Source organism: Rhipicephalus sanguineus, chromosome 1, assembly GCF_013339695.2.
Source record: "Rhipicephalus sanguineus isolate Rsan-2018 chromosome 1, BIME_Rsan_1.4, whole genome shotgun sequence".
Taxonomy (NCBI): domain Eukaryota; kingdom Metazoa; phylum Arthropoda; class Arachnida; order Ixodida; family Ixodidae; genus Rhipicephalus; species Rhipicephalus sanguineus.
This window is the reverse complement of record NC_051176.1, coordinates 148,042,186-148,108,044: the sequence shown is the minus strand read 5'-3', so window position 1 is coordinate 148,108,044 and position 65,859 is coordinate 148,042,186. Positions and strand designations below refer to the sequence as shown.

At 46.7% G+C, this 65,859-nt stretch overlaps 1 protein-coding gene across 1 annotated transcript; it reads right to left on the bottom strand.

Annotated features, from left to right (window-relative positions):
* Window positions 1-27,905: 27,905 nt before the first annotated feature.
* Window positions 27,906-51,402, bottom strand: LOC119379653 (uncharacterized). The gene is made up of 9 exons (XM_049417114.1): window positions 51,318-51,402; window positions 47,613-47,802; window positions 46,973-47,028; window positions 46,246-46,367; window positions 40,587-40,811; window positions 34,681-35,017; window positions 30,670-30,703; window positions 29,197-29,327; window positions 27,906-28,062 (listed from the first exon to the last, which is right to left on the bottom strand). Exons 2-9 carry the CDS (start codon window positions 47,760-47,762, stop codon window positions 28,002-28,004), a joined length of 1,116 nt encoding a protein of 371 aa, XP_049273071.1. The 5' UTR covers window positions 47,763-47,802; window positions 51,318-51,402; the 3' UTR covers window positions 27,906-28,001.
* Window positions 51,403-65,859: the final 14,457 nt, after the last annotated feature.

The following is a 65,859-nucleotide window of genomic DNA, read 5'->3' as shown; positions in this document are numbered from 1 at the left end:
GGTACTTGACACACGACGTACGTTTTAGCATTAGCATAGTGCTAAACGTACGTCGTGTTGTCAAATGCCTTCCTACAGTATCAGGACCTTCGTGATCTTTCTGTAGCTCTTATATTTAAGGGTTATTCCATGCCAAGTGTCCCAGACGTGGCGCTCGCACATCGCAGCTTTTGCTGATAAAATTTGTGCCTTTTTCCTGTGCCACATGGAGCATTGTGGCAAAACATTCTTCCTCGAAAAAATTTTTGACGGTCCTGGCACCCCCTCGAATTTCGCTTCTATTTATTAAACTGTACCTAATAGAAAAATGTGTATAAAATCTACTTTTGTGTGTTGAGCTTCTAAACTGCGCTTGCGCTATCGCAGAGGTTCTGTTTAGTTGTCCCATTCATTATTTCCGAATTTGTGTTTCACTACCAGCTACGTAGCTTCAAAAACTACAAAAATCTTCAAAGTTCGTAAATTTTTCTTGAGCTATCTGGAACTCACCCTAACCAATATTAATAATAGCCTGATTCCAGGAAAGTGTATTTTAGTACAGAAATGTTTAGGGGTAAAATAGACTTCAGATCTTTCCGAAAAAAAATTGTGAAATTAGAGAAAATGTACGATTTGTTGCATGTTTGACCATATTTTTCATACTGATGCGGTCAAAGTAAAAATCCTCGTCATGCGGCGTTTGATAAAAGACTTCATCGTTAAGTAATGAAAAAAGTCTTGTCAAATCATTTTTTTCTTTTAAGGAAGAAAATAATTTTTGAATTTGGCCCTCCGAACGCGCAGTGCATTTCATTTTGTTGCCACTTCACCGCAAAGCACGTGGTAGCCCTTGCAGCTGACACTCGTCACAGGCAACGGCCAGATGCGAGATGTATGTCAGTGGCTCGTGAGTGGTCGAAAGTCTTGTCACGTTGATGTCAGGGCGACGAGTAATGAATTCGCGTTACAATGTGAGCTTGCTTGGTGGGCCCAATGGGAAGTATGGACGCCCGAGAGCAGCCTATGGCGTCGTTGGCACATTGTGCTAGAGGCCGTCTGTACAACATGTATACCCTGAGAAAGAAGTGTGTACAGTGTGCATTATTTCTTTCAGTATGTGTATGCTAGTTGTGCAGACGTCCCTCTAGGACATTGTGCCAACGACTCCACATGCTGCTCTCGGGCGTCCATATTTCCCATTGGGCCCGCCTAGCAAATGCTCATTGTAACTCAAATTCATTACTCGTCGCCCTGACAGCGCGACAAGACTTTCGACCACTCACGAGCCGCTGACATACATCTCGCATCTGGCCGCTGCCTGTGACGAGTGTCAGCTGTAAAGGCGACCACGTGCTTTGCGGCGAAGTGGCAGCAAAATGAAATGCACTGCGCGATCGGAGGGCCAAATTCAAAAATTATTTTCTTCCTTAAAACAAAAAAAATGATTTGATTAGACTTTCTTCGTTACTTAACGATGAAGTTTTCTATCAAACGCCACATGACGAGGATTTTTACTTTGACCGCATCAGTATGAAAAATACGGTCAAACATGTGGCAAATCGTACATTTTCTCAAATATCACAATTTTTTCAGAAAGATTTGAAGTCTATTTTACCCCTAAACATTTTTTGTACTAAAATACGCTTTCCTGGAAATCAGGCTATGATTAATATTGGTTAGGGTGAGTTGCAAATAGCTCAAGAAAAATTCACGAACATTGAAGATTTTTGTAGTTTTTGAAGCTACGTAGCTGGTAGTGATACACAAAAAAAATCTGAAATAATGAATGGGACAACTAAACAGAACCTCTGTGATAGCGCAAGCGCGGTTTCGTAGCTCAACACACAAAAATAGATTTTATACACATTTTTCTATTAGGTACAGTTTAATAAATAGAAGCGAATTTCGAGAGTGTGCCATGATTGTCAAAATTTTTTTCGACCAAAAGTGTTTTGCCACAATACTCCATGTGGCACAGGAAAAAGGCACAAATTTTATCAGCAAAATCTGTGATGTGCGAGCGCCACGTCTGGGACACTTGGCATGGAATGACACACACACACACACGCACACACACACACACACACGCACACACACACACACATATATTGAGAGAGCGTAGGCATCGGCAAGTTGGTCATTCATGTTTGACTTTTTGAGCGCGCAAAAGAACAGGGATGAAAAACGACACAGACACAGCGCTGACTTCCAACATATGCTTTATTTTCTACAGTGGTACATATATATATATAGACAACAAAAAGCAACGCACGCAGGTGCATTGTACAGGAAGGCTTCGTGTAAAACCACAAATAAGTATGCATGATAAGCAATCAAACAACCTGATACCGGATTTTTTTCTTCTTTAAGAGATCAAGCGGTCATTCCTGACTACCACTATCGTCTAGTCACCCTGTGGGCCTTGCTTAGAAAGTCTAGTTCTTTTTGGATAGGTCAATTGAAGGTGCACTAATGCACATGTCTCCCAAACTTGCAATCTTCGCCGCTTCAATTATCTCGCATGTTGTTTGTGCCTGGCTCCTTCCTGTCGCAGTGCACTGCGAATACATGTGATCGCACCCACACTTCCTGCAGTGGAAAGCCACATGTCCCACACCTCCAGTTCGCACGTTATTTGCGTGCTCACGCAGCCTGTCATTGGCACACCGTCCCGTCTGCCCTATGTATTTCTTGCCACAGGACAGCAGTAACTCATAAACGATGTTGTTCTCACATTTAACAAAGCTTTCTTTGTGCTTTTTTTGGCACCTGGGTTTTGAGAACCACTGTAGGAGGCCTTGCACAGATTATAAAGCTTGTTTGGTGCTGAAAGGACGACTCTTACGTTGGCGTTGTTTCCTATCTTTTTCAGCCTATGTGAGACATCGTGAAGGTACGGTATGACGGCGCATTTCTGCTTGACAGGCTCCGTTTCTGGTGAAGCCTGCTCCTCACCCTCGCGAGCATGTTTGACAGTCTTGAGAAGACCCTCCGCCACAGATGTGACGACATACTGAGGAAGCCCCGCCTTTTTCAGGCAGTCAGCTTGCGCCTGGAAACTACACGAACACTTGTGAGGACATGAGCGGCGAAGCGCATTCATTAGGGTTAATTTTGCAATACCCCTTTTAACTAGCTTGGAGTGGCCCGAAGAAAACGGCAGAAGCGGCTTATTGGCCCTAGGCTCGTACGACCAGCAGACCTGGTCTCGCTCGAAGAACATTCGTAAGTCAAGAAAACGCAAGGCGTTGTTTTGCGGCATATCATGCGTGACTGCGAGCGGTTGCAGGAAACGTGTGAACAGATCAAGTACGTTTGAAGAATCATTGCCAAATTCGCCTGGACTTGATTCTAGAAAGACAACGTAGTCGTCTACATATCTAAACACCTTCTTTACATTTGTGCCTGTTAGCTCTGTTTCTAGTTTCTAGTAACAGGCACAAATGTAAAGAAGGTGTTTAGATATGTAGACGACTACGTTGTCTTTCTAGAATCAAGTCCAGGCGAATTTGGCAATGATTCTTCAAACGTACTTGATCTGTTCACACGTTTCCTGCAACCGCTCGCAGTCACGCATGATATGCCGCAAAACAACGCCTTGCGTTTTCTTGACTTACGAATGTTCTTCGAGCGAGACCAGGTCTGCTGGTCGTACGAGCCTAGGGCCAATAAGCCGCTTCTGCCGTTTTCTTCGGGCCACTCCAAGCTAGTTAAAAGGGGTATTGCAAAATTAACCCTAATGAATGCGCTTCGCCGCTCATGTCCTCACAAGTGTTCGTGTAGTTTCCAGGCGCAAGCTGACTGCCTGAAAAAGGCGGGGTTTCCTCAGTATGTCGTCACATCTGTGGCGGAGGGTCTTCTCAAGACTGTCAAACATGCTCGCGAGGGTGAGGAGCAGGCTTCACCAGAAACGGAGCCTGTCAAGCAGAAATGCGCCGTCATACCGTACCTTCACGATGTCTCACATAGGCTGAAAAAGATAGGAAACAACGCCAACATAAGAGTCGTCCTTTCAGCACCAAACAAGCTTTATAATCTGTGCAAGGCCTCCTACAGTGGTTCTGAAAAACCCAGGTGCCAAAAAAAGCACAAAGAAAGCTTTGTTAAATGTGAGAACAACATCGTTTATGAGTTACTGCTGTCCTGTGGCAAGAAATACATAGGGCAGACGGGACGGTGTGCCAATGACAGGCTGCGTGAGCACGCAAATAACGTGCGAACTGGAGGTGTGGGACATGTGGCTTTCCACTGCAGGAAGTGTGGGTGCGATCACATGTATTCGCAGTGCACTGCGACAGGAAGGAGCCAGGCACAAACAACACGCGAGATAATTGAAGCGGCGAAGATTGCAAGTTTGGGAGACATGTGCATTAGTGCACCTTCAATTGACCTATCCAAAAAGAACTAGACTTTCTAAGCAAGGCCCACAGGGTGACTAGACGATAGTGGTAGTCAGGAATGACCGCTTGATCTCTTAAAGAAGAAAAAAATCCGGTATCAGGTTGTTTGATTGCTTATCATGCATACTTATTTGTGGTTTTACATGAAGCCTTCCTGTACAATGCACCTGCGTGCGTTGCTTTCTGTTGTCTATATATATATATATGTACCACTGTAGAAAATAAAGCATATGTTGGAAGTCAGCGCTGTGTCCGCGTCGTTTTTCGTCCCTGTTCTTTTGCGCGCTCAAAAATGTCAAACACACACACAGATATATATATATATATATATATATATATATATATATATATATATATGTAAAATGCTTAACAAATGTGGTGACGTGGCTAAGGACTACGCATTATTCGCAGGATGTTGTGCCTATAGTTTAGGTGCTTACTGATAAAACAGTAGGTTGTCATTACAATGTGAACATGTATGAAATGGCATGAAGTGTTTAAAACCAATTCAAAGAATAATTTTACGAATCGCAGAAATTTCAGTTTGTTTATAGGATGAAGGCATGCAGACGTGAAAGAGAAGACACAGACAAACCAAACGCTAGCGTTTGAGCTGTCCGCATCTCTTCTGTTTCCGTGTTGCATGGCTTACTTTCTTCTAGAATCAACATTTTTTGTTGTTTTACGCGAGCGGAAATTGTTCTGAGGCTCATCTATATAAACTTCGAGTAGTATTTTATTTCCCCCAGAGGAATCGAGTGCAGCACTGTAAAGTTGCTACAAAAACTTGTTGCGGCTGTCATGCATCCACCACAGTGTTCCTGTTTGAGTAAACCCGGTGGAAGTGCCTTGTTGAGTAACAAGAGGTAGCGGCACCAACTTTCGTCGATTGTCAGATAAGAACCCTAATGGTGTTCGCTCTGATTTGAAGTTCTTTTGAAATTCTTGATCAATCTCTATAAAACTTGTTTAGTTTATGTGTATTTGTACGCTGATTTTGAAAATGCAAAATTTTTCTACTATTATATGTCGTGTTAAGTATATCAAACATTTCATGTGCCATGTTAGGCCTGCACGAGTTACAAAGTAAGCATATCACAATAATATGAAATGGGAACTGTATGCAACATAACCAGAATGCATGTCCTAAACCCACTTAACAATAGTCATAGTATGCTGAACATTGACCAGTAAGTGTATGTCTAGCTGGTGATTCGCTCACGAGAGTTCAATATTACGTAACTTTTAACTCAAATGGGTTTAAAACGCGAGTTCGTATGTGGGCTAGTGGGTTCATGAACATTATGCCAGAACAGCGCAGTAAACTCCTTTAAAACTATTGCATACAGTTTTTATCCCCTAACTATAGCGATATGTCGATTTACTTTGTAACTCCAAGTTTGGAAAGGCTTGCTCATCAAGACACATGAAATTTTTATGTGTAAAAACTGCGTTTTCTTCCAGATAATTGCATATTTGAAATCGCCACATAAGCAAACCTAAACTCAGCAAGTTTCATCAATATCGACCAAGAAGAAAAATAAACGCATTATTTGTTGCAGAGTGTCTCATTGAGTACCACGAAGTGGTCACACTGACTCTTGCCAGGGGAGTCATGTACACCACTGTCCTTAAGGACAACGGAGTCAAAGGAACGCTCCAGTGGGGGTCAGCGTTACCATGGCAAAGGGGTCACCCTGACTACCTAGAGGTACTAGCGGGAAATAAAAGGTAGTCACGTAGACTCCTGCGTTGGGAGTAACGTAGACTCTCTGCTTGTGAAGAAGGGAGTCGTTGGTCTGAAGAAGTAAGGGAGTCGTTTGACACCCCAAATTGTGAAGAAGGGAGTCGTTGGTCTGAAGAACGAAGGGAGTCGTTTGACACCCCAAAAGGTCATCATATGTGTAGCGAGGCGATTACCACCCAAAGGTAGTCAGTACAGACACCCTTTTTTTTAAGAGTGATTAACGAGTTATGAAAACGTCGTATTAAACTCTCACAAATACATTTCACACAAGCGCGCGTTCTTTAGAAATTACGTGGCACTTTAAACTATATCGCAAGAAATGTTGAAAGCACATTCAGCACCTTTTATTTTCGAGGAGCCAGAGCCGAGCATATAACCACTGAGTAGAGCCTGGTACACACTCGAAAACTTTAGACGGGCCGCTCTGCGTTGGCACAGTGCGACCACTCTTGCGTTGTGAGACGTTCCAAAGCACCAATGACCAGTGCGACAATGACGTTACAGGCAAGTAGTTGCTTCAATTATTGAGCACGTCACTCTGCGTAGCGTAAACAACACTGTCGATCGCCCGAAAGTGATCATCTCAGAATACGACCCCTGATCGTCGTTGAAACGCATTGGAGTTTATAGATGTGTCGTCGTACTTTCCAGCGTTATCGCTTGTGCTCGCGCAAGTTCCAGAATATGGTATATGGCTTCAAGGACGTACCAATACATTTTAGGCGCGGCTTTCGCCGCGTGGTAACACACGTAACAGCTTGTGAGCGAAGCCCGGTCGCGTGTAAACAAACAAGCACGTGTGGCATTATATGGGACTGATGGTTGTGGCATTGGAAGATCTAATATTTTGCAACATGACTGTTCACGGGCAGTGAAGTGCCACCATTATTCCATGGAAAGAGACAGCTTTTGCCTCTTTCATGGCATTATCATGTACCGTCTTCCTTTGTTGCATCTCCGCTGCATAGGCGCAGTCTCAGACCGGAACAGATGCTGGGCCCCATGGCGAAGACTCCTCGATGACTTTTGACGAGCTGCCGTTCAGCAGGCGCATGAACTTCTGGAAGATGCGAGAGGAACGTGCGATCTGCGAGGACCTGTGAGTGCGCCATTTTTGGTCACTCAGATACTTCCCTCATAGGACTGAGGTCATTTCAAGTTCAAATCGATGTCTATCGCCAATGTTCACCCTTTAACCTGCAGATAAGATGCACTATTTGGACGTTCTCGTGCTGCTGCGGTAACCTGACGAGTCAGTTGTTGTTTTTTTTTAACGGCATTAAGCTTGTGTGTGTCGTATTCTCCTGTCTTTCGTCCCTGAATTTTTCGCTATTTAGCTGTTCAAATGGAGTACCAACTAGCCCAAACCCGCACCTTGCTAAGTTATATTTCAAAATAAGATTGCGGGGATCTAGTTGTGGGTCGCGCACGCAAACTACAGTTGGCCGGACTAATAGGGGCGTGTGAATGTTCGACACTTTCGAGCAATACATTGAATAGTGTCTTATTCGATTTAATATTCGAAACAAATGCAGTCACCATAGCAAACGCGAATAAATTTCGAATATTTGAAAACGTCAGTTGAGCGCACTAAGACAGTTTCTTCAAAACTGCGCTATATATCACATCCCCGTCAACATTCTCATTCTTTATATTTATACTAACATAGGGCAATAGGGAATGTCAATCACGAAGGCATACTTTACCGACTATACAGCAGTCAGCTGCACTTCTGTACAACCCCTGAATGCAAATAAACTTCTCGTTTCCTTATAGGGAGTATGCACTGAAACTGAGCCGCAATGTGGCGCTGCGGTGCCCCGAGCTGGGCGCCATTTTTGCGGTTCTCGTGCAGCAGCCGACCCACGCTTGCTATTGTGTTTGCTGTGTGTACGCGCTAGGCGTTGTGTGGTGTTTCCTTGACTTCCTTGTACTCGTGTGTTTCATTAACGATAGTACGGCGTTGGAACTGTCCCCTACCACTGTGTGTTGCATGGACTTGTAAAAGTGCCCTAGCCGCAGGACGTTGTTGCGCGTCGAGCTGCGTCAATCGGCTATGGTGAACTGCGCTGTTTGCGGTTGCTCCAACCGCACAAGAGACAGCCCCAACGACGAGAACTTTCAACGGGTAGGGTTCTATGTCGTGCCGAAAGTTATATCAGGACAGTGTGCGAAGACAACGGAGCTGTCGTCAAAGCGGAGAGCTCTATGCATGCGGTGGCAGCCATGCATTCTGTCCATCCGTGCATGATCGACCATCCCGGCGTGTCACTGCTGCCTCCAAGTAAAAGAGCACTGCTCCAACATGTGAGCACGCCTCGCCAAGGCCAGCCATGCACGTGCAGTGCGCGCACAGAACTTCACCATCAGGCTTGATTAGTAGCCACGGCAGCAGCGGCTTTTCTTTAAACGATTGTGAGTGGCGGACCTGCGCAGATAGTAAGATAAATCAGTGTTCAGCGCGCGCGATTAGATTTTTAGAGCATTACTTCAAGCCAGGGGAGCCGCCGGGGGGGGGGGGGGGGGGTGCTAGAGCTGCCCCTAAATTTCTGCCTGCCCCCTCGAGCAAACATGGTCAAAACACAACGCATATGTTCCCTGCCCCCCTGAAGGAACTCGCTTGTCTTCGGTGCCCCCCTCCCTTAGCATCAAAATCCTGGCGCCGCCCCTGCTCCAAGCGCTAAAAACACGCGAAACACAGCGACAACTTGGCTGCCCATCTAGTGATAGCGGCAAGAAAGTGCGATGGGCTGGACGCCATATCAGCGACTGATAGCAAGCTTTACCACTTTAGCACCCGATCACTAACTTTACGGATACCTAGAACAAGCCGTTAAGTCGGGAACATGCGGTACAATATGTACAGCCTACCTTTGAAGCGACGACGATGTCGCCATCACGAAGAGTTTTCACCCTTGGTGGCTCCACGAGGCCGCTTGTGACATAATTGTGAGCCTCCAAGGATTTGTAGCTCTTAAGCTGCTCCCGCGTCACGAAACTTGTCCCGTGAACAAGATAATCGTTGATATCCGCACGGCCTACGCTGGGATAGCAGCCAACATCGTTCGTGAACTGGTCATCGGAAAGCGCCAAGGGGTCGTCGCTACCGCATTTTGCGACTTTGATGTGGTATCTCCCGCGCTCGGGATAAGACAGCGACTTGGCGTAGTCGCTGAGCAACATCTTTTCACTGCAGCAACACGGCGATCGCTTGCACAGCCAGGCAAATGACTAGATCCGTGCAACACGCAGTGGTAGGGGACAGTTCCAACGCCGTACTATCGTTAATGAAACACGCGAGTACACGGAAGTCAAGGAAACACCACACAACACCTAGCGCGTACACACAGCAAACACAGTAGTATAGTGCCTAGAATATGGCCAGTATTCTAGGCACTATAACAGTAGCAAGCGTGGGTCGGCCATGGGGTCGGCTGCTGCACGAGAACCACAAAAATGGCGCCCAGCTCGGGGCACCGCAGCGCCACATTGCGGCTCAGTTTCAGTGCATACTCCCTATAGTGTTCTGTATGTGAAAGAATTACGTTTCATAAGAGACATGATGACCAACTGTCAAATAACTAAGCTAATAGGTAAGAAAAATGAGCAAACAGGTAAATAAGCATATAACTATTTGCACGCCCCCCAAAGAACTCAAATAACGCAGGTTAGATCACAGGCGCGGCGCTCGCATTGCGATGCAGGCGAAATGCTAGAGGCCCATGCACTTAAATTTAGCTGCACGGTGTTCAGACGACGGACCAATCCGCGGGCGGCTGAGTCGCGTGACAGCAAGAACGCAAGTGGACCGTCCGCTTGCGCGGTTCGAAACGGGACGGAGAAAGCCCGAGTCGAGGCCAGTTCCAACCGCAAACAATCTTCAAAGAAACGTCTTCAAAGAGAAACCACATGCTCAAAGAGCCGCCGGCATACTCGGCTGCCGAAAAAAAGTAGAAAAAAAATGGCATTGTTGACGCCGCCCCCCCCCCCCTTCCGAGTGCACGGCAACGGGCGGTCCGTGAAAATCTTTGCCCTGTCGCCGCAAGATTTACTCTGGAGGAAAAGCCTCCGGGTCAACTGTATGTAGTATCGCCGGGTTACTGTACAACGACGTGACAGCTTGCGCATACGGATTTCCTCTGCCTTACTATTCCCTCTGGCCGGGTTTGGTAGTGTGCGTCCATTTAAGACGGGACTGTTGTAGTATTTCTGTGTACGTTTTTAGGGGTCTTGGGTGTCGATAAGCTGTAGGCAGTGGCACACCGGGCCCGTGCGCCCCCCCCCCCATCCGAAATCTTTTTGTCCGTGGCATACAGAGCACAAAATGGCACCCGACCACATCTGCCTGCCCGGCCCCCACTTCAGATCAAAGAGGTGCCCCCCCCCCCCCGAAAAAAATTCTGCCTGCGCCCCTGGCTGTAGGGGATCTTCAGGAAAGGGGGAGTCCCGAAGAATAAATGCTCATTAAAATATGGGACAGACATTAAACTGACACTATAGCAGTGGTACAACATCCAGCATGGATACCCACACACACGTACAAGTCGCAATCCCAAATTTGTCTAGTTCACCTAATTCGGTGTTGAAATGTGATGCGCAGGATTTTAACATTAAACGTTGGCATCCTATTACAAGTGCGTCTACTTCCATCTTCTTCGCAGTCCTCTAGAGAATTGTATTGCACGAGCAAGATTTCTTGCTCTGGTTTTGGCACAAACGGTATGCGATGTTGATGTCTTCCTCCTGAGGCATTCAAAGGAAACTGCAATGTAGCTGCACCTTGCGCGTGCAGTTCATGAGGTCTTCTGCCAAAAAAAGCTGTTTCACGCAGAAGGGCGAAGCAATGAATGCGATAGCAACAAATTGTAGTGTTATACTAAGTGAGGCTGGCAGCTAACTGTTTTGTATCCGATCTCGCCTAACTACAAAACGCTCGTGTAATAGAATACGGCCGCTCCAGGGAGAGATGCTCTCCGCATAGTCACTTCGCGTTGAGAGCGCAGCACGTAGAAGGGTATACGAGTCACCCGCTGTGATGGCAGTCGAGATAGCGCGCGCGACAGCGCCCTTAGATTCAAAGTTGCTGCCCGCGCGACACCCCCCCCCCCCCCGCTCCGAGCGAATGCACCCTCCGAGCGACGGAGGGTGTATGCGTCTTTTCTTTCTCGTTGAAGAAGGGCGTGGTGTTTCCTGTCTGCTTCGACGGCAGGTCTCCCGAGCAGGGTGATGTTATCGCATGCACCCTCCGAGCGACGGAAATGGGCCAGCTCGTTTGATCTCTGCTTCGGCCGCGTTCGTCGCCCCCGCTCGCGCGCTTTTACCCGCGGTAGAACATACGATGCGCAGGGGATCTTATCAATTTGGACTTCATACGGGAGGCACATGACGGCGACGGCAAAAACCCGTCGAGACTGTCCATATAATTGCTGTCGCAATAAAAATGAATGCACACTTGACCGTGTCAGAAATGAGCTGCTTAAGCACAGCAGGTTCGCCGAAAATTGACATGAATATATAAAATCTATTAATGAGGTCGCCACCATAGGCCTTTTTTCAGTAGTCAAGTAGACCGCCTTAATTGCCATTGTTCTATTTCCTTCCAGGATCGTGAACCCCAAGATGGTCAAGTAGGTTCGTTTCCCGATCTCCGCTGCTGGTCTTTTTTTTACCTCTTCACACCAACGTTTTTTTTTAATATATAAACTTCTGTTTCCAAAATAAACGATGGCTTGTCAAACTTGTTTTTACTTGTACTGACCGCCCAGCGATGTCTAAGCTGTATCAATTTTCTTTTAGTGTTTTTGTACTTTTGCATAATTGCGTAAAGTCACTCATTTCTTTCAATGTGTATTTTGCATTCTGTACTGTACTTCGTCTTTTGACCTAATATCTTCCTGGTTTCAATTTCTTACATATTGCCACGGGCGTTTCTTATTATCACTTTTGCTGTACTCGTTTTTCGCCCACAGAGACTGTCAGCAACGCTCAGCGCAAAGCGCGCCTCATTGTTCGAGATGCTTCGCGATTATTGTAGATCGTTTTGTTAAGATAGCGCGCAAGACGCGAACACTCGAACTTATTCTAGAACTTGCGCGACAACCAGCGATAACGCTGGAATATTCGACGGCACATGTATAAATGCCGACGCGCTTCACCGCTTTTCAGTTGATCGACGGTCGACGCTCTGTTCGCCGCTATCAGTGTATTGCTGTAGCTTGACTTTCAGTTTCCCGGCCTCCAGTTCGGCCTAATAAAGTTTCATCTCGGACGTGCTGTCTGCTGCCTTCGTCGACGTCACGACCACGTGACAATATTTTTTTATCAGAGTCGCTATGGGTAATTGGCGTTGTTTGTGCCGTTATATTCTAAATTTGCCTGTTCAAGTTATTCTTTCTACTCTTTGAGTTTTGCTTTTGTGTTCCAAAAAAAAAAGATAAATCTCTGTATTTTTATGTTGCACTACGTCTGAGAAACGTATGGGTGGAGGGACCTTAGTCAGGCAGAGATAACCTCCCTTTAGTCCCTTCAACCTAGGCAATGTTTTGTCTGAATTGAATCATTCTCCACACTGTAGCGAAATCAGTGCAATGTAAGCAAAAAGATTGAAATCATGCACACAGTACACCAATCAATGATAGAGTTGCGCCGGTATTTCACCGTTACCTCAGTTGCGATCACGCCGGCTACTGTGCAGTGTTTTAGATGTGAATACATGGGAAGGGGTAGCAGGTCGGTAGAAGCAGACTACGTCTAGGCATGGATCCAATGCCCACGTTTGGGTCCACGTGTTTGCAGTGCTTAAGCATTGGAGATAAAAGCACATGGATCGCTTGGAGGCTCCTGAATGCAAAGTATGAAATAGCTGCGTGGGAGGAAAATAGTGTAAGCTTTAAACCGAAGGTCGTGTGAACTGATGTCGAAACTGTGGTTACGGAGCTACGGCTTCGAAGGTGCAAAGGTTGAAGAACAGAGGTGGAAACGATGCCAGCAACGGTAAAGTAAGAGTGTCTTTTCCAACTTTCAGTGTGTAAGTAAAATTTCTACGGCGGCCGTACGAGGGGCCCGTCAGAGGTCTTATCGTGCATGCATACAATAAACCGTGCTTTGCCATTGTTTGCTACAATTGTACTATCCCATATTTGAGGCATGGAAGTCAGTCGCTCTCTCCCCCCCCCCCCTCCTCCCCGACACTTTAACCTGCCTCTCTCTGTCTCTCCCATCTTTCCACTCCCCTTCCCTTTCCCCCGGCGTAGGGCAGCCAACCGGACTGCTGTCTGGCTAACCTCCCTGCCTTCTCCCTTTTGTATTCCTTCCCGCCGTTGCACACCTGAAGCACCGGAGAGCCGACCCTACAGCTAGTTCGTAGTTCCTTCAAAAGTTCACTGCATCCATGAAGGACCTCGTTCATTGTATTATCTGGCAGAATGTAACCTGGCGTTGCCCCTAAAACTGTTCGAATAAATTTCAGAAATGTTACCGATCTGATGAAGAGGCTCGCACGAACGTGTGAATCACGTATTATTGCACTGCAGCAGCAAAAAATTTACATTCAACGTGAAAAACGTTTCCAGAATCGCTTGTTGTCGCTATGCAATGTCTTGAGTAGCAACGTTGCAAGTGAGAATAAATGAGACCAAAAAGTACCGGTCAATTTCGTAATCACGAGAACTTTCTCTTTGATGATACTATTGCTAATTTTGCGTTAAATAAAAATTAAGGTTGTATGCGATCTCAAAAAAATAAAAGTGCCCCAGACTTCGGCGATTCCTTCGGCTATGAACACGACAGCAACACTTTACACCTACCTGACTAGCGTTATTGTTTGCTTTGTTTTCCCCATGATGTCTTATGCGTGCACTATATGGGATTTACCAAGTTAAAAATCTACTTATCGTACAACTTCAGAGCAAACATACAGTATAATATGCCCGATGTGAATCTATAGCGGCAATAAGTGAATATGCAAGTTAGTGTGTCACGTTGTTCTTCTGACGACATTAACTGCTAGAAGTGACACCGTGTATGGTTCCGACGTTGGTCTCTGCGAACTGTGTCACTACTGGCGGACCCTTAAATATCGCTATGCGTAATGTTCACCGCCCATCAACATAACCATTCAGGGATAAGTGCTTCGTTTCTCCTAAGATTATGTGAGGCAGCACAATCCGAACTATATGCACGCGCTTCCAAACACTACGTGCCTCAGTCATTCACTTGTTGAGTTCGCTACGACAGTATACCACTGGAGCGCTTCGATTTGTCGTCCCTGACTGCGTGAGGCGGTGTTTGCGGTCAATAAGTGTTGCATATGCATTGTCTTGTGCAGCTCTAAACAGTCCGCGACAATAGATCGAAGTGACCGGCTAATGCATATCGTTGCCTCCTAGCTCACATGTATACGCTTGTCGGTGCTTGCTTATATGCGCCTTGCGAGCTATTCTTGACAGGCATTACGTTGTGCTGAGCTAATTGACAGCGCACCAAAACATGCGATCTGAATTTTGCTGCTATCCATCGCTCAAGGTGGTCCAGAATAAAGCCAGTCTGCACTACGTGTTCACGTATCGCGGTCAGTCTGCAGCTCGCAAGGGTGAGCTCGTGCTTCGGCCCCGTCGTGCGTTATCAAATTTCGCGCGATAAGCACAACAGCTGCTCATAACTGCATCTGATGCATGGCACGCATCGACGACTTTACTTTCGACACACGGGCGCCGCCACCTTGAGCTGTTAAACACGAATGTCTTTTTATTTTTTGTGTGTCCTGACGTGAAATTATCAAGGTCATGAAACGTTGAATGCTCCAACCCATGCGTCTTCCGTAGCACTGTTTGTCTAGTTGTAAAAGATACAAAACTGCGAAGTTAACAACCAAATGTAGCGGCACCGAAACCCATCCGTAAGATTGTCTACACCGTGCCGTAGTGATTAGCCCTTTTTTTTTGTGGGGCGCCTGAATTCTCTGATTCGGGGAGAGGGAGAGCACAGAGTTGTCCTGCCCCACCAGCGAGATGCTCTCATACCTGTGCGCTCATGGCAACGTGAGGCAGCCTGAGCGCATATCTCGCATCGAGATAGCGCCGCGCACACCTGAACCACGAATAATGGTCAGAACTTTGTAAGTAACCAAATAAATTCCCTAAAGCCCTGACACGCACCTGCGGCACTTTTGGGTGAGGCCGTGATTGCCGTCTTGCCATCCCCGCGGTATATACGCGTAGACAAGGAAAGAGAAAAGGCCCACGCCAGTGCGATAGCACCTCTATATTTCCTCATAGTTGAAGAATTTGAAAAGTTTTGCGGCCATACTACGCTACTGCAAAAACCCGGTCAGCCGAAACAAACGCGGGCCTTGGTATTGCATGGAAACCAAGAACCAAACTGGCCAGCAGTGAAATCGTCGTGCAATGCTTTAAAGGGACACTAAAGTGAAGCAATGAATCAATTGAGAGTGATAAATTATTCTTTGGAAACTCCACCACACTCTAAGAAAAAAAAAAGAGTATAGGTGACTCTTTTTCTGACTGGCCAGTTCTGACTGGCCTTTTTCTGACAGGCAGAGTTCTGACTGGCCACGTGTACGACTCTCTTTAAAGAGTCACGGTGACTCTCTTGGTGGGGCAGAGTCGGCGCGCTCTAGGAGAGTACCCTGACCCTCTAGGAAGAGTGGCAGGACTCCTATCCGAAGGATCACATTACCACTTATGAGGGAGTCGGACTACTCTTGTCGGTAACATTCCTACGGGGGTCAAATGACCCACATTAAAACGTCAAGCGACTCCACAACTATTTTAAGTTACTTAATTGACCCATTCTCTATTTTTGTGCGATTACTGTTGCAAATAAGGAAGTATTCATTTTAAGCAAGTCCAATAATACTTGCCGTTGTCCCCTGCGACTGCAAAAAGAAGAATAGTTCAATTTTGGCATTATTTCAATGAAACTCGTCAAAACAACACACCTTTTCCAGCAGAGTAATCTAGAAAGCGCGAAAAGATGGTCTGTGAATTCCAATTGAGACGTTGAGATATTCCTCATTTACATGCTTGTATGAGTTGTGGGAATCTCGCCCATCGCGAGGCTGGCGTGACACGTGCTGCGCACCAGTGATGCGCGTGGCACACACAAGGGCCGTGGTGCGGCCCGGACCGCTGTGTGCGCGGGAGGGGTGTGCCCCACCGTTGCTAAGGTTAGGGGCGAGCGCGTGTGCCCACGTTATTGTACCGTGTAGCTTTCGCATATTTTTGTTAGTTTTATTAAACGCTTATGTTTTAGTTAAACCGGCCAGCATCACTTCCTTTGCAGCACGACGGCGCGAACCCTTCAGAGTATAGCCAACTAAAATGTGGGACAGTGATGTGCATAGTGTCATACGGTGCAAAACAAACCGCAAAAATCGGCATCATGTTTCGATATTTATTCCTTACGATTATGAATAAATCAAAAAGTGGTGACGGCTGGAGGTATCAGACTTGTGGCTTGCTATGTTGTCGCTCCTGTTCAGCGTGAGCAGCCATGAAAAATTGTATCTGAAAAGCAGGACGTCATATTATGATGAAAAAACGAAATTGCAGTAAGAGTTTGCAAAACCTACACAATAAGTAATTTACACAGACATAATGAAGGCTCACAACAAATGCACACTGCAGGCATGGTAAAGAACCAAGTTTTTTGCAGTTATCGTGTAAAACACAACTTGCAAATAGTAGCTTTTGTAAAGCGTCACTTGGCGACAAACTTGCAGCACAAGATGATGTGAGCCTCTTTTAAACAACAAACGAAATTACTTTAGGCTCCTTTGCGTGGGTGCCACTCACCTCTTTTCCTACGTCGTGTTGTCCAACCAAAGGAAATGTAGGACCGACTGCCTCGTTGACAGGGCGAACGCCGCTATTGATTTTCCCATCACGAATGGTGAGGCGCCAGACCATAGCGTCACCTTCGTTTCACCGAGTGTAGCTGTCAGCTGGAGTGAAGAGGCGGGAGAAGCGATCCGGGATTCTGGGAATAACCAACACACACACACACACACACACACACACACACACACACACACACACACACACACACACACACACACACACACACACACACACACGCGCGCACGCATGCACGCACGCACACGCACGCACACACACGCACACACTGATTATTTGTATTTAAAACCACCCTTTGTTCAACACACGGTTACTGTACACACATCTGACACTCGTGTTTCGTTTAAGTAAATTCGCAACGAAAACAAATTTTCACGTAGAAGAAGGCGGGAACTTCGTTTCGCAATAGGCACTGGCTATCACGAATGAAAGCACTTCTTTTCTCAGAAATCGCTTCAAAATTTGCTTTAAAAATAAGCCTGGCTTTGCACCGGCACATTCCTACACCCAAGCGCATCCTCCGGCAGTCAGGTGCACGTCGTGAGTGGTTACTGACCACCTGTTTTACAAACGTAACCCATCCTTAAATACTCAGATAAACACATGCGAGTACGAGCGCTCGAACGACACCCAGCGCGCGCGGACGCCGTCTACGTCGAGATCAGACATGTCATATACTAGAATTACCGCACATAGCTCCCATAGTCACGTACACTCACTCGATTCTGTTATAACGTCAAACGTCATCGTGTATGTAGGCGAACCACGAAAACAGCAAACAGAAACGAGGGAAAAGAGTGCACGGCGGCGGCCGCAACAACGCGCGCCGTCGTGAGTCTCAAGCTTTTCACCGGCAAGGTGTGTCCAACTGAAGTGACTACCGCGTGCACGCCGGGAACATTGTACTATATATCTGCATCTTAAACTACCGTCTTAAAGCCAAGAAAAACCATTATATGTAGCGCTTCTAAGTGTTCTGTACACATACCTTTTTCTTCACGTTCCCATGCGCGGAAGCATGCTGCACTCAATGTCGATGGAAATGTTATGAAGTAGACTAACGCGCATCTCAAAACGACATCTCGCACCGTCAGCAGTGCAGACACAATGTGCGATCAGCAAACAATTACCCTTGTTAATTGCTTGCATAGGTCACTTTATGGGAGCTTGTACAGCAACGCGAATAACTGTGTCAACTCGTTAACTGGCAGTTTTAGTTGGGCATCTGCAACAGCCCCGCGGACGCAGGCTGCTGTTGGAAATGGCTGGCAGCCTACTTCCGCAGAGCTGCTGCAGACGCCCAGCTAAAGCTCACTCGCCGTACACTCACCGTTAACAGGCGCACGTTGTCCGTGTCCGCAACTCCGTGAATATTCCGCCCTAAAAGCGTCACTTCGAGCACGGAGCCTAGCGTCATCGTCACCGAAGCTTAAGTCTACCTTCCAAAAGGGGTCAAATGGATACCCGAAGAGAGTCACGGTGCCGTGACCCCTTTTGACTCTTTTTTTTTCTTAGAGTGCGCAGTAGAATTTGAAAAGACTGATTTGCCACAATAGGTTTATTAATAGAAGAGAAAATAGCGGTCAAACTTATCTTTAAATTTATCTCTCCAAATGCATGTCATTGTAACGACGTCACGCATTTCGCAGTGTAATTTTCATATTTTGGCCCCATTAAACATAATTTGCTGAAACTTGGTACGTTAACTCTCTGGCCCCCACAGAGGACAATATATTTCATTTTTACCAATTAAGAACTATGAAGTCTATGACGTTACAGCGAGTTGATGCGTGCGGGAACTTCAAAGTGACTCCCCCACCGGCATTTTCGTTTTGAGTGTTTTCTCGCTTACCGAGCGTCTTACGGCAGTATAAGCGCCTTTTATTGGGAAAGGGCAATATATTTTTTTTTATCTTTGGCATCCCTTTGTGCACGTGAGATGAAAGGGAACACTGTAGAATGGGCACCCATGCGTTGACTGTGAGGATGGTAAATGTACGTGTAGACCTGCGCTTATGCAGCTTGAATTGTGTGTGAATGTGTTGGCGAAAAAGCCATGGATTTGGTGCTCACAGAAATGGTATATAATACCCCTTCTGTGAGCACCACTTTTAGGATCTTCATAGAAGTGGTATATAATACGTTGACAGTACAGGTCAATGAGCTGGCAAGAGGCGAGCTGTTGATCATCACCCGCAGGAACTTGGTCTATTTAGACCATAGAGGAGAAAACCGCTGTAGAAGTGACGTCCGAACAGGTGATTTGCGAAGTAGTTCCGTAGGCGTAGAAAGCGAAGGAGAATAGCGTCGGTATATTGGTGTTTTTTTTTTTACCATACTTCTAAGTGATCGGTTTCGAGGTCATGTTCTCTGAGGCGAAGAATCAAGCTACCCAGACGGCATAACACGCTTTTGAGCGCGTAAAAAGCCAACGTAAGGCGCAATGGTATGAGAAAATTGCAAAATGGCGGCCTTGGAGAGAGGGGCCTAGATAAAACAACAGCCAGACACTCCTGCTCAGCTATTCTACATAGTCCTCAGCGTCGGTGAGTGCGCGCCTGGCGCTTTCGGTGAACCCTGTGATCTGCGTTTGATCGATATCGTGTAATGGAGCAGCGATGGAGGTGACGTTCCATGTGAAACGGCGGAGGATAAGGCGTGAGACCAATGAAACTATAAGCAAGTCCTTGGTCTTTGAAATTAATCAAATCATTGGCTAGGTAAGCGATAGATAGCAGTAATCTTGCCGCGGCTAAAGGGCCCCTGAACCACCCAAATCTGTACATACCATTCTTATGTCGCGCAGTGCCACAGCAGCCTTGAGAAGATCATAATCACCGAAACAAGCCTGTGGAACTGTATATGCAAGGGAAATTCATAGGCAAAACAAGCGCCAAGTTGTACGCAAATAAATCGTAATTTATTTTGGGTGCCTTCCTTTGATCCTTGTCATACGACAGATCGAGTGGCCCTAGCGCATAAAGCGTTAAAGGGCCCTTAAACCACCCAGAAGTCAAAATGTTGGTATGGTGTTGCACTTGTGCGCGCGTCTACGAACACGTAGCCGTGAGAATTTTTCGAAACGGTGCCGTAATAGCGGAGTTATACGCGCTTGGTGATCGAAACGCGGCGATCGCTCGTTTCGCTCTTTCCTTCGCTACCCTCCGTTCGTCGGTTGATCTCACCCAAAACCGCTTTGCCCTCCTCGCCGAGTGTTCCCACGTGCCCCTCCCAATCTCACATGACATACGTCATCGCCGACGCGCTCTTCGAAACAGTCTCCACGTCCAGTTAACGCGACTCCGTCAACTGCGTGCTTCTCGGCTATACCCGCTGTTGATTCAGTTCGCGCAGCTTATCAGACCGGTAGGCACGACTGCGTTGGTACGCCAGCGATTTGGCGCTTGCGTTACAGGCCGTAGTTGCCGATTTTCAAGCGCGCACACGCGGCGAACGCGACGGAAAACAGCAAGGAGCGCGGGCAGCTGCCTGCAGACCAGGGGCGTAGCCAGGGGGGGGGGGGGGCTTATGAAGCTTCAGCCCCCCCCCCCCCCCCCGAAATTTTTCGTGCTCTCATACACCAGCAACCAGGGGTGTTACCCGGGGGGGTGGGATTTATTGGGCTTGAAAGTTTTATTTATTGGGCCCCCCTTGAAATCTTACTTTTTTTCGTTCTATGATACACCGCCGTCCGAAATAACCACCTTCACCGAAAACCACCCAGGATGTCGTCTAAAATTATTTTTTTTTTCGAGCACGACAATGCCATGGACAGTTGAAAGATTCTGGAAGGTGGCTTTTCTGCAAGATATTTTTCAACCATGCAGTTTGTGAAACAGGGCATCACTCTTTTTTTTTCTTTTTTTAACAATAAAAAGAAAATTGACTCTGGTCAGATTATTCCTATTCTTACTTTACCTTCACGCAGCCGGCGTCTGCCATTGTGTTCATTCTAACCTAGAAGGTCTACAAGGCGACGCACGTTTAAGTACATTAATTTTTTAAGGACTAACGTCCCCGGATCTAACAGTTACTCTCGATGCAGTTACTTACATAATACAAAACATCAACTGCTAACTTCTCCTTACCAGGCTACATGTTTAAGTCTATGAACGATTTGAAGCAGAAACAAAGGTTTCAGGTGGCTTGGCTGGACAGGTACCGATGGCTTAGCTACTCAGCGCTTCCAGAGGGTGCTGCCGAGTGAGTGTCCTTTTTAGCAGAAGTGAGGTTGGCAAGGGCCAACATGCGCGCACTGGGGCCCTCGTATTCAAGCCATTCCAAAAGTGGAAGCACGCCCTCGAAGTCTTCGGTGCACATGAAGCCACTAAATATCACACTGACGCTCAGCAGGTAGCCGATAATTTTCTTCAAACCTTCTCAGGATGTGTGCCAGTGTTGTTTATCAGCTGGATTGGACCATGGCAGGCAAATTCAAATAAGAGAGAACCGAAGGAAATTACATCCTATTGTTGAGACAGTTCTCTTTTGCGTACGGGAAGGTCTGGCTCTCTGTGGCCATAAAGAATGCTTGAATCCATGTCCCATGGATTCAAGCACAGCCTCCTCTACAAATACAGGCAAATTCAAAGCGCTGCTTCGCATGCGAGCGGATTGTGGCGACACAGATCTAAAAAAAGGAATTTTAAAGTTGCCCAAATAATGCCTCGTATTTAAGTCCAGATGTACAAAACCAGATTATAGAAATCTCTGCTGCAATCATCAAGAAAAGTCTAGTCGCAAAAGTAAACGTTGCAGGCTGCTTCTTCGTACTTGCTGATGAAACGACGAATATTGCTGATATCGAGCAGCTGACTGTTTGTGCAAGGTACCTTAATAAGGATGCGAACGGAATCGAAGAAGTGTTCATAGGCTTTGTGCCAATTCACGACCAAAGGGGCCGGGCCCTCGCCGACACCATCATAAGGTTCCTTATAGACATGGGAATTAACATCCAGCATTTCCGTGGTCAAGGCTACGATGGTGCAAGCTCGATGGCCGGCAGAACGAGTGGTGTTCAAGCTGCTGTTCGTGAGAATGCAAAAATGTTCCAAAAGCCGGGAGAGTTCATGATTAAAACAGATGCTCCGACTTAACACAACAAAATATAACAAAAAACTACACAGACGTTTCGCCACCTATGCGGGTGGCATCTTCAGTATGAACTGGCACCAAATGAGCGAACGTAACGCAGTCTATTTCTAGTCTCTTATGTCTCTGTACACATCCGGTAGGGGGCCACGGTTGCTGTTGCACGCCGACCTGTCACGGCGGATGAACCACGACTCGAGAAGCTTTCTCTTGCCCCACCTTTGTTCCCGAGCCAGCGTCGTCGCATTACTGAAGTCGAAGGCATGCCCCGTCGTCCAGCAGTGTTCGACGAGTTCGCTCTTGGAATGCGTGGCATGGGTGGCTTTGGCGACGTCCCCTTTGTGCTCTTTGAACCTCGTTGACCGCTTCCTGCCTGTTTCGCCGATGTATGTAGCGTCGCAGTCCCCGCACGGTACCTTGTAGACGACCCCGCTTTGATCGTTCGCAGGGGTGCGGTCTTTAGGCTTAGTGAACACGTTTCCCAAGGTACAATGAGGTCTGAAAACGGTTTTAAGGCCCAGCGGACGAAGTGCTCTCCGAACAGAGTCTGACACGCCCTGGACGTAAGGAATGGAAACAATGGATGTTTTATTCTCTCGTGCCGCACTTCTTGTTCCCCCTCGCATACGTCTCATGGTGTCGTTGATAAAGGTCCTCGGGTAATGCCTTTGCTCCAACGCACCGACCACATTTTCCATCTCATGTCGCCGCAAGTGCTGATCAGAACACACAGTATCGCAACGGGACAAGAACGTCCTCACGACGGACCGTTTGTGCTCGGCCGGGTGATGTGAGTGGAAGGACAAAAAGCCTCCGGTATCGCATTGTTTCCGGTACACTGTTGTTTCCACCCCGCCATTACAAGCCCTGCGGACAAGTATATCCAAAAATGGCAAGGCATTATCCTTCTCTACTTCATAGGTAAACTTAATGGCAGGATGTACGCCGTTCAGTGCCTCATGGAAAGCAACCAGATTTGCCCTCTTCAGGATGACGAAAGTGTCATCAACGTACCTACGGTATAGTTTCAACTGAAAAGGTAGAACCTCCAGCGCCCGTGTTTCGACGTGCTCCATCACTAAGTTGGCCATGGTGACGGAGACTGGACTTCCCATAGGGCAACCTTCAATTTGGTGGTAAACTGTGTTGTTGAAACTAAAGTACGTTTGTTTCAGGCAAAACCGCAACAAAATTACGATGTCCTCCACCGACATCGACGTACGACTTTGCAAATTCCGGTCTTCTTTCAAACGGGCCTCCGCAACCTCAATTGCCAGGACAACAGGAACATTTGTGAATAAAGAAACAACATCAAACGACACCATCACATCATCATCATCAAGCTGCTGTGTACGCACGACAGTCGCAAATTCCCGAGAGTTTTTGACTGACCGGCCATTGTTCTCGGTTAACGGTCTCAGCAACCCAACCAGAAACTTTGACAAATTGTAAGTTGGTGACCCAACGAAGGACACGATAGGGCGAAGAGGACAGCCCTCCTTGTGAACCTTGGGCAGCCCATAAATTGTTGGCGTGGCCCCATCCGAAGAAAACAGTCGGCGGTACAACGCTTGATCAATGATTCCCTTGTTGCGCAGTACCCGTAACTGTTCCACCAGTTGTCGTTCCGATTTTGCTGTCGGGTCACGGGTTAGCTTCACAAAATGCGAGGAATCGCTCAAGATGTTGCACATTTTCTCCTCATAGTCCCTTCGGTCTAGCAAAACCGTGCCTTTTCCTTTATCAGCCGAAAGGATGACGATAGAATTGTCTGACTTGAGATCCTTGAGCGCATCGCGTTCCTCAGCGGTAAGGTTCGTACGAGGGCTTTTGGCACCTGCCAGGACACTGACGATTCGGCTACGAGCCAAGTTCACCCCCGTTGTGTCCTGAATGTGCCGCAACTTTTCCTCAACCTCCGCGATAATGTCCCGTTTCGGCATTCTTTGTGGGGCTATCGCGAAGCTCAGGCCTTTCGACAGCAGACTGATGTGGTTGTCTGACAGTTGCCTCGAAGAAAGGTTGTGTACCGCTCTGAAACCGTCACGTTCCGGCTGACGATGATGTAATAATCGAGCAAGTTTGTGGCGATGGACCTCGATGCATTTGTTCCCTTCTAAATCCTCAGCTTGCTTGCGCGCCCTGATAATGTCATGGAAATCATTGGGACGGAGCTTTGATCGGAGACAGGTTTCCGCCGCATACACGCGACGTCTTACTTGGTGTATTTGTTGCTTGTTGTCCTGGATTCTGGCTTTCAGGCAGTTGCGGCTGAAGTCCCGTATCCAGCCGCACTCTACTCTCACTGCGCCAGTCACTCCCTTAATCTAGTTCTGCATGCGTGCGGCATGCTCCATAACAGACATCCGAAACTGTTTTGGGACTCAAAGGCGACGTCAGTCTTTTTCCGTAAATCTTCTAGGTGCTCACACGTTTTGCGAAAAATGATAAGTTTGAGCTGCCCGGAGTCTACAAGGCAGCGCCTTTTGGGACTTGCGAAACGCGCTGGGTCGAGAAGCACGATGCAGTGCTTTCATTTGTGAGCTCTTTGAGCCGTTGATCGCAGCACTAGAGGAAATTAAGTTTAACGGAAATTGCGAAAGTCCAGTGCAGGCAACCAGATGTTGGCACTCTTGTCACCAGCGTTCCTTGTAAGCCTGCATGTGACGGAGCACGTGTTGGCACTGACTTTGCCACTGTCAAAGAAGCTGCAGACTAGGAGTATCAACATGAGCGCTGCCATTGACGACATAGAAGTGGTACAGCAGACAATTGAAAATGACCGCAAGAACGCGTATGCTTCTTCCTCAGAAATATTTGCACAAGTGCAGGCATTGGCAGAAAAACTGAATGTGGAGGTCACCAGCCGTCGAGCCGGTATCCAGAAGCAAAACCTTGGGAGCAATGCATTCGAAAGCGCGGAAGAATATTTTCGCAGAACCCTGTTCATTCCGTTCATGGACCACGTACTAGCCCAGTTATGCGTTCGAAAAGCACAGGGCGTTTCTAAAGGACTTTTCAGTAATTGGACCATCCGCAATACCACTAATGCAAGATGATCGGGAGAAAGGAGCAGAAAATCTCCTCACCGTTTTTGCGCATGACGTCGAAACGAGAGCTGCTTTGGGAGGACTGCGACTATGGTGGACAAAGTGGGCGAACAAAGTAGCAAACCAGCGCCCCACAACAGGAACCGATGCCCAATCTCAATGCGACAGCAGGTTCTATCCGAATGTGTACAAGCTACTCCAGATTCTAGTCACCCTTCCAGTGACCACTGCCAGCGCAGAGGACGTTTTCAAGCATGAGGTTATTTAATAACTACTTACGCTCCACGATGTCTGAGGAACGCATGGTTGGCCTGGCACTTCTGTACACCCACAGAAATGTCGGCATCAGCGCGTCGGAAGTCATTGACCGCTTCGCTAAGCTTCCTCGCCGGCTCAACTTTGTCCTTTGATACCGAGCAGTACAAAAATCAGCACGAAAGAAAAGAAAAGGCACTGCTGTTCCAGAGTTCACTTCAATGAGCCCATAATTCTGATGCAACGTTATTGTTCACCACCTTTTAAAGCCGTGAGGATTTTGTACCTTTTAGCAGTTAACACCGTGACATAATATAAACATACCAATACGGGCATCAGGTGTACATTAACAGCCAATCGACAGCTTCACCTTGTTCGCTGAGAGGTCGGCATACGCGGCGTTACCAAATAAATTCAGCTATTGGGAAGCCGTACCAGCGGCATTGTTTGTTACTTTCATTTGTCCTTTTTGTTCTTCATTGCTTTTTGAACTAGAAGCGACAACCCTCCTTTTATATTGAGTGCACAATAGTGGTTCGCACTTTTAAAACAGCTTTGAAATAGTTTATTTCGTTATTTCTGCGCTCTTCCTATAGTTCTGTCCACATGGTGCGTCCGAGACAGCTGCTTGGTCCAAGGACACCTCAGTTTCTGTGATTGTGCAGCATGTTCTTTTGCCTTATTTTGGACATTATGCGTAGTGATCACTGCTTAGTTCCGTATATTGATTGCATATTTAAATGTACATTTGTGATGTTTTGTGTAAGCATACTGCGCACTGTTTCCGGTGACTTGTGTTTTGCCCGTATTCGAGGTGTACTTTCCCATGCTCGTGTTTTCCTGGCCGCATCATTTGTGCAAAAAGATGAACATTTTGCGTAAACGATCTCTATTAAAATATTTGATCTTGGCCTGGTTATTTTGTGGACTTCATTTTTTCGTTATCATTTGCCGTACCTCGTACACAAAAGAAATAAAAAAAAATTGAAAAGATGGAAGACAGTTATACCTGGAAAGATTTTGCGGGCATGTCAACATAATATTTTTATGAAAAAACACATGTCTTACTCGTTCTTCACAGTGCGCAGCATTCAAGAAGTGATTTGCAGCATCTAATACAGATTGTCACCGGTAATACATGTTATTCATATACTTAGTCGTTCGAAAAATTCAATGAGGAGGCCGCGCTTCAACTTGAGCCCCCCCCCCCCCCCCCCCGAACAAAATTCCTGGCTACGCCACTGTGCTAGGTGGGACGGTCGCCAGTGGAACTACGGACACAGCCCAGCGCAAAAGTTGCTTCGCATCTAAAAAAGCGCTTCTTTCCGAGACTTTCCGGCGCCTCCTTTGCTCGTCGCGATGTCAACTGGGTGCACCTGGTGATGCGACTAGGGATAGACGCTGTCCGACGAGAACCCACGACTTCCAGTTCGTCTGTTAGCGAGTCTACATGTAATAAGTAGCAACTCGTTACCATTGCCTACTTAAGGGTAACGTACTTACGTTAACATTTTTCGGTAACGTGAGGTGTCACGTTACTTGTCACTTTTTATTCCGATTATCCCGGGAGTCTTACTTTTACAAAACTCCTTCGTCTCGTATGCGCCACATTCAGAGAGCTATCCTTCTGCCGCAGCGGCGGACCGCTATCGGCCTGCCGGGCGTCCGTCGACCACCAACCTATTTGCCGTAGGTGCGGACGTATTCATTAAGAAGCGAGGCAAGTTGTCTGACGGCAGCTTTGAAATAGAGCTATTGCTTAAATTCTTCAAGTTGTAGTTGTCTGCAATATCAGTTCTGTTTTAAAAAATGAAATTTGCTTCCATCTGCTTCTAAGTGCCAGTATAAGTTTCTGGTTGTTGAATTCCTGAGCGAGTGAGGCTGACCTTGATTGCATTCGCATAATCGCTCGCAATTTTCGTGGCAATTGTATAGGAGGGGCAATAATGCTGCAATTTTTATTCCTGGACTACGCAATTAGAAGCACGCCGTCGGAATTACTGTAACCTTGTTGACAGATCAGTGATGTTTTCTTTCCCGAGAGCGTTGATGAAATATTTTTCTGTTTGTCACTGAGAAATGACATTAACATGTGCCACAAAGTTATAAGCCATCACATGCAACTCTACAGTAAACATTAGGCCACTATAATATTGCTAAAGTCCGACACACTTGTGCAGAGCTTTCTAGTTTTATCAGTAATTCACCCAAATAATTTTTATTCTGGTTTCTGCACTGAGGGCGCAATGATCAATATTTTTGATTGCGGAGTAACGGAAGTAACGTGCGTTACTTTTTTTCAGTAACGTTAACTTTTTTGTAGTAACGTATCTGGTTACTTTTTTTTCGGTAACGCATACAACACTGCTGTGAAGTACACCGGCGCAGCTCTATCGTTTAGTAGTTACCATGTACATGAGTAGGCTCTTTTTTTTTTTGTTTGCGCTGCTTCCGCTGCAGCGCGGAGAATGATCCGGATGAGACATCGGTGTGCGATCAGTACAAGTAAAAGCAAGCTTGAGGGCGCAGAAGACAAGTCGTCGTCTATTTTGGAAACAGAAGTTGAAAAAAAAAAGAAAAAAGAAAAACGATGACTGGGAAGAGGTCAAAGGCCAGCAGCGGATATCGGGAAGCGGCCCTGCTTGCCCACCTTGGGAATCAGTATCCTGGAAAAAAAATGTGGGATCTTCAGTGAACGTGTGAACCACATGAACTACACACGCATAGCCCGGCTGCAGCGCAGCTTCATTTGTATGCCCCAGCATTAACATCGCCTTCCGTTTGTGCAAACACTGGAGCAAGCAAGCTTGCACATGCAATACAGTTCTCTGGAGGACTGCGAAGAAGTTGGAAATACAGCAGCTTGTTGCACAATGCGAACATTTAAACCCCGCGCATCACAAACACCGCACTGTATAGTCGCACTGAAAGAGCTTGTGATTGCGACTTGTGCATGTGTGAGTCATTAAGACAGGGTTCTTGCGGTCGTTGCATCGTTCCTATATAATAGTTAAGTATACTTATCTTTCTCACATCTTTATGATTTAATAAAGCATCTGTATGCACTAAGTGCGGCCTGACACTCGATCCGGCCTTCATTGTACATCCTCCTGTGTACCGTTACAAGTGTCCTGGAATTCCCATCCTACACAGGTGTGTGATACTCCAGCTCGTTTTGCATGTCACTTCCCTTGGTGTATAAATACAAGTATACCTCAAAGAAGTTTGCGCCTTCTATAATTTAACTTGTAGGGGCGTTCAAACAGTTCTATCTGGGATCGAACTAAAAATTCATTCATTCATTCATTCATTTTCATCATTCCTGCCATTATGCCCTTTATGAAGCGTAATTATTAAACAAACACACTTTTAGTTCACGGGAATCAAATCGCATTTGTGATGAAATCCTGTCCTATAGCGCACAAATGGTGCTTTGAAATATTCAAAAACTAATCACATTTACTATGGCGGCTGTATATTATTCGAAGACCAAATCGAGTACGACATATTTTAAACTTATTATTCGAAAGTGTCAAATATTCGCAGCACACCCCTATTTGTAAGGCGAACCGTAGTTGCCGCGCAAGACCCAAAATCAGATCACTGCACTCTTGTTTCGACATCAATATCGGACAATTTCGCTTGAAACAAAATGGATTAATCCAGGTGATGCACCGTATCCGCAGGTTAGAAGGCAGGTTAAAAGGTCAATACTGGTAGTACATATCGATTTGAAACAAATGGCCTAGGTCTAGATGACGGAGAATCAGTTTACATGACCGCGCAGATAGCGCACTCACAGGCCCTTGCGGATCGCACGGTCCTCTCGTCTCTTCCAAATGTCCATGCGCCTTCGGATCGGCAGATGGTCGAAGTCCACAGAGGAGTCTTCGTCGTCGGACTCGGCCTCTGTTTCGGTCTGAGACTGGGCCTAAGTATCGGAGTGGAAACAAAAGAAGACGATACACGAGACTGCCATGCATGAAAGACGCAAAAGCTGTCTTTCCATGGAATAATGCCGGCACCTCACTGCCCCGTGCACGTGAACAGCCCTGTTGCAAAATTTTAGCGCGTAGGATAATACCATTTCCAATACCCCGACCATCAGTCTTAAATCTAATTAATCTAGATAGGTTGAACTACCTTTTAGCAACGGCTTAGCCAGAAATTTTTTTCGGGGGGGGGGGGGACTTTATCGTGTTCGTGCGTGCGTTTGTATGTGTGCGTGTATATATACACACGCTGAATTGTAAATTTTCAAGGGAGGGGGTTGAACCCCCAACCACTCCTCCCCCCCCCCCCCCGCCTTCCCTGGCTACGCCAGTGCTTTCTCGGTTGATGATTTCCATAAAAGCAGGCAAGGGCTAAGAATTTGCAGAAGCGCTTCACCTCACAACCCTAAACTATATACACAAACGTAGCAAACGTACGAAATAAAAGATCCTCACTAGCGGCTGTAAGCAAACTATCGACCATAACCGCCTCTACCAAAACTAAGTCAGGCAGTATGGCAGAGGCGGTGGCACTCACCCTAGCATCAAGGGTAAAAACCGGAGAGGTAAGCCGTCCTTGGTACACACCAAGTAGCCTATCGCCTATGTTTTATTGGAAACATCCCCAAGGCGGGCTTAAAAAATATAGCTTACAAAAACACTATGTCATCGCGTCGTGCACAGCACACACGGGACTGTAGAGGAACGAAACGTTCGATTGTCTAACTCGCACATTTCCCATCCGAGCGAGGAGAAACTATCACCAAGCCTCCGTCAAGCACATGCGACGTTTTGGAGAGCCCAAAGATGCGACCGCCCAAATTACGGTAATCCGCACCCGGACCTCTCCTGGGAATAGGCTCGTGATTGGCACCAACTAGAAACAAGCACATAAACAGATCTTTACATACAACACCATATAAGTCAACACCTTGTAGCAAAAATATTTTGCTAACAGCAAGAGTTACAGGGCCAATGAAAGCTTCTAATCTATGTCCCGGTAGGTCTCGTCGGTGGATGAAGTCGTGTCGTCGTTACTCAACAACTTTAATGTATTATATCATCGTGGCGTAATTTATTCCAGTAGTTCAGCCAGCACGAGATCGTGCATTTCTCCGAAACTTGCAACCATCAGCTATTGCTATGAGGTGCAGCGACTGTGTAGCACGGGTTGCCCAGTTGAAGCCTGTTAAGTTTCAAGCTTTAGCTGTGTTGAACGATTCTAGAACTTTAATTTCCTGAGAAAGGCAAAGTGCCACAAATGCATGGAAGAGAACTTACCTGCGATTTTGAAGCGGATTGTGCAGCAACGACCCTGCAAGGCGAAAATAAATGAGTGCGACTCAAGCAGGACTGCGCCAAAAGTTGCACATAACGGCTGCCGCTTGGTAAGAGAAAAAAAAAAGAGCAACCGCACGGCAAAACGACACTTGAATACGTATACAGCAGGAGTTCCACAGGTTACAACGCCAAACTGAATATTGACATGCACGTTTTGTGGCTGCTGAACTACGATTCAAGATATTAGCTGCTGAACGACAGACAGCACTGGAAAATGCGAATCGTCGCCCTTCATTCCGCTGTGCGTGACCAAATATGTGCAACTATAATGTTTGAGATTTTATATGGCTTTAAGAAGCCATATAAAATGTTTGGCAGCAATTTCGAAAATGACAGCAATTTCGAAAAGTATCAATAAAACGTACAACAGGTTTCGGGGCTCACGCGAAGTCCACCGCGCCACTTTTAAAGCGAAATCGTTGAGACGTCAACGAGCTGCGATGAACGCTCATCAGAACGCATAAAAGTGCTCAGGGGTTCGCCCGAGCGCCGCCCACGTTCTAAGACGGCTGCGGAACAACGCGCGAAGTCTGTTCAAGCTAGCCCTGGAGCAGCCTTGAAACTTGAACGGACTTCGACGAAGTCCAGTCGCCCGCAAGTCGTCCCGCAAGGCCGAGCCCGATTTATGGCGAGCGGCAAAGCTGTCTTGAGACTGACGGAAGTCAAGTACGAGCCAAGTAGCGTCTGCATTTGGGTTTGACCACAACACGATCACACAGCGTTCACCGGTGGCGCAAAGAAAAGCGCCCGTTGCCATGCAGATCGACAATCGCATTTCACTAGTTGAGCACTGTACTTGACTATAGAGTGTCAAGGGATTAAGTGAGAAAAGCAGGTATCCTGGCTTATCCTGGCTTTCTCACTTCACATCTCAAAGACTTGAAAACATGCCTGCCAAAATTTTGATGTCATGAAAATTATCAGTTCAGCAGGAAGGTCATATGAGGTAGTTGGTGCGGTACACGTTTATCATTTGCCGCTCATACCGATGTGTTTGGGAGCCAAAGCGAACGCCATTAGAAAAAAAGTGAGCCTAGGGTATTTAACATGTGACACTTATTACCGCTGAACGAGGACATTCTCGGCAATGCATTTCCGAGTTGGTTCGGAACGTGTTGCTCTGGTACCGCAAATTTTAAATGCGAAGCATTTCTCAGCGAACCAAAGGCACTTAGAGCGTTTCTATCTACGTATATATCTATCTAGCCGCCTACGTCTGGGTGCTCTCGTGATCGCCTCCTTAACTTGGTGAGACCAGAATTGTCATGGGATGGTAAGAGGGTTTGACGAATATGACTGGCTGGTCATGACACGAATAATGTGAAAATCCTGCCGCGTACATCGTCAAACCTTTTTCTCCAGACGCGTGTGGCACATACTACAGCTGTATACCACGGGCCACGGTAAGCGGGTATGCGCCACAGGTGATTGACAGTTTATATCTACCGAGGAAGGGCGAGATTGGTAATTTAAATACCAGAGCGTTAAGCAAAACCGACATCGGCAGCGTTGACGCGAAGAATGCAAAGAATAAAAATCAGGATCCCAGCAGGAATCGAACCCCAGCATTCTGCGTGGAAGTCAGGTATTCTACCACAGAGCCACAGCAGCTCTTCGAAGTGCTTTGGAAAAAGACCCTATGCAGGCGTAATGTCGGCGCAACGTCAATTGTGGTTGCAGTGCTGGCTATCCGATTTTATAACAAGGCAATGAACATTACATATGTACTCCTATGATACAGCCGTCATGTCGAGTTGGCTTCAATTGTGGTTCCAGTGTTGACTCCACTTTTACAGTAATAAACATATTTGTATTCCTATGATTCAGCAAGCTATATAATCAAGCGTTGCTCGACCCCGGAGGAATATTCTAACGGAAGTTACATATGATATTCACATTATCGCACCTTAACAGACCCGTTAGATCAGACTGGCGTCTGTGATCTAACGTGAGTGCTGACGTTACGTCAGACCATAAGTTATTCTTTAAACGCCAGTGTAGTCGACGTGCCTGGCAAACCCATGAAGTACACACAACTACTCCATTTCCAAACACACCTCGATCCACCTCGTAACGCTTGGCTCAAAGCTAAAAAAAAATACAGAATGGACAGCTACTCGCCGACTCCTTCGCATGAAACGCGATTCCCAGAAATCGTGGAATCTGCCGAATTTTTTTTATTCACGGGCACTTCGTCATCATATGTCAGAAGCGCTAGAACATGTTGCAATTCAGTATGATGTCGATCAATGGACACAGTGCTGAAGGTGACAACCTTCTGGCTGCAATCATACGTCGAAGAGCAATAAATATATGTGGCGCTACAGTGCGAAGCGGTCTGCCACATAGTGCGGCCTGCACAGTGCAAAACTGAACTCTGTAGAATTGATCTTGACATATCTCGACACTGATACCAAGACATTGGAGAAATGGCTTTTTCCACAGGCGTACCAAGCACTCGCTATTATAATTTCTGGGATTTTACATGCCCAAAATCAGGGTACTATTATGACGTACGCCATACAGGAGGGTTCCGTATAATTTTGACCACCTAGGGTTGTTTAACGTGCAGCGAAATAGCACGCACGGGCCTCCAGAATTTCGCCTCCAGTGAAATACGACCGCCGCGGCCGGTGTCAAACCTGCATCATTCAGGTCAATGCCGACAATGGTTGCAATTTGAGCTTGTTGGTGAATCATCTGTACGACTTTGATCTATTCCGCCACGGTGGCCTTGTGGTTATGGTGCTCGACAGCTGACCCGTAGGCCACGCGATCGAATCCCGGCCGCAGGGGCGGCATTTCGATGGAAGCGAAATGCTAGTGGCCTGTGTACTTAGATTTAGGTGCACGTTGAAGAACAACAGATGGTCAAAATTTCCGGAGCCCTCCACTACGGCGTCCCCCTTAATCACATCGGGGTTTTGGGACGTAAAACCTTAACAATTATTATTACTTTGATGTAGCGCGAAACGACCCGACACTAACGGACAAGACAAGGCGCATAAGCACAGCACACAGGGCTACTAGCAATAACATGTTTCTTTTCAAAACCAGGCCGCTTATATACCACAACCGCCAGGCAGATAGTTGAACACCTGGAAGCACCCAGGGACACGCGCGAAGAAAATCGCTCTAGGAAAGCAAATTCATGGCGAAGATAACATTAAGTCACTGCTTAAGCAAGAAATTCAACTCCTCAGGCAATTCCTTATGTACCTTCTCGTGTCCGTGTGCTGTTTCGTGCTACATCAAAGTCGTACAGGTCAAAGCGCTCATTATGTGCAGCATGCAACTGAAACTCCCGTGCAGAGCATTGCGCATGCTTACGTCAGTGACTGCATCTATAGTCGTATTTCGCTAACAACTCCAGCCTGGTGGTCGAGGGGGATTATTTGAAGAGGTGGTTGATATTACTTAAACAAGGAATCAATGCATAATAGTCTGATTCGGCGATAAAGTTTCACAAGGCATCTAGCTAATTACATTAGAATATGTGTTGCAATTCGCGAACAATAGCCGGGGAGATTGAAAGGCGTATTACCTTTGAACAAATTCTCGAGATGACTAGTTTCGAAATTATAAGTCCTGTAATTTGCGAGGAAATAAACTGCCTGTCCAATTATTTTATTTTTGTGAAATTGCAGTACATATTTACTGCAAATTAGGCTGAGCATATCCCGAAGCAGCAGCTGCCCAGAACTATAACCGGAAATGTCTTGGCAAATCTCCGAATATTATTCGTAAATGGCATTATGTGCCGTAAAATGTCTCAACATCGCGGTTTTTCTAATTAGCAAGTTGCTCTAATTAATCAGACGTAGTGTTCAAGTATATGTCCTCGTAGAGCTCAATTCAAGGATTAAAACCATTATCCCTCACATGATTTTTAAAAACTTTTTTTTTTTTTGCTAATCTAGAAAAAGAAGACCGGAGTATAGAGGAACTCACGACTTTTTGGTGAATAGCTCCCCGAACTCTTCCTTTTTGTATTTGTCCGGCTGCTTTTGGGAGCCCTCAATGCTCATGAGGTCCTCGGCCAGTGTGCACGTGTCGTGGCCTCCTTCGGACAACACCGTGGCACCACGCAGCTGGCCAATCTTCTCGAGGAACTGGTTGGCCACGGAGCCCTTGGCCATTACAGGTGGAGAGAATTCGGCACCTACCGAACTCTGGACTTCGATCGAAACTGGTGTTACCTTACGGCGTGGCCCCAGCTGGTTTCGCTGGGACAGCGATGGTGGCACAGGCCGGCTTTCGGCTGGCGGTGGTGCCAGCTTTTCGGGCACTGCGATCCGCGAGGTTGCGCAAGACAAGCAATTTCACGAACTTAGTCATATGGATGCGAAGGTGAAAGTATCTGGGTTGGGAGAGCGAAGGCTTGGAAGGAAGGACAGGACGACACAGAAGAACAGACGCTCAACTTGCAACTGTGTCGTCCTGTCCACAGAAGAACAGACGCTCAACTTGCATCTGTGTCGTCCTGTCCTTCCTTCCAAGCCTTCGCTCTCCCAACCCAGATATGTTGAACCAACTAGCCCAACAATTAATTATTGTGAAAGTATCATAGCGGGTTTTCACAAGTACAATTAGTGTACTTGCACACTGCGTCTGACTGTTCCCTCCCACTTTAAAAGCCAATACTAAATCAGTGTAGCGCGAGAAGCTACTGTCAATTAAGTTATTTGGCTAAACGAGATTAACTGTTACTGGTGAAAATGAAAGCCTAGCTTTCCTTTGGCTCGGAAAGTTTCTCTCAAGGAATTCGCAGACTTCAGTTGCAAATTGGTATGGAAATTGCATCACCCAGCATGCCATCAAACCTTTTTGCCACATCTGTCACCAGGGAAAAACCAACCATGCACTGCAACAGGTGGATGGAGATGGTGCAACCATTCCATTAAGGAAAATCTGCATCGTTGATTGCCCCCTCAGGAACTGAATCCATCAGGGTGTGAGCAGTATATACCTTTGCAAGTACAACTCGTATACATGTCATCGCCTTGAATTGGCACATCTTCAAGCAGCATATATACCAGCATACATCCAAGCTAAATCCAGCTGGTTTCGAGTAGGCTTGTAACTAGAACCAGTTGTTTCCCAGATGTTTTCTAACTGGGGTCAGTAGAACCCACTTATCGCCATTTCAGACCAGTTGGCTTACCAGATATATTTTCACCTGGGAAAGGTGATGCATATCATTTACTTGAAAAACCAAGTTGATTAGTTTGACTTTCAGTCCTGTTTATAAAGGACTCATCACCAGGCACCGCTGCAATTTTTTCCTACACAGAATGGATTGATGTTATGAGCGCTCCCTTTATAGCAGGGCGGTGACTTGTGAGCGAGCACAAGTTCTGCTTTTCATCGTCAGCTTATCTTATGTCCACTGCAGGGCGTAGGCCTCCCCCAATGATCCCAAACCCACCCTAGACGATGCACCTAACCCTTTTCCGTCCTCGGCCGCGCTTCTCATTTCTTGGTATCAATTCTGACGCTCTACGTGACCGTCTGTTATCTGTTCTCATGACGTGATTCGCCCAGGTCCAGTTTATCCTTTTAATATCTACTAAGACATCGGCTACCATTGTTTGTTATCTGATACACTCTGCTGTCTTCCTTGCGCTTATCATTTTTCGCGCCATCGCACGCTGTGTGGTCCTTATATTAGTCTCGAGTTTCTTCGTTATTCACCAGGTTTTTGCCCCATGTGTTAGCACTGGCAAAACAAAATACAATGGTTGCACACTTCCCGCTTTACTGACAGTGTCAAGTTGCCGGTCAAGAGTGGATAATGTCTACCGTGTGCGCACCAGCCCGTCCTTGCTCTTCGGTGAGTTTCCTTTACATGAGGGTATACCTCCCCCGTTGGTACGCATACTCTTCTACTGTATATAGGGTTCGCTTGTCTACCACGAACCACCTATCATCATCTTTGTCTTTTGCATATTCGTCTTCAAACCTACTTTGATGCTCTCTCGGTGTAAGTCTTCAAACATTGTTTTTCACTTCGTTGCCGTCAATGCTGAAGCGTATAAGACGTCTACGAACCGTAAAATTGCAAAGATATTCTTCGTTAAACTTTATTTCTATTTCTTCTGAATTAGTCGTTTAAAATACTACTAAACATGCAATGAATAACAATGTAGAGATTGTATCCCGTTGTCGGGCCCCTTTCACGATCGCGATTTTCCTGTTTTCTTTGTTTTTGTTTTTTTAGGGGGAGCAGAGTAGCTGTGGAATTTCCGTATGTACTGGTTATGGCATTCACATATGTTTTGTATAGGCCTCCCCGACGGCATGCCTCTAGGACCTTCACCGAGTCGAATGCCTTTCCGTAATGTATGAATGTCATATAAAGAGTTGTTGTTTTTTCGTATCCGGTAGATTTCTCAATTATTTGATTAATCGCAAGAAGGTGGTCCATGGTAAATACCCTTTTCTGCAGTTAACTCGCTCAGTGTGGCTGTTATGCTATTCCAAATTACTTTCGTGAATATTTTGTACAATTCTGAAAGAAGGCTGATCGGTCAGTACCAGCTGTTCAAGTCTGTCACGTCTCCCTTTTTATGTATGAGTAAAATATTGGTGTTTTTTTATTGCGATAGCAATTATATGGACAGTCTCGGCTGGATTTTGCCGTCGCCGTCGCCGTCATGCACCGTATATGTATAAGTATGTATATATATATAAAAGCCCCAAAGAAAAATAATTCAGAAAAATGCTTCCGAAGCGCGGAATCGAACCAGGGACCTCTTGTTCCGCAGCGAGTGGCGCTATCCACTACGCCACGAAACGCAGATCCTCCACGTAGCTAACGGCGAGCGTTATATACATACCCTTTACCGCTGGACGGACTCACAGACGGCAGGCGATAATAAGCTTTCTTCATTACCAGCGAGATGGCGCTAGCAGCGCGACGGGCGCATTTAAAAGTCGTCGTCGAGCTCGCTCGCTTCTTATATTTGCGCAGCGAGAACATTGCCCTTCCGTTGTCTGCTCGCGCGGTTTTCTCGCGGTGAGGGGAAGAGGAATGTTTCACGCTTTCACCGTGATGTCCGCGCTCATGTTACCGAGCGTACGAAAGTCACTCGAGCTGAAGGGACGCCGCTAAACGAACAAACAGAAGATGAGCGCGAACTATCAAGTGTCACAGCTCGACAGTTGAAGCACGCTAGTTTCCTTCGCTGCTTCGGCCGCCTTTGCAACAGGAACGCTGTTCAAACTGAGAGTATCCATTGGCGAGCGTCACTTCGTATAGCATTAATTTCTTGCTATCGCATTCATTGCTTCGCCCTAGCGGCGAAACTGTGACTTTTTTTTTTCAATTCGCTGGTACATTTAATTCGGCCTAATGCCTTACCTACGTGAACTAAACATTTTTTACTTAAACCCCTGTAAATTCATAGCTTAACTTTATGCGTTTTACTGCAGACTAACTTTGGTTTTTATGCTATTTTGTTTTTATCCGTTCTCCCCACACTTCTGCTCCGACCAGCTTTTACTTATCTATCGAGGACATGTCCACTTTTTCTGTGCTGTCCCTAGAACTCAGGGTTCATGCATGTTAGTTCCCCAACATACACCCAGGTGGACATTTTCACATTCAATTAAGACATATGCTGCATCGTTCCTCTAGCTTTCCGGCAGCAAGTGCTACACCTGTCTCCTTTACTGAATGTCGCTTCATAACTACGCGTTCCATCACAACCCGACCTCGTTTCAAACAGCAAAGCGGTTCCGTTTGAATTATGAAATGCTTCCCTCCCGATTTCTCCTGTACCCTTCCGATAATACTCAAAGCCGTTTTTCTTTTTTTCTTTTTTTTGTCCTCGCTGTTATCCAATAAATATTCTCCGTCTTTCTTGAAATGGCCGTTTATCCGGTTTTGTGCTCGGATTTGGCAAAATCAAGTGCGAGCTTTCTGCGAGATGTGAACTATAGAGCAGCGCAGTGATAAGCTCGAAAATTTTTCGAGGATATTAAAATATTCACGTCGCCTGTACGTTTCTGAAACACCTTTACGCAACAAAGACCATGCGCGAAACTCAACCAGAAAAAAAAAAAAAAAACTTGGAATCGTATCGACACTGAACTCGCATTCGCCGTTGCAGCGATGTTCATTTGTTTCAGTTAGAACAAAATATTTTTATTTGGTTGAAAAAAAATGTATGGATGACTATACTGTTTTAAGGGAGTCTTAAAGCAGCGTCACTTATCTGTTAATTGTGTATATAACGTCTACAGTTGCAGTTTGTGTTAAGTGGGCTAGGAAGCAACGTGCTCATGCTGACAAACCTTAGATGGCATTATCAAGCCAGTCTGTTAAAGGCTGTGGTATACTGCTCCCGTCCCATAGTTGCAAAAGCCTCCCACATAGAAGTGGCGTCTCAAGTTTCATTACGGCTACATACACGATATCGGCTCCATTTCATTATTTCATCTTTCGAGTTCAGATTGCGAAATTGGCTTACTCAAAACCGGAGACGGCTGCGTGTGCGCCGAAACGTGCGGTCTGTTACACGCCTGATAAGGAGACTTTGGCCGCACGGGCAGGTCTTCCATTGTGAGAACTTCAGCCGTGCTGGTTGCCTTGTCTTCCTTCAGCGAGATGTCGCTGATCTCGGGGCGAACCGCGGATTCAGCCAGAGACTGCTCGGAAATCTGGAGGTTTGGCTCCGGCGAATCCGGGAGCAAATCTGCAGAAAATTTGGAGGGCAGCTGTGACGACAGCGACAGCGGTTCAGTAACTATGCAGATAGATTGGTGCAGGAGGATTGACACGAAAGCGACATCAAGTAGACGGGCCACTCCAGTTTCTGGAAAGCAACAGTATGTACTATGTGGAAGTCGGAGTGTATCTTTTATGCTTGTTCGGCTGTTTAATATAATTAGCTTTACATCGCGCACTGATGTGCAGAACATTGTGCAGGGTCGGCAGAAGATTCCAAAACAGCTATTCTCCTACGCACTGTCGGATGAAGTTAATATTTTGCCATATTCACCTTCTCACTTCAATGTGCAACAAGCATTGTTTGTAAGTACAGTCGATTCATTGGCGACTCTTGGTGACATACACCATGATTGCCCTAACAGCGAGACATATATATTTGATACAAACTTTTTAAGACCACCTAGATGTTTCCCTGTGACCTCCAGGATACCGTCTATCTTGCCTACGAGCAGCCTGCTTTTAACTTACCTCCCACTTTGGCTAGCATTTATTTTCGCTCTATTAAACTGGCAGCTCGCATGGCATAACCAGATAAAAACGTTTTAGTTTCAGGACCTTTACTTCGAAAGAAAATTCACCGATCAGGATCGATCTCCCTTATGACCAAGGTATTTGTTCGTTTGGCAGTCCACGAGATTTGCAAAACTCTTCGCCAGCGCCGTAGCTCGATGCACCTGGCGACGGACTGTACAGTATGTCAGCAGTGTTCTTTATGTCACCTTTGCCGTGGAACAATTTTTGAGAAATCGCACGGGGGTTAGGGAGCGTTCGGATCTGAGCGCCTGCGTGGGCTTGTTAGTGTAATGGCTTGACTCCACTATGTGAGGTGACGCGTCCCACTGCCACATAACAGAACTAACTTTATACAGCCGCACTTTGGTAAGGCACGACCGCGCTTCCTGCGCGTCGCAGCACTCAATAGCTACAGACCCCTGATGAAATTCACAGTCGCGTGATCATTGCAACATTGCACATAGGGCCCAAAATAATGCGGATTTACAGACTTCTCCGAGAAAAGTCGGATGCGTAGGCCGTTGCAAGCAATTGAGACGGTGGAAGCGCCTAGTTCACTGACACCTCGGCGGTGACATTCTACCGCGTTATAACTAGCCATGTCACGTACCGTTTCCGGCCTCTGTGGAGAGCTCGTGGTCCTGAATGGGCAGCGCGTCGAGCATGAGAGGAGCTGGCTCCTCTTCCATGTGCGTGCTCAGTTCCTCGGGGTTGCGCTCGGGTGGGTGCTCCATCTCGAGCTCCTCCAGCTCGGGCTCCTCCGGGATCGTGGCCAGGGGTCTGGACACGGGCGACTGCTGTCCAAACGAGTCGTCGCTCTCCGACAAACTCAAGTCTGCGACGCCGATCGAAGGCATGTAACTCTCAAATCACGCGTATAGTATACCACGACATAGTACAGCATGGCAAGCACTGGCGTAGCGAGGGGGAGGAGGGGGTCAAACCCCCTTCTGTATATATACACGCGAACATACACAAAATATGATTGAACCCCCCGGCTCCCCCCGAAAAATTTTCTGCCTACGCTACTGATGGCAAGTGGAAATGGGCAAATGATAAACGGTGAGAAAACGCGCGAACGCAACCAAATCGCATGTTGTTGTTGTTGTTTTTTTATATATAAGTAATCGCTTTGTTTGTCGCGTTATATGAGCTTAACACACGTATGTGCTGTAACATACAGTATAACATACTTGCCATCGCATATGTGTATGTATGATCTTGTTCATTGCACAAATTTTAGACAACGTCGTTCCGAATAAGCGTACACCTACGAGCATTGCTCTATGCCCTATTGGGGGTGAGGAGTTAAGGACTGACCACACGTACGCGTTGCAGCACATCAGCACGCGGCTTAGACGCGGCGCCGCGCTCTTTCCCTGTGGAGAGAGAGGGTGCTTGGCTACACGAAGTTGCGCCGTCTCTCTCCATGGGGAGAGGGCGTGACGCCGAGTCTACAAGCCATGCGCTGACGCGCTGTAACGCGTACGTGTTGTCAGGCCTTTACGGAGTCGCCCTATCGGACGCGCTTCGATTGCGTGCAGTGATGCCAACCCTAGAGATTTATCTCTAGATCTAGAGATTTTCGACCTCTCTCAGGGATTTGGCGTCGTTTTATTCAGTCTAGGGATTTTTGCAAGGCTCTGGAATTGTTACATTACACGGCCTAATTAGAGGCATTACTGCATAATCACGATTTCTCAACAAGAAATACTATAAGAATGATCATTATCGCTGTTTGCTGTTTTAAATGCGAAGCATTTCTTAGCCAACCCTAGAACTTTGAGCGTTTCTATCTATCTATCTATCTATCTATCTATCTATCTATCTATCTATCTATCTATCTATCTATCTATCTATCTATCTATCTATCTATCTATCTATCTATCTATCTATCTATCTATCTATCTATCTATCTATCTATCTATCTATCTATCTATCTATCTATCTATCTATCTATCTATCTAGCCGCCTACGTCTGGGTACTCTCGTGATCGCCTCGTTAACTTGGTTTAGACCAAAATTGGCATGGGAGAATAAGAGGATTTGACGAATATGGCTGTCTGGTCATGACATGAATAACGTGCAAATCCTGTCGCGTACGTCGTCAAACACTTTGATCCAGACACGGGTGGTACGTACCCGTTTACCACGGGCCGCGGTGTACGCGTATGCGCCACAGGTGATTTACAGCTTATATCTACTCAGGAACGGCTAGAACAGACATTGGTAAATTAAATGCGAGAGCGTTAACAACATATTACACCATCTCCCACTAAAAGGAACCATGAGGGGATCCGAAGCAGCACTGGGGTTGCACACCAAGTTTCCGTTTACGTTCACTCGGCGTTTCCGTTCATGTGTGCGGTTTGTATTTAGTGTTTGTGTTATCATTACGTAGCGAGCCCTGCGCTGCGGCTGCTCCGCGACGACCTCGATCTCGGCAGAGGTTGGAGTGCTGCTGCAACTGGCGCCGACGTTGACGTTACAACTCACAGTGATGCTACCGAGGACTTCTGATTTGGAGCAATTTTTGGAGCAGCAAAATTTCCGTTTTGGAGCACTTTGGAGCAGCAAAATTTTCATCTTGGAGCACTTTGGAGCAGATAATTTTGCATCTGGGAGCACTTTGGAGCAGCGAAGTTTATATCCTGGAGTGCAATACAGAAGCATATTGCATTAACATTCAAGCACCTGAGTATTATTATGGGGCTCTTATGAAGGCTAGAAATATTTCGATTCATTGCAAATCTCATGGAGAAAATCATCTCAGGAGTATAGGCGTGCGCACGGGGGGGGGGGGCAGGGGGGCGCCCCCCTCCCTCATCACCTAAGAGAGGGGGGGGGGCGCAAAATCTGCCCCGTACATTGACCCTTGCGACAGCAATTATATGGACACTCTCGGCGGATTTTTGCCGTCGCCGTTGCCGTAATTTTCCGCATAAAGTCCAAATTATTGACATCACCACGCGCATTCTAGCCGCGGGTAAAAGCTCGCGAGCGCTGGCGACGAACGCGGCTGAAGCGGAAATTAAACTAGCCGGCCGTCTGTCTCCGCCGCACGGACAGCGCATGAGATAACATCTTCCCGCGTGCGGGCCTGCCGTCGATTGCTCATCAAACAGAGAAGAAACGCCCCGCCCGTCTTTCGTAAGGAGCATGAAGGGACACCAGGGGAGCGGAAGGGGGTGGGGGGTGGGGACCGCATCGTTCGAAGGGCGCAGTGGCTTGCGCGCGCGCTATCTCGAGGCATCAGGAGACGGCTCGTAAACTTGCTGTGCTCTCAACGCTTACTTCGCGCTTAGAGAACTCAGAGCAAGAAAACGCTTCAGTTCCTGGAGGGGCCATATTTTCTTAAACCAGCGTTTTGTTGAGTTACGCGAGATCGGATCCAAAAGAGTTAGCTGCTAGTCATACTACGTTTCACAATACAATTTTTTGGTATCGCATTCATTGCTTCGCTCTTAAGCGAAACTTAGTTTTTTTAACCGTTAGCTATTGACCCCCGAAAGCGAGGGGCGGACGTGTAACATGGCGTAGCCGCTTCACTGTGGGCCGTCAGCGACGGGCCCGCTACTGACAGCTGCGCATTTGCGGCTGCTCCGACCAGGAGATATGATTTTACTAATGAGATGACATTTTTAAAAAGGCAAGCTAAAATTCGAATTGGAACCCTAGCACGTGAGCTCGAAAGGGCAAGGCCTTCTAGGGGTATTCACCGCAGTGATTACAAACTCGGACGTGCTGGCGGAAGGAATTACGAAAAAGCTGTTCTGGATGAAGATCCATGAATAAAGTATATCTAAGGAAAAGTGTCAACGCGTTTCCACCGTTCGCGTGCTCTCCCATAAACGCGAAGCAAGGAAAATTCGAGATTGTCCCATATATCTACTGCGAGCAATCCCAGATTTCATTCCGCGTTGTCCGGAAACAGAAGTGACAGACATTTTAGCGGCACTCATGTAGTTATTACTGAACATTGCTTTCCTTACGTGCCGTGCGACCCTTGAAACGAGCTATCAGCAGCGTTTCTGGAACAGACGACGTCCGCCGATGAATCGCCGTCGCACTTTCTCGCTATCCATAGGTCTAGACGTCACGAGCCTCTGCGGAGAGCGCGTTTTGCTGTCGAGCCGACTTGCAGAACAGAAGCTGCGTCGGCATCGTGGCTTACTCGGAACGCACGCGCGAGCGCTATTTATTCAGCGGAGTAATTCTTGGTCCATGATTGCGACTTTATTGGCAGCCCCAAGATCGAGCTGCACATGTTCTGACGCGCCGGCGGTGCGATTGCCGGTGATAGACGCCCCCAAACCCGAGACTTTGGCGCAGTTTGGCGCAAATTTCGTCGATATTATCAGGATGCCGCAGTAAATACAATTTGGCGCACTTTGGCGCAGTTGGCGCAGGAGTGGAATCACTGAACTCATCTGAACGGGAGCGAAGCGAGAATGACGGAAGCCGACCGTGCGCAAGCGCTTATATACACGTGAAATGGAGGAGGGAGAGGAGAGTGGGTCACGGGCTGTATTTGGCTGCGGCGCGGCTGTAGCGCGGGGGAGGAGAGGAGAGAAGGCGACCGAACACCTGCGTAAAGGAGGAGAGTGGGAGAGGGAGTAGGCGCATGTGCAGTGGAGCACGGACGCCATCGGATCAAGCTCGTTCATAAGATGCTTCGCGTCTAAAACTGTTCAAAAGAGACAGGGCGTGCAAACACGGACACAAGAAAGTCAGGACACCACAAACGCCGAACAACTGAAGAGACGCACAATGGCGGAAAAGAAAGAAGGCACGAAAACGTATCTGCGCATGCCCAAGCAATAGGCGAACCTATCAATTCGGCACGCGTGGGGGTCTACGTGGAAGATAACTGTTAAGGCATTTGATTTCATCTTTATGCAAGTTAATCGACGGTTGACCCACGCATGCGCTACCACTATTCTCGATATGCCATGCCTCAATCATCAGGCGCGTTTCTTTCATTTTTATGCCAGTACAACACTGCGCATTCATCAAATTTTAGATGTGAAGCAGCTTATGGCGGAGTTCAATCCGGTGGTGTGCGGCGTGACCACCCTTACTGCGCATGCGCAAACCCTCTCCACACACCTCCTCTCCACGCATTCCCCCTCCTCGTTTAGATAAAAGGCTCGCGTTAGGTCGTACACACGCTCAGTCATTGCGCCGGCTGCGCCGGTGTCATGAGTTTGAACGTCAACGTCGGCGCCAGTTGCAGTAATACCTTAACGCCTGCCGAGATCGCGGAGCAGTGGAACAATTCATGCTGTGCTCCACTTGCAAGGACGCGTTAACCTGCGCCGGCTGCGCCGGTGTCACTAGTTCCAACGTCAATGTCGGCGCCAGTTGCAGTAATACCTTAACGCCTGCCGCGATCGCGGAGCAGCGGAAGGCTCGACGCGCCGAAGCGCAACGTAAACGTCGGCAAGCGGACCCCGAGCTTAACAACAACATATGAACTTAAGCACAACACAAACGATAACACTAAATACGCAACATTAACGGAAACATTAACGAAAACACCTAGTCAAACCGATGCAAACGCGGTGTGCACCCCCCGTACTGCTTCGCATGGTCCCCTTTAGCGGGAGATGGTGTATTTTTTTTTTTTTGGCGTACACTCACACTCTCGACAATGTAAAGATAGATTAGAAGGTGAGCCTCCGGTTCGCGATCTCTTATGTTCCAATAATCTCTGGTTAATGCAGCGTCAGAATTCGATGAACGCGCAGTGTTGTACCGGCACAGAATACGTCGCGTCCAGCGTTGAGCGACCCGCGATTGCATCATGCAGCATGTTTTCATATCCTAAAGAGCGCAGTAGCAGAACTTCCGGTCGCCGTCACATGCGGGAGAGTCACGTGACCTGAGCAGTCACTTCACGTATGACGTCATACTACAGCCAAAATTTGAATTACAAGGAAAAGCGTCGCTTAAGTACCGCTATTTTGCCAGTGTCAGTGGTTGGTCCGTGTCACTGAGAGGCGAGCAACCTACGCCGTGCCGCTTGGCGGTTCTGACTGTCTTACCAGCATACGTGGCGTTCTGCTCATACGTCATACGTGACGTTCTGCTCAGATCACGTGACCCTCCCGGAGGCATGTGACGGTGACCGAAAGTTCAGTTACTGTGCTCTTAGTGTATGGAAACGTGCCATCATGCAGCGTGGCTTGACAGTGCAGCGTAGTACTTATATTAAACACAAGACGGTATGAAAGAGCTAAAGTGCCGTGTAGCATATGCCGACATACCTAATGGATCGGCAGTGATGGTGTGCTTCGGGGGGAGGGAAACATCCGAGAACCCTGGAATGAGGGCGCCATCACCTCGTGGGAAGTCCTTGTCTAGGTCGCCTTCCAAGAGACTGTCCTCGCTGGCAGGGAGCGTGTCAGAACACAAACATCTGTTCACTGTCAAGCACTTATTCGTGGTGGTATGAGCACATTAGCTGTTATCTGTAAATAGTAAGGAAAATTAAATACAGTCATGGCCTTTTATAAAGTGTGATGAAAGTCTTACTCTCATGACCTGGAACGTAGAGAAAGAAACTTGCAAAACGCACACTTTTTTTTGACGTAGCCACGGTGAATTTCTCTACATCCTGTGCGATATTAGAACAGACCCAATGTAGTTATCTGGCACTTTATTTAGCGTCTAAATAGTAAAACAAGTCGCTGCACAGCCTCACAGTATAGTCTGCAGTGTATGCAGGGACTTCAGTTCTTCACGAGGGCCTTCCTTATAGTGTATATTAATAAAAGCAGCAGTTCACCTCCCATATTTTACACGAGCGTTTATTGCTCGCACATCACGTAACAGACCTTATGTCGTGCACCAGCTCACATTTCCAAGTAAATGTACTACCTTTAATTTTGACCTTATACGGCATTGTTGCATCCGATCGTGCTCGAGCTTGGGCCTATATAGTGTCGAGCCCTTTAGCTCGAACGTATAAAAATGACTGAAATGGCAGCTTACTCTAGAGATAGTCCAGACTTTTCAGATGGCATATCCACAAGTGGACCAGAACGTTTCTGAAATGAATACATGGGACATAGTTTATAGCATTATCGCATTATAGCAGTACATTATAAACGTGTGACATTATCGGCTGGTGCAGTACACTAGCGATTGTTTTCCGCCGGTTATACGTATGCACTCTTTGCATCGCACTAGAAGAGAAACTTGGGCTAGTTGGTGATTCACGTGTTTTCTTCCTTAGTCTTCGTCCATTTGTAGCGCTGTTTTTTTTCCTTCACAATGATCTTTGCATCGCGTTTCAGTTTCAGCACACTCTAAAATAAAAAGGCGTATTTCCGGTGTCTTTTTGTGCGTACCCCCAAACCCACCCAACCCCGGGCGATGGTAAACCTAGTTTTCTGATACCTGCGGATTTCCGGAAACTGCATGTAAGACGAGGACATCGTACGATGCATATTATCGCGTGATATTATATATATATATATATATATATATATATATATATATATATATATATATATATATATATATATATATATATATATATATATATATATATATATATATGTATATATTCCCAGCTCAGCAATTAACGACGATACCCAAACAATGCAGCGAAGACGCATGGTCAGCGTACCGCGGCGGCCATGTAGCTAGAGCGCGCCACCGTGACCGAGGCGTCGATGTCGCACTCGAGGCTGGAATTTCGGACGGCCACCCGGGCCGGCTCTTCAACAATGTCACGATCCGCCTCGCCGTGCCAGTCGTCCCCGGTCCAGGTGGCCATTTTGCCTCGATGCTCCTACGACAGTAGGAATCGGGAATGCCTGCGCAAGATGGCAGGCGGCACGTTTTAATAGAGGGGGATAGATATATGGAGGTACAAGAGAAAGCATCGGTGGCAAAGGGAAAGAGGAATGCTGCAATCATGAAGCACTGAGCTTTATGGGGGTACAATAGGTACGAGGTGCTTCGAGGGCTGTGGAAGGGTGTGATGGTCCCGGGGCTTACATTTGGGAACTCAGTGGTGTGCATGAAGTCAGAGGTACAATCAGGAATGGATGTAAATCAAAGGACGGTGGGCCGCCTCGCGTTGGGCGCTCACGGGAAGACGACAAATGAGGCTGTAAAGGGTGATATGGGATGGACAGGCTTTGAAGTGCGGGAAGTTCAGAGCAAAATGAGATTCGAAGAGAGGCTGAGGAAAATGAAGAAGAGTAGATGGGCAGAGAAGGTTTTCAGGTATTTGTATAGAAAAAGCGTTGACACGCAGTGGAGAAAAAGAACTAGGAGGCTCACCAGTAAATATACGGCTAACAGTGCGGGCGATATGGCAACAAGGAGCATTAAGCGGAAGATCAGAGAGGCGGAGAGGACTTATTGGATGGCAGCGATGGAAAAGAAGCCGGCTTTGAGTAACTACCGAAAGGGAAAAAACGAAATAAGGAGGGAAAGGTTTTATGATAATTCAAGGGGAAGTGCTTTACTGTTTGAAGCAAGGTCGGGCTGCCTTAGAACGCGTAGTTATAAAGCGAGATTCAGTAACGAAGAACAATGTACATGCTGCGGGGGAACTAAGGAAACGATGGAACATGTACTGATTGAATGTGGCGATATTCACCCAGGTATACGTGTGGGCACGAGTCTACATGAAGCCTTGGGTTTTAGGGACAACAATGGAAAGCTGAACACGTCCGCGATAGAAATAAGTAAGAGACGGTTAGAGTATTGGTGGCAGAAAAGTAGAGATAAAGAACAAAAATAAATAATGGGGGAAAAATAAGGTCATTCTGCCTTAAGAGGCAGAGAGATAGACCGTGAATTTATATTTTTTGGTATAATAACAGATTTAATCAATGTAGATAAGGTATTAGGGCAACATGAAACAAGGAAGCTTTTTTTTTTTCTCTCTTCGAGCCTGGTGGCAGACATGTCACCGCCCCGTTATAAAGGGGACGCTCATAGCATCCATCCATCCATCCCTAGAGAGTTTTGTGCCGGGGCCCCAAAGCTGCTTGCGTATACGTAAGCTCTTGCGTTCCTTTGTATTCTCCCTGCGTGCGGCTGGGAGTACAAAGGAACGCAAGAGCGTGCGTACGCAAGCCCCTTGGGGGTCCCCGGCACTAAAACTCTCTAATATACAGCAGGCTCTTATGGGGTTATAAGTCGAAGACGTCAAAATGGGGTGTCTGACGACACCATTTGCAAATGACAGAGGAAACGCCGACAAAAGAAGTTGTCCTCTGAAGCTTTTTGTTTTCATTCATTCGGCGAGACGGGGTTGATATTGGAGGAAATTAAGGTATTCAAATATCGCGCCGGCACCTCGTGGCCAGTACGTGATGTCACGGATTTCAAAGCGTTTGCTTCCTGTGGAATGCAGGGTTGCTGTCCATAACAGATGGTCAGACCGCGGCGAGATGAAGAAAAAAGTCTGCAGGGCTGCGTCACCGCTAGTCTACGAGTTCATTTCTGGCTTACTAAGCCTCCTCTTACATTGAGTGCTGCCGGATAAACCTAGTTTTCTAAAACTCAAAGTATCTTTAGGGTCCTTAAAATGTGCTTATCAGCACAATGTCCGCAATTTTTACGACGACGACCAAATTGACGAAAATGATGCGCACCGACGCCCTCTGATACGTCGAAGGTGGGCACGTCTTTGCAAGCATTTGCCTATGTGCTAGCTATAAAAGCCACAAACACGATTTGAAGAGCGGAGAAAAACTCTGTAGTGATAGAGGCGTACACAGTGCGGGAAAGCAGAGTTGGGGAAGGCGCGCTTATATTATCTTTATTATGTATACTCAAACACAGCGTCCGCGAGAAGTGTACGTGTGCATGCTTTACGGCAAAGTTGCGATAGCCAGTCTCCCGGTTAGTTCAGTAGGCGCGGAGATGTACTGCTGTCCCAAAAAGGTGGCGGGAGGTTCGACCCTCGGACCAAGACGAGTTCTTTTAACTATATGCTAAAGCTATTATATATTTCTGAGGACCCGTAGCGTTCCTTTCTAGGCTGTGTGCTACATGCAAGTGGTATACCTTCTCGTTTATGACTTGGAATTTATTGACATAGCTTGTGAATTCGTCATTTGATTTATTTTGTTCATGTTTCTGTGCACACTAAGGTACCAGGGGCAACGAAATATCACCGCGAGCACGTGATGCAGGTCCCTGCCACGTCGCCTATAGAAACAACAGTGCAGCAGACTGGCCAGGAGCTTCCTGGTGGTTTGGCATTCACGCCGGCTATCCATAGGGGTCACGCAACACGAAGCACCTTTCGTGTGTCGGCGTTTATGATTAACTGTAAAAAGTTCACATGGGTAATTATATTATTGAATCTCTAACAGTGCGCTATTTACGTGTAAATCAAGAAAATGAACGCGTGTTGCTGTAGTAGACATTTATTGTTTTCTTTAAACATTACATTAGGTACAAAAGCAGCTGTAGGTCCAAACCAGCCCCGATGAGCCCCATGAGACATAGCTTCTGTGGCTTAAGTTTCAGGCTCAAGACGAGCATTGCGAATGCGGCTAAGGTGGGAACCATCTCCGTCGTTAAAAGCGACAAACTTAGGCAACTGCAATAAAATAATGGCATCGAAAGCTATCAAATGGCATAATCGCAAAAGCGACTGCACGGTTAAACCCAGGGCGAAAGTACTCGTCACCTATCCAAAGTGACTGAATATTTTAAAAGAAAGAAAATAGAACAATTTTTATAAGGCCAGGCCTGCCAAAAATCGCTTCAACCGGCCCACGGACCGAACAGGGACCAGGCTTTTGGTATAAGCCTGGGCCCGTGCTGTGGCCCCACACCAGCATGTGCAGTCGTGGGCAAAAGTTTATACTTATAATGGCACCGCAGGTTGAGGGTGCCAGCTACAAAGATTCTTCAGGGGGCTCGGGACATCCTTTAGTGAACTATAGCTTTAAGGTTGGCTTTCTACTGCTTCAGGGTGGAGGGGGGTTTGGAAATACCAATTAATCGTATTTCGGGAGGCGGCAACCACTGGTTGATAACGCTGCAAAGAGCCAACGTATCGAAGAGACAACACGTCTTCCAAGACGTCACGTATACTCTTGTCGAAACACCGACTACTCATTCACCTCGAGCAATCTTTACCATTCACTGCCGTCTCAATTGCCCAAGACAAGCGGCACGTAGCGTTGCATTCGAAGTTTCCAACAACGGTTAACGCAAACGAAGAAAAAAAAAAACAAACGAACGCCTACGAGCAGGCAGCTGCGAGTGCCTGTAGTCAATGCCCACATTTGACTCAAGTAAGCTACGACCTCGCAAACTGCAAGCGTACGTGACGGCAAACCGGGGAGGCGCTTACCAATTAGGCCCTGCGGACGACCTCGCTGAGCGACTGTCTTCTGCTGGAACCCCACGCGAATGCGCGCCTCGAACTACGGCACGCGAGTCGCACGAGCACCAGACCACACTTCTTTTGCCTCTCCATTTGTCCTGTCGTTGCGGCCGCTGTCTGCAAATGAAGGTAACGAAAATAAATTGAGTGAGCGAAATCTGTTTCACACGCACCAGTTTTGCAATGCATTTATCGCCGGTGCGATTTATATTCACTCGAACTCCGCAATGCCGATCGTGGCGACTGTGATTTTCGCATTTGCAAGCACCTAGTTAGGGTGATGATGATGTACCGCCCATTTATCCACAGAGGTGGTGGGTCAGGTATCGAGAGTGAGCAGGTAGCGTATGAAATACTTATCCGAAAAGGAGAAACGAAAAATACAAGAAGGAAAGACACAAAAAGAACAGTTCGCAAGTGATGAATTCAACTGAAGCGGAACTATGAAAGGGGTTAAAGCTCCCCCTCACAAGGCCCCACTGGAATATTACGGTTGGGCACCGCGAGTAGAGGGCACCGCATATGGAGCATTTCATTGATAGAAATTAAATCAGTTCATAATTGAAGGAAATAAGGGGAAGTGAAACGACGCGTCTCATGCATGTCAGGCGGTGAGCTTTTCACTGCAAATGTGTCTTCTCCTTCTGACTCGTCGTGTCCGCAAGCAACATTTTTGAAGACAACAGGCTTGCACTGGCGGCTATTGGCCGCGAGATCGAGCGGAGTCGCCGCCTAGCGGCTTCTGGCTGAACCGCGCCTAGTGTGGATTGCTCCGTGCGTCGTCTGCTAGCCCCGTTGTGTTTGCATGTGCGCGTACGTCATGCAGATCCTCAAAAGGCGGTTTGTTCCGTTGCGTTAGTGCAACTTTAACCGCTCGTACGTATGCCTAAAACGATATAAAGAAGCATTTGGCCTTGATCGGCTGTATATGTACTATAATAAGATCAGAGAGTGCACTTGTCGAGAGTGCTGTTTGTGGTCGTCGTACCCTCCGTTCACGAGAGTCATATCAGTGTAGGTGCCGCTCTGTGGTTCAAGAGCATTGCAAAGTGCACTTGGCGTTGCCCTAAAGATGAGAAGTATTAAATCTCATGTGAATATAGCCTTTTAGCGGCGCCGTGGTAAAAAAAGGCTCGCATATACTTGAGCATTGTGGTTAGGTGTTGTTTATACGTTACGCGACGAGCTTTAGTTGTGTACGGTCCTGGTCTCACTAGAGAGAAATATTTCTGTTAAGTCACGTCTGACACTTCGGTACTTAAATTGTCCCCTAAAAAGAACACAAAATGAAATGACACGGAAATCTGAGTTGCCTTGCGCAATTTTAACTTGTGGCGAAATTTATACAAAAACACCCGTGTACTTAGATTAAGGTGCGCGTGAAAGAGCGCTGATGATCAAAATTAATCCAAACGGCGTAGTTTACATTTATGTCGTAGTAATTTCACGCGAAGCCACATCTTTTTTTCTTTACATTACCTTGAGCGTTTGTGTTGCGTTGCTTAGATTGACAGAAGGCAGCGGACATTATTCGTGTGAAAAAGCGTACTTTGGTCCCGTGAAATAACCGGACCTTTGTTTCATTACTGTGGTGCAAGTAATCAATCGAAGAAATTTCCGTGCTGTACAGTTACCTTTGTGTATTGTTGCTGGAATAAAAACAAGCGTGTGCGTGTTAAACGTCTCCGTAGCGCTAAAGCGCTGTCAGCCACGTAGCTTTCCTCAGTAAACCTATAAAATGTCTTACATTTCATGGAGAACTGAATAAGAAACGCGAATGAATATTTGAGCACGCAGTGCACAAAGTGCTATTTCAACTCATCGTGCAGGAATACGGGATTTCTTTTTGTTGAAGGGCATCCAAATGAAGAAGAAGTAAGTAGTTAATTCAGTCGCGCGATACAGCAGTGCGTAGTAGGTGGAACACAAGCTAAACATGTACAAATAAAACAACAAGAAAACGTCACCCATTGCGAAAACGCCGACTGTCGCCGAAGGCGAGCAACCCGTTCGTTGGCAGAATGCGCTTCTCTCACAAGTAATTGTAACGTTCGGCGCGCTTCGTGCATTAATTAGGGAATGAAGAGCGGACATATTACCACAAAGCTGCAGCCAACGCATTTTGTTTGCCGGAAATCGGGTCACATCGCTCATAACGAAGTGCCGTTGTGCACTTTTGTATACGCGCCGACAGCCGCCTATCCACACTAGCGCGGCGACGGTGCTGCCACCGATGTGTACTGCACAAGACGGATGGACTATGACGATGTGTGTGTGCTCTCTCTCTCTCGCTCTCTATTTCTTCTAACTCTTCTAACTAACTAACTAACTCTTCTAACTTTCAAATTACCCCATCCGTTTCCCCAGTGTAGGGTAGCATCTGGTTATTCGAATCTGATTAACGTTCCTGCCTTTCCTCTCTCTCCTACTCCTTCCTTCCTTCTCCGTTCGCTTACCGGAGCTGAGGCACTGCTATAAGTTTACGTCACGAGCCCTGCCTCTTTAATGCGAATAAGGTTATTGGCATTGTAAGACCAGTTTTCATTCAGGCTATCCAGCTAAATACATATGCTAATGCATATATCGAGCATCCAGTACCACCCGATGACAGCAACCAATACGTGTGCCTGACTGTTAAACGCAATAACCTGACGTTCACACTAGTAGGCGTATATATTTCACCTTCAGACCGCTTTGACAGTGCAAGATTAAGCGCTATTATATCGGCAACACCTGGACCATGGATTATTACCGGCGATTTCAACGCTCATCACCCATTGTGGGGAAGCCTGAAGACAGATCGTCGGGGACGACATGTATCCTCGTTCGCATCTGACCATGAACTATACTGTTTAAACGACGGCAGTCCTACGTTTTTACGGGGTCTGACATATAGCAGCTGTCTCGACCTAACTTTTGTGTCACGTAGCCTAAGTGCCAAGGTACAGTGGTTCGCGGACAATGAAACCCATGGAAGTGACCACATCCCCACCTATATTAAGATCAAGGGCCTAAGCACATCGCAGATCACCGCCCCTTCACGCATCGATTGGTCCAAGTACAGATCATCCATAGAGAAGCGGTGCGAGGAAAATCAAGAAGTTTCTCTTGAAAGCTTAGAAGACATAATCAAAGCGGCTACTCAAGACGCTTCCTATAATTTCACACCTTCATCGCAGTTTTGCGAATACGAAGTGGAATTGGAGCGGCTCCGAGCAATCCGTCGTCGTGCTGAACGACGATATAGACGCACAAAATCCGTCTATGACTTGAGGGAGGCGAGGCGTCTGCAAAAGAAGATTCAGCGTCGAATCAACGCACTCCAGTCGCTACGATGGAAATCATTGTGCGAGTCGCTTGATCCCCACAAACCCCTATCGCAAATATGGAGAATCGTCCGCGGCTTACGAACATTGCCACAACAGCACCGCCCTTTCAAATGCCTCGCTCTCCACCAAAGTCGACGCGAAATTGATGTGGCAGAAGACTTCTGCGCCAGAGTTGCCAATAAGGAGTCCGGGATCACCCTGAGTAACCTAGGAAACGCGCCGATGTCCAGAGATTCCCGGATGGACAACCTGTTCTCTGCAGAGGAGCTTCATGCAGCTTTGGCAGCATGCAAGCGTTCGTCATCACCAGGACCTGATGGCGTCACCTACATGGCCCTTTGTAACCTCGGACAAGCAGCTCGGCGTGCCCTCCTAGCGGTATACAACGACTCGTGGCGTGACGGATTGGTTCCTCCTTCGTGGAAGTCCAGCCGACTTGTCCCCCTGCTCAAACCAGGTAAATCTCCTCTGGACTTGGCCTCCTATCGACCCATCGCGCTTGCCAGCTGTTTTGGAAAGGTGATGGAGAGGATGATACTGACTCGCATGGAGTGGTACCTGGAGCATAACGAGATATACCCTGATGCTATGACCGGCTTTCGGCGTGGACGGTCTTCTATAGATAATGTTATTGACCTTGTCACGTCTGTGCAGCAACAAAAAAGCATAAAGAGATTATCTGCAGCAATGTTCTTGGACGTGAAAGGCGCATATGACAATGTATTGCATGAAGCCATCCTGAACGCCTTGGGTAACATTGGATTGGGGGGCCGCGTCTATCACTGGATCTACAGCTATTTGAAGGACAGAACCTTCTTTGTTCAGACAGAAGATGGTACAACAACGCAACATTGTACTTGTCGCGGCGTACCTCAAGGTGGAGTCCTGAGCCCCATACTCTTTAACCTTGCGCTCATCGGTCTTGTTGACGTTCTTCCGCGGTCTGTGCATCTGTCAATATACGCAGACGACATCTGCATCTGGGCGTCAGGGGTCACGCGTCTACACGTACGAGCCAGGCTTCAGCGAGCGGCTACACTGACGGCAAACTACCTCCAAGGACGGGGACTGGAACTGTCGGCTGAAAAATGCTCAGTGGTTGCGTTTACGCGCAAGGTAATGACCCCATACGTCATCAAAATCAATGGGCGCACGATCAGCTACGTGAAGACCCACCGTTTCCTGGGAGTAATCATAGATCGCGACTTGTCCTGGAGCCCCCAGATCGCCTACATGAAAAAGAAGCTCGCCATGATCACACACGTCCTAAGGTTTCTTGCGGGAAAATCGTGGGGTGCATCTGTACGAGCGATGCTTCAACTGTATACTGCACTTTTCCTCGGCTTCATGCGCTACAGTTTACCTGTACTGGGCAGGACCCGAAGAACAAACTTACGCGTACTCCAGTCGATTCAAGCTCAAGCACTGAGGATATGCCTTGGGCTTCCGAGATGCGCGTCCTCAGCAGCGACTGTCGTCATCGCTCGTGATCACCCCATCACAACATACATTCGCGTCGATGCTTTAAGAATGCACATAAGACATGCCGCCCGGATTCCATCACACCACCTCGCCTCACTTCCAGCTGCTAGGCCACACTCTGCATTCAGCGGAATTATTGCTTCGCATAGCGCAGTGATTCCCACGAACTTCACGCACGCAGCAAGACCGCCGTTGCCGTTGTGGTGTCTACATCCACTGGAAGCCCTGATAACCATTCCCGGTATACAAAAGAAAAAACACTCGTCATATCTGGCCCTACAGCAAGCCACTCTATTGTTCCTGCATGAAAAACACAGTGGACGCCTTCACATTTATACTGACGGTTCAGTTTCTTCTACAAGCTCAGCAGGGGCAGTGGTCATACCCGAGAAATCCGTCACCATAAAGTTCAAGACGTCGCACTTGACATCATCGACGGCTGCAGAACTCACCGCCATCCGTGCTGCTCTAGAGTTCGTAGTGGAAGAAACGCCACAGGCGTGGTCAGTCTTCTCTGACTCCAAAGCAGCGCTCCAGTGCATTATGTCCCCATATCGTCATGGACCAAATGAACAGTTAGTCGCTGACATAAGACTGCTTCATCACCGCGCCATTGAGAACCACCACAGCCTAATCTATCAGTGGATACCGGGCCATTGCGGTATCTACGGAAATGACAGTGCTGATGAGGCTGCCCGATCTGCCCATGATGCTCTCCATTGTGCAGCTATACCGCTGTCAAGACCGGACGCCGCAACAAGGCTTCGTTCCCATGCACGTGAACTGACACTGGCACAGTGGAACTCGACGGAATTTACCAACGCCCGTCTTCACAACTTGGACCCGAATCTACAGCTCCGTCTTCCGTCGGGAATAACTAGAGTTGAGGAGACGCTCCTGTGCCGCCTGTGGCTCGGGGTGGCCTTCACGAAGGCCTACTCATTTCGAATTGGAATGGCCAGCAGCCCGACATGTGACAACTGTAGCTGCGAGGAGACAATCGCCCATCTTCTCTGTGAGTGTCCTCGCTTCAGTGCACAAAGAGAAGAACTGTCCAAAGCGTTAAATAGACTTGACAATCGTCCACTGTCGGAGGAAAAGATCTTAGGACACTGGCCGAAACCATCCTCGGCACGGAAAGCTTTGAAAGCGTTATTGCGCTTTTTGCGCAAAACTAATCTCATAGACAGACTTTAAGCAGTGTCGTCTATCGTACTATTGTCCTTTTTTTTTCTTTTTTTTTTTTGTAACATCTCTTCTCTACCATCTTTCACTTCCCCCTCCCCTTTCCCCAGCACAGGGTAGCCAGCCGGTCTGAGAACTGGCTAACCTCCCTGTCTTTCCGTTTTTCTTCTCCTCCTCCTCCTAATGCAGAAGGTAATTCGATCTGTAAAAAATGCTGGGGAACCTTATCAACGATGACTAGTTTTCTTTCTGGCTTTTTAACCGTTTTCGTGAAGCACAAGAGCCACGATTCAGGGCACGCTTTTTTTTTCATTTCGCGGCCTTTCTACCAGATGGCGTCAACATACTTTATTAATGCTAATAGCATTCTTAGCATTGTGGAAACTGCTCGTTTAGCACGAAAATGTTTTATGCCGGTGCAGACCAAGAAATGGCCGACGTCATTTCTGTGGCGGAACTTACGTGAACAAAAGGGCACGCGGCGGGGTTACTCTGCACAGTGAATAAATCACTGTGCAGAGTAGCAGGCTAGAGCGCACTAGCTCAGGCCGACCTCTCTGCCTTCAAATAAATTCTCTCTCTCTCTCTCTCTCTCTCGCTCAGTAAATCACAGTTTCACCGCAAAGGCAAAGCAATGAATGCGATAGCAACAAATTGTAATGTTATACGAAGTAAGGCTAGCAGCTAACTCTTTTGGATCCGATCTCGTGTAACTCTACAATGTATGCGCGGCTTTAACTGACTTAACGTCGTAAAGGCCGGTGTACAGCGGAGCTGAGGGGAAGCCTCAGCGATGAAATGCAATGTGATGCAAAGCTAGGCGCTGAAGCTAGACCTTTGCACTGAAGGAACCTCCTCTCCGCTTGACCACCTGCATGTCTCCAACCTACAACTCGCCTCCTTCCTCCACTAGCCTTCGTTATGCTATGCTGTACTCGCGTAGATTAAGCTTGTCTGCTGGACGATACTTCGCCCGTTTGAGCTCGGCTTGAGCAGCTTCGCTGCAAAGCGCTGGTGTAAGGAAATACGGCCACTCCAGGAAGAGAAGCGGTGTTCGTGCAGTCTGTTGTCTTAACGCGAAGTGGTGAGAGTATACGGTATACGAGCCGTCTGTTGATGTCTGCCGAGATTGCGCGCGCGCCAGCGCTCGGGACCGTGCCCTTATGATCGAAGTTCACACTTGCTGCTCGAGCGACGCAGCCACCCACCATGCTTCAGTTTGGGTGGCTGAACCCCCCCCCCCCCCCAAAAAAAAAAAAAAAAAATTCTGGCTACGCCACTGCTCCACTGCTCACAGGCAGTGGCATAGCGAAAATCTTTTTTTGAGTGAGAGGGGGGGAGGGGGGTTTCAACCATACTTTATGCATGTCCGTGCATGCACTTATATGTGTGCCTGTACATATACGCATGCAAAATTAAAACACTTCTGGGAGAGTTTGAACCCCCCCCCCCCCCCTCCCTTCCGGCTACGCCAGTGCCTGTTGAGCGTCTCATGTGATCGTATCCCTATAACGGCCGATGTTGTCGATATTGAGCCATTAAATGAGAGCACTTAGCGCTCTCTGGTCAGTGTAAATTAAGGTGCCTGTAGAAGTACTTACCTATTCGTCCCTAGAGCAGGCTACAGGTGGCAGCACTGTCGCCGCGTTAAGGCTCATTCACACCGGTGACTAGCACCGGTCGCGCGACCGTTTGCGACTGGAAGTCGCAACTCAAAGACTCAAAGCGACTCAAAGCGACCGATGTTCACACCTGCGTGCGACTTATAACCGTCCCCATATAGAATTCACGTCTGCTCGTATACAGCTCGCATTGCCGTTGCCCCGTAAAATAGGCTGATGTCCTGTTTCTGCTCATCTGATTGGTTCAGAGGTTTGCGACTGCAGTCGCGCGACTGAAAAATCGAGCAGCGAGCGACTGAGCCAAAGCAGTCGCTTTGCGACCAAAACGGCCATTTGCGATCGTTTGCGACCAGTCGCTTTGCGACTAACTTAGTCACGCGACCGTTGCTAGTCGCCGGTGTGAACCAGCCTTTAGTGTGGATAGGTGGCCAGCGGCGTGTATACAAATGTACACAGCAGCGCCTGGTTGTGAGCGGTTTGAGCCAATTGTCGGCAAATAAAATTCATTGGCTGCAGCCCTCTGGTAATATGTACGTTCTTCATTGCCGAATCGATGCATGAAGCCCACGGAACGTTACTATTACTTGTGAGATAAGCGGAACCTATACACTCTAAGACAAAATCGAGTATTTGGGGAGTATTTCTGCCACACAACAATAATCGTCATCTGGCTTACTCGCGTTTCCTTTCTTGAAAACCCAGTTCTCGTCACTTTCCTGTCAAGAATGCTATGTCACGCTGATAACGCGCGCGCCGTTCGTGACCGGGAAGTGCCGCGACCGCGGTGATAATGCGAGGAAAGCACGCGAGGTGGATGACGATTGTCGTTGTATGGCAGAAACACTCCCAAAATATTCGATTTTGTCTTAGAGTGTACTAATGAACGGTATACTCATCGGCGACAGTTTGCAGTTTTGCACTTTATGAACTTCTTTGCTATTTTATTTGAACGTGTTTAGCTTGCGTCCCGCCAGCTACGCAGTGCTGTTGCGCGATTAACTAATTACGTGTTTACTTCTTGCTTATCTGTGTACCGAACCGCACTTTGTGCATGGCTTTTGTCCCGCCTACTACGCAGTGCTGTTGCGCGGCTGAACTAACTACGTATTTACTTCTTGCTTATCTGGCTACCAAATAGCACTCTGTGCACCGTGTGCACAAATACGCACCCGTATTTTTTTCTTATTCAGCTCTCCATGATAGGGCAGTTGTTAAGAAATTTAGCCAGAGAAGCTACGTGGCTGACAGCGCCTTAGCACTATGAAGATGTTTCACACGTACGCGCTTGATTTTATTCCAGTAACAGTGTAAAAAGGTAACAGTTCAACACAGAGCTTTCTTCGATTCATTACCTGCATGACAGGTAATGAATTTGGCAGAATTTGGTAGCAGTGGTTGTGGCAGCGTGACTGCTTCTAATTATCGCCTTGAACTCTGTACAGATCTACTGACACTGTTACCTCCGGCTGATCGTCGTCTGCTGTCCGCGTGTATCAAGTGGTACACGTGTCAAGCTTGGCTGCTTCCCTCTCGTGGCTGACTTGCTGGACTGGCTTGGGCTGCATTTCTGCGCCTGCGGGGTCTGCATTTCGCCACCCAACGGGGAGGAGAGCCTACATAAGGACGTACCTTTGGACGGCGCCGATCATTTGGCAGCAGTGGTTGTGGCAGCGTGACTGCTTCTAATTATCGCCTTGAACTCTGTACAGATCTACTGACACTGTTACCTCCGGCTGATCGTCGTCTGCTGTCCGCGTGTATCAAGTGGTACACGTGTCAAGCTTGGCTGCTTCCCTCTCGTGGCTGACTTGCTGGACTGGCTTGGGCTGCATTTCTGCGCCTGCGGGGTCTGCATTTCGCCACCCAACGGGGAGGAGAGCCTACATAAGGACGTACCTTTGGACGGCGCCGATCATTTGGCAGCAGTGGTTGTGGCAGCGTGACTGCTTCTAATTATCGCCTTGAACTCTGTACAGGTTGGTGCTTTGCCAGTCCTTTCTTTTCCTTCTTGTGCTCTATCGTAGCCACTGCCGCTGCTGCCATTGTGTGTTGCGATTGCATCTTGTCACTATGCCTACAAATGCTGAATTGGCAAAGGAGATAGACGCTCTCCGTTCTGAAGTTGCGGCCATGCGGGACAGCCTTCAGGCGTTCAATGCACTTTATGAATCAGTCAAAACCAGAAATGAAGCTCTCGCAAAAGAAAACAAGGCTCTGAGGGACGAAAACAAATCAGTGAAAGATGACTGCAGGCTATTCTCGCAGCGGCTTGCTGACGTTGAGCAGTATTCACGGACGAACAACGTCGAAATAAAAGGTATCCCGAAGACAGAAGGTGAGAGCTGCCTCGCTGTTGTGCAGGCCATTGGCGAGAAAGTAGGCTGCGCAATTGCTCCCAGTGATATAGACATAGCGCACCGTGTACCGGGAAAGCAGGGCACGCATATTATTGCGCGGTTCTGCTCGCGGTCTAAAAAAACAGACTTCGCGGTAAAAGCAAGGAAGGCAAGACTTAACACAAGAGCTATTGGGCTTTCTGGGAATTCAGTTGCACCCATCTACGTCAATGACCACCTGACGCCAGAGAATAAGCGACTTTTTGCCCAGGCCCTTGAGCTGAAGAAAGCTAAGGGATGGAAATTTCTCTGGACAGATAATTGCATTATCAAGGCCAGGAAATCGGAAGATAGTAGAGTGCACCGCATCTCTGGCGTGGGTGATCTTACCGTATTTAAATAACTTGTCACTGTAGGCATCTCTTTACCACTTCAGTCGCTGTTCAGAATGGATTCGTCCATATTTTCATTCGAACGCACTAAAGCACTTCTCAAGGACAATGCGTCTGCATTCTCTTTGATTCATTTTAACATCCGGAGCCTTCGCAAACACTACGATGACGTTTGTGCTTTCTTTTCAGTCATCGATCACACGTTCTCATTCATATGTTTATCAGAAACTTGGTTGACCTCACATGACGGCACCTTGTACGGAATCCCTGGCTACATATCAGAATATTGTCATCGTGAGGGTAGTCGTGGTGGCGGTTCAGCTATTCTTGTTGATTCTACTGTACCTTATCGGCGGCGATTTGACGTATCATTAAGCACACCACTTTGTGAATCCGTATGCATTGAAATTGACCACCATCATTTGCCAATGACTAACTGTAACACCGTCATTCTATCACTTTACCGATCGCCCTCTTCATCATATGCAGAATTTTGCGCAGAATTTGAAGTAATGTTAAACAAATTAATTGAAGAGAACAAGAATGTAGTTATCTGTGGTGACATAAACATTAACATTGCTGATCAACACAGCCAATCCTGCTCTGAATACGTACGCTGTTTTCTTGGTTGCGGCTTTTCGTCAGTAATACGTACTCCAACTAGATATGATTCCAATACATTGATCGATCACATTTTGGTCAGTCTGCCTACCGACAATTTTACAGCAGGAGTGTTGGATTATGCTATTACGGATCATTATCCGATATTTTTGTGTTTCGGGTCTAAAAGGTTCTACCGTATCAGAAATAACGTGCGCACTACTTTTGATTCAAAGAAATTTGTAGACACCATTCGAAAGACTAATTGGAGCGAACTCTACCACGAAAATAACGCCGAAACTGCATTTGAATCTTTCTCAACTAAGATTAGAGAATGTATCAGTCAGTCTTCTTCTGAAATCACGGTTAAACAATGGTTTCGTACGCCTAGGAACCCTTGGATCACTAAGGCACTAATGCATTCTATAATGAAGAAAGATAATCTTCGCAGGAAGGTCAAGGCAGAACCGTTCAATCATTCCCTAAAGTGTCGGCTAAAAACTTATTCCAATATTCTGGGATCTGCTCTGAAGCACGCTAAACGGGAATACTATCAAAATAAGATTAGAAATAATTGTGGCAACACCAGGCAAAAGTGGCAGGTCATTAAAGAATTTCTTAACAACAATGAGCCTAAATCACACCCAGCTGCCATAACTGTTAACGAAAATAGATACACGGACTCTGGTTCCATCGCTGAGGTTTTCAGTTCACATTTCAGTGCCCCTGTAGGTACTAATAAAGCCACTCAATCGGAACTCAGACTGCCAAGTATTCCACGTACTCCTCAATCTTTCTTCTTGTACCCCACGGCAGCAGATGAAGTTCACGATATTATCTTATCATTAAAGAATACTGGCCCAGGTCTCGATCAAATTTGCGCTTCCAAAATTAAACTTGTATCGAATGAGCTTTCACCAATTTTAGCCTATTTAATCAATAAGCTTTTCTCTGCTAGAGGTACATTTACAGCGCAAACGTAAAGACGCACCACAAAGAAAGAAACGACACACACAAGCGCTGTGTTTCTCTGCTGCTGTGTTTCCTCATAGCCTAAAAGCAGGTAAAATTATCCCGATTTTTAAGAAAGGTGATCGCGAATGCTCTAACAACTATCGTCCAATTTGCATATTACCTTTCTTTAGTAAAGTAATTGAAAAACTAATCTACAACCGCCTAATGAAATACTTATCCAAATTTAACATATTATCTGATGACCAATTTGGCTTCCGTCCAGGTTTTTCGACTGAAGTTGCACTAATTACTTTCACTGATAAAGTTAAATTGGCAGTTGATGAAGGCCTACTTTTTGGAGCCGTGTTCATTGATTTTACTAAAGCGTTTGATACAATTAATCACAACATTCTCTTTCATAAACTTGACTGTTACGGCATATCTGGACCAACGTTACAGCTGATTAAAAGCTATCTTACTGATCGAACGCAAGTTGTTCAAATAAATGATTCATTCTCATCTCCAAAAATCACTAACGTTGGCGTTCCACAGGGATCGATCCTGGGACCCCTCCTGTTTTTGTTATTTATAAATGATTTACCACTTCGTTTGAAACACACTAATGCTCTTCTCTACGCTGATGACACTACAATTTTTACCGCACATAAGGACCCACTCATACTACAACATTCACTAAACATCGACCTAAATAACGTTCATTCATGGTGTCAATCGAATGCATTGCGTATCAATCCATCGAAGACTAATTTCATGGTCTTTCATTCCCCACAGTTATTGCCGAACATCTCTTCATTAGCGGTGACACTTGATGGACACTTCATTCATACATCTGCTTCCACAAAATTTCTTGGAGTAATATTAGATAAACATATGAAATTCAGTGAGCATGCTCAGTCCTTAACTCAAAAAGTGTCTTTCGGTATTCATGTGATTATCAAAACACGGCCTTACTTTTCAACCGAAATCCTTCTTTCTTTATATTACGCATTTATTCACAGCCATCTGTCGTACTGCCTATCATCATGGGGAAACACGTATTGGTCGCATATAGGTCATCTTGAACGATTACAAAAGCAAGCTTTAAGACTTATCACTTTCAACCCATTTTCATCACCATCAGCCCCCATTTTTCGCAGCCTAAGCATTTTGCCTTTGCGTAAACTTGTTAGCCACAAAATCCTAATAATCATGTTTCGTGTTTTAAATCATGAATTATACATTTCTAGTTTTTCTGATTTCGCTCTTGTTAATACCAACAACACAAGGTTTTCAACTAACCGTAATCTACTTTTACCTAAAGTACGTACAAACTATGGTCGAATGACGACAAGATTTTCATGTGTAACAATGTGGAACAAGCTACCTTTTGATTTGAAATCATGCACAATGCACGCATTTTGTAAACGTCTTAAAATTGAATTGTTAAACGATATGTGACTTTATTGTTTTTCTTTTATTTCTTTGTTTGAATCAAATTGTCATTATTACTTATGTTGCCATACTTTTTTTTCTCGAACTCTTTTTTTCTGTATTTTTCTGCAATTTCGCCACTGTTTGCTGATTGTTGAACTAATCCTCTGTTAAATTTTTGTTAGGAGGTCCCCCTGACAGTTCTTACTTTGGGACCTCTGATTGTTCAATTACAACGCAAAACGAATGTATATCAAAAATGTATATATTTTGAATAAACTTCAACTTCAACTTCAACTTCAACAATGATGCCACAAAGGAGTGGTTAATTTATGGGACAAAAGTGAGTTGTTTTTTTTTTTCAAGGCAATGATGCTCACTGCCTTCATCAATCTATAGCAAGGCCGCACAAAAGGCCAAGATAACGTAAAAAAAATGAGGTTTTGCATGAAATTGCAATGATATGATCATAAGGGACGCCGTCTGGATTAATTTTTGACCATCTGGGTTCTGTAATTCGAACCTAAATCAAAGTATACCGGTGTTTTAGTGCACATTTTGCCCCGAGTTAAAAAGCGCCCGGCAATTCAGTTTTATCATTTCCATGTCATTCCATTTTTTGTTCCTTTTAGGGGATTATTTAAATACCGAAGAGTCAGACTTGTCAAAAATATTACTCTGTAGTGGGACCATAACCGTACAATAAAGCACATCTTAAGCACAGCTAAAGCTCGTAATCGATAAAACAGTCACACAAATATACACCTAACAACAAGTGTGACACGCAAGTGTATGGCTTAGAGCCTTGTTTTTGTTTACCACTCAGTCGCTAAAAGCGCTGAATTCACACGATAGTCAATGCTCCTCATATTTAGGACGACGCAAACTGCACTTTACGATGTGCTTGAACCACAAAGCGGCACCCACACTGAAATTATCCTGACGAAGGCAGGGTACGACGACCACACAGAGCACTCTCGGCAACTGCACTCATTGATCTTTTTACAATGCATATACAGCCTAGAAAGGCCAAATGCTTTTGTACACCGTGGTAGGTACTCGTACAAGAAGTTAAGAGTGCGCTAACACAACAGACAAACTGCCCTTTGAAGACGTGCATTACATACGTGCCTATGCAAACACGCCGCGGCTAGCAGACGACGCAGGGAGCCATCCAC

Coding starts and splice junctions, on each gene's coding strand:
- LOC119379653 (XM_049417114.1), bottom strand. CDS start 47,762: ATGGCCACCTGGACCGGGGACGACTGGCACGGCGAGGCGGATCGTGAC. Junction 35,018..40,586: donor CTCCACAGAGGCCGGAAACG/GTACGTGACATG, acceptor CGCGGATCGCAG/TGCCCGAAAAGCTGGCACCA. Junction 28,063..29,196: donor CGTGCGATCCGCAAGGGCCT/GTGAGTGCGCTA, acceptor TTTTTTTTCCAG/GATACTGATTCCCAAGGTGG.